The sequence below is a fragment of the Ahaetulla prasina genome, chromosome 3, assembly GCF_028640845.1.
Source record: "Ahaetulla prasina isolate Xishuangbanna chromosome 3, ASM2864084v1, whole genome shotgun sequence".
Taxonomy (NCBI): domain Eukaryota; kingdom Metazoa; phylum Chordata; class Lepidosauria; order Squamata; family Colubridae; genus Ahaetulla; species Ahaetulla prasina.
This window is the reverse complement of record NC_080541.1, coordinates 148770764-148842852: the sequence shown is the minus strand read 5'-3', so window position 1 is coordinate 148842852 and position 72089 is coordinate 148770764. Positions and strand designations below refer to the sequence as shown.

The following is a 72089-nucleotide window of genomic DNA, read 5'->3' as shown; positions in this document are numbered from 1 at the left end:
CAGTGCTTTCAAGACCATGAAGCATGTTATCCTCAATTGCTTTTAACTCTTACAACAATTCTGCAAGGCACGAAAATACTACCATGCCTTAGATTTCAAACAGGGAAATCACACCTGCGACATAAATATACATGCAAATACAGTAATAAGGATGTGCTAAGGCTATTTCTAATAAAGCACCAGGAACAAAAATAAAGAGCAATCTTATCATCAGTCCAGTTATGCAGTTTTAGCGCATTACATGGAAGAAAGAAATAGACCAAGTCAGCCATTTTAGTAGTAGTAAAAACAACTTAAAATACATACAATTAAAAAAATAAAAAATACTGTCGAAAGAACAATATAGTTTACTGGACTAAAGCAGATTTTTTAAAAAAGACACATTTAAAATGCATCAATCCAACTCAGTTGGACCAAACCTTTCAGTCTGGGCATGCGCGCACATGCAGTTTGGGCACTTGGTGTCTAAAAGGTTCCCCATCATTGATTTGGGTGCTTGGCAATGGGCTTGAACTTACAGCATCCCCCAGTCACTGTTGGGGGCAACATGCTGACTCTAAACCGCTTAGAGAGTGCTATAAAGCATTGTGAATCATTATCATTTCAATCATATATGCAAGATGATATATAACATGCATCTCCACACTTTGGTCATTAATTATAACTTTTTTTTTTGCATTACGGCACTAAAAAGCAAAGTGCTAAAATCCAGCAAAAAGGCAAGCCAGAATGCTATTTCCAAGAACTTAGTGAAAGGATAGGCCATGTGAAGAAAAAAGAATCAGCTAGCAAAATTCTGGCCCCTCATCTAATTTATGAAATAAGTTCCACCCTTTCTTCCAGTCAATAGTTTGAATGGAAATCAGAGTTTCCTACTTCCAGATCCCAGTGTTCTATGACGTATCCTGTTTTTCTCCTTCCCTACTGTTCTAACATCAAACTTAAACAAGAATTCTGGATAATTCAAAAGCTGTCTGAAAACATTATGACATTTTAGTTGATACTATTAAAAGCACTGCATAACTGGATGTATTGAAACTAGGAACTTTAGAAGAACCTTAAAAAAAAGATAACACAAAAAAAACCTTGCTTTAACAGGTTTGCACAATGCCTTTAGACATGGGGAAAAAGGATTAGAAGATGTGCCAGAAAAGCTTAGAAAAAAAGAATGGAATTGGGGTAATAAACATTTTCTGAAAGCTCTCACAAATTATATTTGCATGAATAGCTTGATCTAATGTAGATTTTTTGAGGAAAAAACCCATTTTTTTAATGTATCATCCTAAAAGTTATTGTACTTTGACCTGCAATAATACAAATTCCAGCAGTTTATATGTTTCTAACCTTAAGTGACAGCAACTGATTGACCTTGCCTGAACTTGGAATTTAAATAGGTTTGAGCTGGTTAATACTCACTGGTTAATACTTACAGGGAAGTTGAAAAACATCCATGAACAAATCAATTCCATTGTATTTCCAGGAAAAATATAAATGTTATGCATTTATTACAAGAATCATATTCAACTAAAACTTTATTTTTAACATTAGCTAAAGTAATTGACTGGTATTTTATTAACAGTAAGAAAGATAAATATGCCTTCAAGGTTATTATATAAAGTATAAAATCAGCCTACACCATAGAAGGTTGTATGTTTTTTATTGTTCACATTTCATCAGTAATTTATAAAAAGCAACAGAAAGGTTTTTGGTCCATTGTTCTGCTTGGTGGCTATCACAGTTACTTGAATGTATTATTTTAAGTGATTTAGTTTTTATGATATTGTACTTTGAACTGTGTGCTGCCAGATTCTGGATAGATTGACCAACATATAAATACTGTTAAATAAACAAATAACCTGGATGCACCAAAGTAGGAACAAAAAGCTCCTTTCCCCAGGAATGTTTACATCTTTACATGCATGATTATGAGATGGGCAGCTGCAGTAATACAAATGTGATGAATGTATAAAAGTGATTTATGCTGTTTTAAAACTTAAGATGTCTGACTATCCCTCCTGCACTACTTCTGAATCCCACCTGTGACACCTGTACAAATGATTGAACACCATTGGAGTAACCCCAGAAATTTGGGTGGAATATGAGATGAATAGAATAGAATAGGAATAGAATAGAAAAGAATTCTTTATTGGCCAAGTGTGATTGGACCACAAGGAATTTGTCTTGGTGCATATGCTTTCAGTGTACGTAAAAGAAAAGATACATTCGTCAAGAATCATAAGGTACAACACTTAATGATAGTCATAGGGAAAAAATAAGCAATCAAATCATATTAGGAAACAGTCAATCTAAATTGTAAGGATACCACCAACAAGGTTACAGTCATACAGTCATAAGTGGGAAGAGATGGGTGATAGGAACGATGAGAAGATTAATAGTAGTGCAGATTTAGTAAATAGTTTGACAGCGTTGAGGAATTATTTGTTTGGCAGAGTGATGGCGTTCGGGGAAAAAACTGTTCTTGTGTCTAGTTGTTTTGGTGTGCAGTGCTCTATAGTGTTGTTTTGTGGGTAGGAGTTGAAACAGTTTATGTCCAGGATGTGAGGGATGTAAATATTTTCACAGCCCTCTTTTTGAGTTACAGGTCCTCAATGGAAGCAATAAAGGTATTTCTAGACATTTCTTTTTTAAAAAAACCTGGATCAATTCTTTCTTACTGAGTTTTAAAATAACTTTTTTTACTGCGAGCACACTGGCCCACGTTAAAAATGAAATTCTGTTGTCTGCTCTCAAGAGAAAGTATATCTACCCAAACACATACATAATATACACAATACATCCTATATACATACATAAATATATATTGCACTATATATATGTGTGTGTGTGTATACACACACGCACATCTATATAGTGCAGTGGAGAGAAGTATGCAGTGGAGGCTCTGTTTTAGGCCCAGTACACTTCAACATCTTCATCAATGACTTGGACAAGGGGATATATGGGGAACTCCTCAAATTTGCAGATGACCCCAAGCCGGCAGGAATAGGCAACACTCCAGAAGGTAGGCTCAAGTTACAGAAGGATCTTGACATACTTGAACATTGGGCGCTATCTAACAAAATGAAATTCAACAGTGAAAAAAGTAAGATTCTACATTTAGGCAAAATGCACAGGTACCGTATATGTGGTACCTTGCTCAATAGTAGTACTTGTGAGAGGGATCTTGGAGTCTTAGTGGACAACCATTTAGATATGAGCCAGCAGTGTGCAGCAGCTGCCAAAAAAGCTGTTAAGTTCTGGAAGTAACGAGGCTGGAGACCAGGGTAGTGACAACAGCTCTTTAATATAGGGTGAACCCAGCAACAGGCTGGGGGAAAAACCTCTCCTTTTATACAGTTCTGGTGGAGGCTTCGTCCAATCAGCAACGTGCTGATTTCCCGCTCAAATATTTAAAGGTATATACAATAATACATAACACTCCTCCCCTCCCAGAAAACACTTTGTCTCTATTTACATATTATCTACATGTTATTTTTCGACGTAGTCACGCAAATAACCTGGGCGTCTCCTAGTTCTTTCAGACCTGCGCGGTTCAGTTCTGGGTGGTGTTTTGAGCTGGTCGGAGGGGCTTTTTGCTCCTCCCAGCTCTGTCTCTGGGCCAACGGGCTCCGGATTATTTGCAGCCTCTTTTTCTTGGCCATCCGGCCCTGGATTACTTTTGTAATTTTCCCTGCTGTTTCCCTCGGGACCCTGATGGCGTCGCTGGAACTCTGGGACCTCAGCTAAGTCTTGCGCCTCCCGGGTCATGGTCAGCTGTGGGTTCAAATAAGTGTGTGTCATAATCGGTTTCTATTGGTTTGGTTTGATCAGTTATTCGTTTCCTTAACTGATCTACATGGCGCCTCCATACTCTGTTGTCTTGTAACTCGACCCAGTATGACTTGGGACCGGTTGTTTTGATTATTTGTCCTGCGAGCCAGCTTGGGCCGTCCCCATAGTTGCGGGCCCACACTTGGTCGCCTATGCCCATTTCCCCTTGTCTTTCTATTTCCCCCTTGTAACCCTCTGGTGTGTAATGGGGATTCAAACGGTCCAGTGGGCACCGGAGTTTCCGTCCCATCAATAGTTCGGCTGGGCTTCTGCCGGTAGCCGTGCTCGGGGTTCTGTGCTGGATCGCCAGAAAGAAATCTATCTTGGTTTGCCAGTCGCCTGGCTTGAGTCTGGACAATGCCTCCTTAGCGCTCCGGACGGAACGCTCTGCAAGGCCATTCGACGCCGGGTGGAAGGGCGCAGAGGGCATGTCGGATGCCCTCATCTGCCAGGTATTCTTCAAACTGGGCTGCCGTGGTGCGGGCCGTTGTCTGATACCAGGGTGTCAGGCAACCCGTGGGTTGCGAATAGGTGGCGCAGGGCTGCGATTACTGCCTCGGCCGTGGTGGATTTCATGAGTATGATCTCCAACCATTTAGAATATGCATCGACAACCACTAGGAACGTTTGGCCGTGGAAAGGGCCAGCAAAATCAATGTGGATTCTTGACCAGGGCCCTTGGGGTTTTCCCATTCCTGACTGGGGCCGTTGGGGGTAGAGGTCTGGACTCTTGGCAAGCCTGGCATTTCCCTACCCTCTCAGCAATCTCTGCATCCATGAGGCCACCATACATAGCTTCTGGCTAGCCCTTCATCCTTACGATCCCTGGGTGACCCTCGTGGAGAAGGTCCAAGACCTTTCCCTTAGTTTGATCGGAATTACCACACGATCGCCCCATAACAGGCACCCCTTGAGCCGAGAGCTCATCACGTTTTTAACAAATTCTTTAAACCTTTCGCCCGGCGCAGCGGCCACCCTCTTTGTACCCAACCGGTACAGTCCTTAACACAATGTCCCGGTATGATGCCGAGCCACTTCCTTAGATGTGACTGGGCCAGAGTCAAAGAGTCAATCAGTAGGATGGGCGTCCCGGAGTGGGATCTTGATCGCCCTGGTAGTGGGCATCTGCTTAACGCGTCCGCATGCCCCACTTCTTTTCCTGGTCGATGCTGCAGCTTATAAGAATAAGCGGCTAAAAATTGTCCATCGAGTCAGTCGTGGTGACAGTGCCACAGGCGTTGGGCGATCGCCAGCCAGTATTCCTAACAATGGTCTGTGGTCAGTCACAATTTCAAAATTCGCCCAAAAACATACTCGTGGAATTTTTCACCCCTGATACAATTGCTAGCGCTTCTTTGTCTAATTGGCTATAGTTCCTCTCTGGGGAGGACATCGTTCTAGAATAGAATGCTATAGGGGCTTCTGTGCCGTTTGGAAGTCTGTGGCTGAGTACAGCCCCCACCCCATAAGGGGAAGCATCGCAAACCAGCACTAGGGGCAATGAGTTGTGATATTGGATGAGCAGGCTATCACTTGAGAGCAGGTTCTTGACTGCTTCAAAAGCCCTATTTTCCGACTTTCCCCAAGACCAAACAGTATTTTTTCCTAAGAGCCTATGCAGCGGTTCAGCAACGGTCGCTTTGTTTTTTAAAAAAACCGCGTAAAAATTCACTAGCCCCAGGAATGCCTGTAGCTCTGCTTTATTTTTGGGCGCTGGAGCCTTTTTAATTGCCTTGACTTTGCTCTCAGTGGGGTGAATCCCTTTCTTGTCTATCCGGTAGCCCAAGAACTCCACGGATTCGACCCCTATCTGGCATTTGTTTACCTTGACTTTTAGTCCGGCTGTCCGGAAAATGCCCAGAACCTTTCTTAAGCGCCTCCCCAATTCCTCTAGGTTCTCCCCTGAAATCAAGACATCGTCGAAGTAGGGAACTACCCCGGGGAGCCCTTGCAGAAGTCGTTCCATTAGGTTTTGGAACAGCCCTGGTGCCACACTCACCCCAAATTGCAATCGGGTGCACTTGAAAGCCCCCCTGTGCGTTACAATTGTTTGGGCTTCGGCTGTGCGGGCGTCTACGGGCAGTTGTTGGTAGGCTTGGGCCAAGTCTAACTTTGCAAAGACTTGCCCTTGCCCCAAAGAGTGCAATAAGTGTTGCACCACGGGAACCGGGTAAGCGCTTTTCTGTAAGGCTTTGTTAAGCGTCGCCTTGTAGTCAGCGCAAATTCTAATTGACCCGTCCGGCTTTATTGGGGTGACGATTGGCGTCTCCCACTTTGCGTGATCGACTGGCACCAAAATCCCCTGATTAATGAGCTTATCCAGCTCCTTATCGATTTTTTGGTTTTAGGGCAAAAGGGACTCTCCTCGCCTTAAGCCTAATGGGGGCTACCTGGGGGTCTAAGTTGAAGGAAATAGGGGTCCCCTTGTACTTGCCCAGGCAGTCCTTGAAGACATCTTCGAACTCGTTAAAGAGAATGTCTTTCAGGTTACAGTCACTTCTGTAGATGCCAGTCACTCCCATGCCCAGGGCACGAAACCAGTCTAGTCCCAACAGACTGGGCAGGGTCCCTTCGACGATCGTGATGGGCAGGGTCTTTTTGTGTGGACCGTACTCGACTCGGACGGAGGTGGTCCCTCGAACAGGGATGCGATTCCCCTGGTAGTCGTGGACTCGTAGCCGTTGTGCTTGCAGGTGGCGCTTCACGACGGACGGCAGTGACTTTGCCAAAGTGTCCCAGGACATGATGGTGATCGCTGATCCCGTGTCTACTTCAAGCCGGCACCGTACTCCCTCTATTTTTGGTTTGGTGAAGATCTTCTTCTTCACTTGGGTCGGTGACCTATGACCACAGTTGTTTGGTTGGAATCCGCGCCTTTTTGTTTGAGCCAATCGCGGGTCGCCTTGCCGATTCCGCTCTGATTGGCGATTTGAATTTTCGGCGGGAAGGTTGGGCGCTCGACAAACTTGAGCTAGGTGCCCTTTCTTCCCACACCGCCGACATGTCGCGTCCTTAAACTTGCAGCGTTGGCGCTGGTGTTGACCCCCGCAGCTTCCGCATTCGTCTCGGTCCCCTTTGTCGCGTTTCTCGGTGCGGCAGACCCCTTCCTCATCTTCACCGTCGGATTCGGTCTGAACCTCCTCCTGGTGCACCGGAGTTGCCTTCGCGCTCGCCTTTGGTGGGACCGGCTTCTGCAGTGTCTCTGCCGCTTGGGTGGACATTTCATGTGCTCTGGCTTCGTCCAGAGCGTTGGCCAGCGTCAGGTTGCTCTTTGCTAGCAGCCGTCGCCGCAAACGGATGTCTTTGACCCCTCGGATGAGTTGCTCGAGGAGCACCTCGTCTAGGTCGCGGTATCCGCAGTCCTTGGACGCTTTTCTTAGGGCGGCCATGTAGTCACCGATGGATTCGCCCTCCATCTGCCTTCGCTCTCCGAATTCAAACCGCCGCACGTATTTGGACGGCGTTGGTGCGAAGTGGTTTTTCAGTAACGTCTGTAGAGTTGGCCACGACACCGACTGCAACGGCGATGGCTCTGCCAGGGCTTCCGCGATATCAATGACCTCCGGACCACAGTGGCTTAAGAAATAAGCCCTTTTTCGGTTATCTGGAACTCCTTGCAGTTCGTTGGCTTCTAGAAAGCTTTCGAAACGGGTCATATACGTTCCCCATTTCTCTTTAGCCGGGTCAAACGGTGCGGGCGGAGTGTAACTGGCCATCTCCGCTTTTCTGCCCTGAGTTTGCTGGGTTCGGGTCTATCGTGCTTCAGCTCGGTTCTGGTTCTCCTTAGCCTCGAGATCCCACCTTCGTCGCCAATGTTAAGTTCTGGAAGTAACGAGGCTGGAGACCAGGGTAGTGACAACAGCTCTTTAATATAGGGTGAACCCAGCAACAGGCTGGGGGAAAAACCTCTCCTTTTATACAGTTCTGGTGGAGGCTTCGTCCAATCAGCAACGTGCTGATTTCCCGCTCAAATATTTAAAGGTATATACAATAATACATAACAAAAGCCAACACAGTTCTGGGCTGCATAAACAGAGGGATAAAATCAAGATCACGTGAAGTCTAAGTGCCACTTTATAATGCCTTGGTAAGGCCACACTTGGAATACTGCATTCAGTTTTGGTCGCCACGATGTAAAAAAGATGCTGAGACTCTAGAAAGAGTGCAGAGAGAGAGACGACTTCCGGTGTCCGGTGGCAACGGACGTCTGGAAGGCTTCTCCTGCCTCCAGTGTCCGAATCCGCGCCTTTTTGTTTGAGCCAATCGCGGGTCGCCTTGCCGATTCCGCTCTGATTGGCCGATTTGAATTTTCGGCGGGAAGGTTGGGCCGCTCGACAAACTTGAGCTAGGTGCCCTTTCTTCCCACACCGCCGACATGTCGCGTCCTTAAACTTGCAGCGTTGGCGCTGGTGTTGACCCCCGCAGCTTCCGCATTCGTCTCGGTCCCCTTTGTCGCGTTTCTCGGTGCGGCAGACCCCTTCCTCATCTTCACCGTCGGATTCGGTCTGAACCTCCTCCTGGTGTACCGGAGTTGCCTTCGCGCTCGCCTTTGGTGGGACCGGCTTCTGCAGTGTCTCTGCCGCTTGGGTGGACATTTCATGTGCTCTGGCTTCGTCCAGAGCGTTGGCCAGCGTCAGGTTGCTCTTTGCTAGCAGCCGTCGCCGCAAACGGATGTCTTTGACCCCTCGGATGAGTTGCTCGAGGAGCACCTCGTCTAGGTCGCGGTATCCGCAGTCCTTGGACGCTTTTCTTAGGCGGCCATGTAGTCACCGATGGATTCGCCCTCCATCTGCCTTCGCTCGCCTTTGGTGGGACCGGCTTCTGCAGTGTCTCTGCCGCTTGGGTGGACATTTCATGTGCTCTGGCTTCGTCCAGGCGTTGGCCAGCGCCAGGTTGCTCTTTGCTAGCAGCCGTCGCCGCAAACGGATGTCTTTGACCCCTCGGATGAGTTGCTCGAGGAGCACCTCGTCTAGGTCGCGGTATCCGCAGTCCTTGGGCGCTTTTCTTAGGCGGCCATGTAGTCACCGATGGATTCGCCTCCAACTGCCTTCGCTCGCCTTTGGTGGGACCGGCTTCTGCAGTGTCTCTGCCGCTTGGGTGGACATTTCATGTGCTCTGGCTTCGTCCAATCAGCAACGTGCTGATTTCCCGCTCAAATATTTAAAGGTATATACAATAATACATAACAAAAGCCAACACAGTTCTGGGCTGCATAAACAGAGGGATAAAATCAAGATCACGTGAAGTCTAAGTGCCACTTTATAATGCCTTGGTAAGGCCACACTTGGAATACTGCATTCAGTTTTGGTCGCCACGATGTAAAAAAGATGCTGAGACTCTAGAAAGAGTGCAGAGAGAGAGACGACTTCCGGTGTCCGGTGGCAACGGACGTCTGGAAGGCTTCTCCTGCCTCCAGTGTCCGAATCCGGCCGCCGCCGAGGCCCTTAGGGGCCAGGTGTTCCGAAAAGGACACCTGCCGTACGGACGGCTCGCCAGGGGTCCCCCAGCCGATATACAGGACTGGGGGGACCGATGCTGGCGCGTCCTAGGCTCGGCGGGGTGCGGAGGCCACAGGCCGCGGCCATTATTTTGGTCGTCGCCTGGGCCGCTGTGCCCGGTGACACCGGGGCTTTGGATTTATAATTGCAGCAGCCTGGTGGTGAACAGGGAACGGAGAAGAATTGAGGAATGAAGAAGGAAGGAATATCGGCAAGCGTGGTGGAGTACTCCGAGTGCGGGGGTTTTCTCCCCTGCGACTGGAAGAATCGAATCACTTTGGAGAGGAGAACTTAAAATAACAAGATTACGGTTTTGTGGAGCTCTGGAGAAGAGGTGATGGAGAAATTTAGGAGGGAGGGTTTGAGGCCCCCTCCTCTGGGGAACAATGGTGGCGTCCAGCTTCCGCCTTCACTATGAGAATCTTGATGACATCACTTCCCTTGACTTCCTGGTTGATTAACTGTACTCTGGACTCGTTGCTCCTGTGAGTGCCCCTGGTGGATCCGGAGGAAATTATAAGGATACTGTGCCTGCAGTTATTCTAAGGAGATACCTGGATCATAGAGAAGGCAGAAAGTCATACCACCTGCTCACAATTTAGAAAGCTTTGGATAGCAGAGGGGGCAAAGATTGTTTAGGCCACTTTGAGGCCAAAGGTGGCAGGTGTGTGCTAATGAGATTCATGCTGTGTATCTGGTCCACCCAAAAATTAGACCAAAGGTTTTTAGTTGGGGTGGAGAGAGTTGGATCTGTCCAATATCTGTCCAATATCTGTCCAATATCTGTCCAATATCTGTCCAATATCTGTCCAATATCTGTCCAATATCTGTCCAATATCTGTCCAATATCTGTCCAATATCTGTCCAATATCTGTCCAATTATATTCTAAGAGGCAAAATTTATAGCACCTTAAAATGGACAATTTCAGCGGCTTCTGGCATATCAAATACATTTGGATGTAATGAAATAGTGGTTGGATCTGGCATTTGTTCTTCAGTACCTTGATTCCAACAAAACGGCCATGGAAGAAGATAAGCATCAACTGTTTGTCCTGGAATGCACTGCCTGACTCTGTAGTTTCTTCCCATTTGCCATTTTTCCTGAGAAAGGACATGGCTAGTTGCAATTTATCTCACCCAGAAGCCAAGATCCACTGGAAGTGAAATCCCAAAATTACATATATTTTAATCCCAATCAGAATTCATTTTAAGCCTTTAATCATATAAGAAAAGAGAAATATATTTACTTGATGTAATAAATAAAACTTTTCCTTATGAAACAAATATTTCTCATCTCCTGCTTAGCTGGTGCCTGATGTTCTTGAGAATTTTCTTTTTGTCTGGTCTGTCTTCATACCTAGGAGAAAGCAACACTGAAAAGGCAATTTTGCAATCTCATGAGTAACTTTCTTCTATTTATTTACACCTGATAGATGGGTCACATTGTTTTTCTCCATGCTGGCAATTCATACAAAGTATGACGTGGCTGCTAAGTATTCCCTGTAATAAAACAATGAGGGCAGAACATGGAAGTACAGATTTTTTTGACAATATGGGCAATGAAAAACATCAGTTTCATGTCTCAGGGGATATTACCGCATGAAAGATACTGGCCTCTTCTAGTAAATATTAACTGGAAAGAGTGGTTGCTTACTGTACATATGTCTAAAATAAAATGCATGTACAATAACCTCAAACATTAAAAATGCCATCCAAAGGCAAGGCTCTGCCAAACTGATGTGGGATTAATATCCCCCACCATACTGTTGTTATATTAAATACCAGAGAATCCAGAGTCCCAGCCTGTGAGCAGTTTTGTTTATATTTTATTCTCTTGAAAACTAGGAAGTGACAAAGATATTTGGTCCATTGTTCTGCTTGGTGGCTATCACAGTTACTTGAATGTATTATTTTAAGTGATTTAGTTTTATGATATTGTACTTTGAACTGTGTGCTGCCAGATTCTGGATAGATTGACCAACATATAAATACTGTTAAATAAACAAATAACCTGGATGCACCAAAGTAGGAACAAAAAGCTCCTTTCCCCAGGAATGTTTACATCTTTACATGCATGATTATGAGATGGGCAGCTGCAGTAATACAAATGTGATGAATGTATAAAAGTGATTTATGCTGTTTTAAAACTTAAGATGTCTGACTATCCCTCCTGCACTACTTCTGAATCCCACCTGTGACACCTGTACAAATGATTGAACACCATTGGAGTAACCCCAGAAATTTGGGTGGAATATGAGATGAATAGAATAGAATAGGAATAGAATAGAAAATAATTCTTTATTGGCCAAGTGTGATTGGACCACAAGGAATTTGTCTTGGTGCATATGCTTTCAGTGTACGTAAAAGAAAAGATATATTCGTCAAGAATCATAAGGTACAACACTTAATGATAGTCATAAGGAAAAAATAAGCAATCAAATCATATTAGGAAACAGTCAATCTAAATTGTAAGGATACCACCAACAAGGTTACAGTCATACAGTCATAAGTGGGAAGAGATGGGTGATAGGAACGATGAGAAGATTAATAGTAGTGCAGATTTAGTAAATAGTTTGACAGCGTTGAGGAATTATTTGTTTGGCAGAGTGATGGCGTTCGGGGAAAAAACTGTTCTTGTGTCTAGTTGTTTTGGTGTGCAGTGCTCTATAGTGTTGTTTTGTGGGTAGGAGTTGAAACAGTTTATGTCCAGGATGTGAGGGATGTAAATATTTTCACAGCCCTCTTTTTGAGTTACAGGTCCTCAATGGAAGGCAGGTTAGTAAGCAATAAAGGTATTTCTAGACATTTCTTTTTTAAAAAAACCTGGATCAATTCTTTCTTACTGAGTTTTAAAATAACTTTTTTTACTGCGAGCACACTGGCCCACGTTAAAAATGAAATTCTGTTGTCTGCTCTCAAGAGAAAGTATATCTACCCAAACACATACATAATATACACAATACATCCTATATACATACATAAATATATATTGCACTATATATATGTGTGTGTGTGTGTATACACACACGCACATCTATATAGTGCAGTGGAGGCTCTGTTTTAGGCCCAGTACACTTCAACATCTTCATCAATGACTTGGACAAGGGGATATATGGGGAACTCCTCAAATTTGCAGATGACCCCAAGCTGGCAGGAATAGGCAACACTCCAGAAGGTAGGCTCAAGTTACAGAAGGATCTTGACATACTTGAACATTGGGCGCTATCTAACAAAATGAAATTCAACAGTGAAAAAAGTAAGATTCTACATTTAGGCAAAATGCACAGGTACCGTATATGTGGTACCTTGCTCAATAGTAGTACTTGTGAGAGGGATCTTGGAGTCTTAGTGGACAACCATTTAGATATGAGCCAGCAGTGTGCAGCAGCTGCCAAAAAAGCCAACACAGTTCTGGGCTGCATAAACAGAGGGATAAAATCAAGATCACGTGAAGTCTAAGTGCCACTTTATAATGCCTTGGTAAGGCCACACTTGGAATACTGCATTCAGTTTTGGTCGCCACGATGTAAAAAAGATGCTGAGACTCTAGAAAGAGTGCAGAGAAGAGCAACAAAGATGATTAGGGGAATGGGGTCTAAAACATATGAAGAACGGTTGCAGGAACTGGGTAAATGAAAAGAAGGACTGGGAAGACATGATAGCAGTGTTCCAATATCTCAGGGGTTGCCACAAAGAAGAGGGAGTCGGGCTGTTCTCTAAAGCACCTGAGGGTAGGACAAGAAGCAATGGGTGGAAACTGATCAAGGAAAGAAGCAACTTAGAACTAAGGAGAAATTTCCTGACAGTTAGAACAATTAATAAGTGGAACGACTTGGCTGCAGAAGTTGTGAATGCTCCAACACTGGAAATTTTTAAGAAAATGTTGGATAACCATCTGAGATGGTGTAGGGTTTCCTGCCTGGGCAGGGGGTTGGACTAGAAGACCTCCAAGATCCCTTCCAACTCTGTTGTTGTTGTTGTTGTTGTTGTTATTATTATATACATTAATCACTTTCCATTTTGATAAAACTGGGAGACAGATCTCACCCTTGCCACCCTGACCTGTAATTTTTCCTATGCAAAAAAAAAAAAATGTTGCACAATTTATCTCCTCATTGTCCATAATTCCGATACTAGGAGTCGTCTTAACTGCACATGCATCCGTATAAATATCAGACCACTAGGGGGCGATAAAGAAAGCGGTTCCTACTCTTTTTGCTTCCCGGCCAATCTTCCCGCAGCTGTTGTTATTTCTGGCTGGGCTATTGAAGCCGTCTCGCGTTCGCGCTCCCCCTTTATCTCTCTCTCTCTCTCTCCCCCACTTTCACAGTCTCTATGCTCAATAGAGGGGGTTTGACGTAGCCAATAAGCGTGCTCAGAAGCCGTGCGTCCTACGTCGCTGGAACGGAAGCTACGTCACAGGGAGCTTGCGAGCGCCGCGCGGAGAGGGACGTTACTTCTAAACCGCGCCTAGAAACCCCCGAGGGCCGTCGCCGCCATGGATTACGGGGAAGGTGAGATTTTGGGATTTGCCGCCGCGGCCGTGGAGCGGCTTGGGCTCAAAATGGCGGCGGGAGCAACAGCAGCCTTGGCTGGAAACGAGCGTGCCGGCCTAGTTGGTGGGGGGGCAGTGGGGGGGGGAAAGCTTTTCCCTCAGCCAGAGGCGCGCCATGTTAATTCACGAAATGCCCGCCGTGGGTTTCGACACAAAAGGCCGAGGGGAGCCTGAGGAGGCCGCGCTCCTCACAGTTTCCCAACCCTCCGTGGCCTAGTGTACCCGACCGGCTTTAATCCCAATTAGCCGGCGCGAATAATAGTCCAGCCTGAAGTGCTTAGTCATATTGGAATGGGGGAAAAAAACACCCCGGGCATGGCTGTCTGGAATGGCGTAGCAACTGATGGCGACGAAGACTCTCGTATAAACGGCCGAACCTATTCACCGGCCAAGGGACCGTTACGTTTTTAGCACGGACCACATATATGTGTGGCCGGAATTTAAACAGACGCAAGAAAGAGGGCTTCCTATGGTAGATCTCTGGGCGGGGCCTCCCCGCTACGTCGCCTCGCGTCCACGTGATCCTTGCAGTTTTAGGAAAATTGGTCTTTTCCGCGTCCACGTGGGGAGGAATCGGAGCCCTTCTGGAAGGGCCCCGTAGCTGAACGGAAGGGAAGGTTTGCTTTTTCTTGCCTGCGAATGGGACGTCATTCGCCCGCAGCGTTTCTCACGCGGCGGTTATTCGCTTTTGTTCCTGGTTTTTTCCCCCGCTGTTTCCAGGCGGTTTTAAAAATTAAACTGTACATAATTTAAAACCCTATATTCTTAACAGCTAAAATTATGAAATATTTATGAAATATTTATGAAATATTTATGAAATATTTATGAAATATTTATGAAATATTTATGAAATATTTATGAAATATTTATGAAATATTTTATTGAGCGTAAATGTAGTACAGTAGGCATATAATATAACATTTACTGTTGAACTACATAAAAAAACCCTTGGAAGAAGTAGACTTTTAATATTTTGGGCAAAAACCTTCTTGATCATCCTATGGCCCTTCTCTCAGATTTTAATTTATTTTTGAAACAAATAAATATGGAATGTTCGAGCTTCATTTGCTCAGTCCCATCTCTTCTAGCTGCTTTTCTGCAAATTAGTGTTTTTAGTTGAATCGGAAAGCAGAGGACAGATAATTTTCTTTGTGTGATTGAATTTGTGTGGTCTTGCTGTACAGAGGTAAGTGTTCCTTGAGCATATTGCAGGGCATGGTGCCTATAGTGGCCCAAGAGCAATGGACTCTTATATGAATCAATCATATGGAATGGAAAGCCATGGAGGTGGCGGTGGAGGAGGTGGCGCTGCCAGGTAAAATACTGAATCATTTGCTTTGTATGTCAAAGATAATATAAATATATTCTGAAGTATACCTCTATCCAATTTAAGTGTTCCTTGAGCATATTGCAGGGCATGGTGCCTATAGTGGCCCAAGAGCAATGGACTCTTATATGAATCAATCATATGGAATGGAAAGCCATGGAGGTGGCGGTGGAGGAGGAGGTGGCGCTGCCAGGTAAAATACTGAATCATTTGCTTTGTATGTCAAAGATAATATAAATATATTCTGAAGTATACCTCTATCCAATTTAAGTGTTCCTTGAGCATATTGCAGGGCATGGTGCCTATAGTGGCCCAAGAGCAATGGACTCTTATATGAATCAATCATATGGAATGGAAAGCCATGGAGGTGGCGGTGGAGGAGGTGGCGCTGCCAGGTAAAATACTGAATCATTTGCTTTGTATGTCAAAGATAATATAAATATATTCTGAAGTATACCTCTATCCAATTTAAGTGTTCCTTGAGCATATTGCAGGGCATGGTGCCTATAGTGGCCCAAGAGCAATGGACTCTTATATGAATCAATCATATGGAATGGAAAGCCATGGAGGTGGCGGTGGAGGAGGAGGTGGCGCTGCCAGGTAAAATACTGAATCATTTGCTTTGTATGTCAAAGATAATATAAATATATTCTGAAGTATACCTCTATCCAATTTAAGTGTTCCTTGAGCATATTGCAGGGCATGGTGCCTATAGTGGCCCAAGAGCAATGGACTCTTATATGAATCAATCATATGGAATGGAAAGCCATGGAGGTGGCGGTGGAGGAGGTGGCGCTGCCAGGTAAAATACTGAATCATTTGCTTTGTATGTCAAAGATAATATAAATATATTCTGAAGTATACCTCTATCCAATTTAAGTGTTCCTTGAGCATATTGCAGGGCATGGTGCATTATTATGCAGAGAAGTAATGTGTAGCCTATTTTAAAATAACTAACGAGATTAAAACATTTCTTATACTGTAGTAATTGAATAGTTTCATGGAAGCAGTAGGATACTTTTATAGAACTTGATAGTTGGTAGTTTTGGGTGGTAAATGTATAGATATCATATATAAAAGTTTATATGGCCAGAGTTTGTTTGCTCTGTGTAATAAAAAATAGATACCAAATAAAATATCATAAGGAGCTCAACAAGAAACTTGCCATCATAGCTCTGCCTCCTGTAAACTATTTGCTATGCATTAATTAATGATGTGATAAAAACAGAATAGTCATATATCTCAGTGCAAGAAGTTGAAAAGCATTTAAATCCCCATGTGTTATTTTCTCCCATTTTGGGAAATGGGTATTAAACTAGATCAATTTCATCAGACCTATCCAGATGATGGTAGTTAGGATAACTGACTGCCTAGACTTCCAGGGTGTATTCATTTGGGAAAATATAAAAGGTTTAGTCTGACAAGAGTCTGTCTATTGGATGTACTGAGATAAAGATCTGAACTTTGGATTGTTCTGTCTTTCTTGATCTGGGCCTGACAGGATGCCATTTGGGGACAATTGCTGGCAGAAAATTTGAAGTTGGAAGACCTTTGTGTGGATTAAAAAAATACATAAAAGTTTCATAAAATGTTCATATAAACTTTCATAAAATGTTCTTTTCCTAGATATTTTCTTGGCTATGTGTCATCTATGGTCCTACTTTATTTAACTTTTTCTCTCTTATTATCAAACTTGTATGTAGCTGATTAAAGCATTTGCAATGTTTTGTTCTTTGTGCAAATTCGTTGCCATTCCATGTATTCTTTAAGTCACCTATACAGGCTTTCTAGAATTTTAATTCTAAAATTTCTCAGAAATTTTTAAGTTTAGTATGATTAGCTAACTTGCATTTAATAGACTCAGTTAAAAAATTAAACTGTACATAATTTAAAACCCTATATTCTTAACAGCTAAAATTATGAAATATTTATGAAATATTTATGAAATATTTATGAAATATTTATGAAATATTTATGAAATATTTATGAAATATTTATGAAATATTTATGAAATATTTATGAAATATTTATGAAATATTTATGAAATATTTATGAAATATTTTATTGAGCGTAAATGTAGTACAGTAGGCATATAATATAACATTTACTGTTGAACTACATAAAAAAACCCTTGGAAGAAGTAGACTTTTAATATTTTGGGCAAAAACCTTCTTGATCATCCTATGGCCCTTCTCTCAGATTTTAATTTATTTTTGAAACAAATAAATATGGAATGTTCGAGCTTCATTTGCTCAGTCCCATCTCTTCTAGCTGCTTTTCTGCAAATTAGTGTTTTTAGTTGAATCGGAAAGCAGAGGACAGATAATTTTCTTTGTGTGATTGAATTTGTGTGGTCTTGCTGTACAGAGGTAAGTGTCTTGATGGTATCTTTATTATAAGGTGTTCTTGGGACTGGAATTCAGGTAGGCCTTAACTTACAACCATTTATTTAATGACCAAAGTTATGACAGCACCAAAAAATATGATTTGCAATCAGTCCTTGCACTTATATCCAGCATCCCCATAGTCATATGGTGAACATTTAGTTGTTTGGCAACTGGCACATGTTTATGAAGGTTACAGGTTCCCAGGATCACCTGATCAGCATTTGTGACATTCCCAGGGGGCTTCTTATAAGCAAAATCAATGGGGAAAGTTGAATTCACTTAATGACCATATGAGTTGTTTAATAAGCATGTGGGTCACTTAACAATAGCAGCAAAATGGTTGTAAAATGGGGTGCAACTCACTTAACCACATCGCTTAGCAACAGAAGCTCTGGTCCCAGTTGTGGTTGTAATTGAGGAGTGCCTAATTTACTAATCTGCAACGGTTCAGTAATCTTGACTTTTTTTTTTAGAAATGGATCGTGACTATGGGCATGGTGCCTATAGTGGCCCAAGAGCAATGGACTCTTATATGAATCAATCATATGGAATGGAAAGCCATGGAGGTGGCGGTGGAGGAGGAGGTGGCGCTGCCAGGTAAAATACTGAATCATTTGCTTTGTATGTCAAAGATAATATAAATATATTCTGAAGTATACCTCTATCCAATTTAAGTGTTCCTTGAGCATATTGCAGGGCATGGTGCATTATTATGCAGAGAAGTAATGTGTAGCCTATTTTAAAATAATGTTTAATATGAAATATAATGCTGCAATACATGTTTTATCTCAGATCTCTTTTAAAATCTATTTCAACAAATCTTAAAAAACCTAGCAATTAAATATTAGCACAGAATCTAGACTGAAATGCTCTTAATTGAATCAAAACTGCTGCTTTTGTTTCCCCATTCTGTTTGAAAGGAACACTTAAATTTAATTTGAATAGCAATATATTTTGCAAGAATATTCATTGGTAGACAGCTTTTCATATCCAGATTATTTTATTGGCAGGTACTAATTGTACTAAAACACACTTTTGTGCAGTGTTTTAAAATTGTTCCTAGCATTATAGTAGTATTTCTGACACTAAAAACTTTGGTTTTTCACTGTGCCTGCAGTTGATGTCTACTAATGTCAGATCATAATTTAATTCTAAATTTGGCTTTCTTGTAAGAACTCTGCATTTTAAACAAAATAACTGTATGATATATTAAACCTGGTTGCAGTCTTATTTGCATATCCTAATTTTTCGATTGGCAGCAAGAAGAACATGGTTGACAATTTAGATTCCTCCAAATTTTTGTAGCATTGATTGTTAAATATATGGAAAATTAACTGTACAAATGCACAGTGCTTTTCAACAATTAATATAACTAACACTGATGTAAACTATTTTGAGAATCAGGAAAAAATGTACCTACCATTTAGTAATCTGAATATGGTTGGAATTTACTGAATGCATTTTATAAAAAGTTTATTGTTGTAATGGACTGCTTTGTAGTTGGCATTTTAAATATGAAAGTTTTATATTTAAAGTATGAACTGGAGACAAGATAAAATTAGCCTTCTCATATTGTGATTTTTATTTGAAGTTTCTTTTCAAGTTCTTTAATTAAGAATTAAAGTATAGTTAATTCTTTGGAATAAAAAAGAATTCCCATTTCCGTGCAGTTTATGACATTGATGTTACCCTGCACACTTTTTACTGTTCCTCAATTAGTAACTTTTTAAAATGCTGCATACAGCTTTTTGGTAATATAATATTTGCATGTAATGTACAGCCTTTTTCTGTGCCAAAGGGTCATTAATATTTAAGATTTATTTTGACTTTTCGGTTCTATAAAGGGTGTTTGTCTTATTCCTATAAATAGAGGCAGGTGAATCTATGACCTTCCAAATGTTTCCAAATCTAACAGTTTCTTAACATTTCATTCTGGGGCTCATGAAAACTACAGTCCAGTAACATTTGGAGGGCTATAGATTTCCCACTCCTCTCTGATACATTGTAAATGTAATAGTAGAAGATGAGGCATAGTTAAGGAAAAATATTTAGCTTTTTTCTGTAAGATATAACTGAACTATGAACCATTGAAATATCAAGTTAAAATAGTTGCATTGTTGATACTGTCACAGCTTCTAAGTCGAGAGCAAAGTCTTTCAAATGATATTGAATTGTTTTAGGCATAACTTTAAACAAAAAACTTTTATGAACCTTTAAAATATGCAGGTGCCTGCATTCGTTAGACTAGGTCTGGGCACAATAATGAGATCTAATAATTTTGAGCAACTAAATTTAGTGAAATTTAGGCATTCTGAATTTTAATACTATTTTTAACTGAAAAGTGACTCAGATAGCTTTCTGTCTGATCACAGCATGGAAATGCCCAGCCCTAATCAAAGCAAACCCTACCAAAGTAAAATATACATTGATTTTAGTTGATAAATGTCAACTGATAACTTGTCTTTTGAAATGTTTAACTTTAGTAAGCTTACTTTTTTTTTCCTCACTGCAACTTTTCCAGGTTTGGACCTTATGAGTCTTATGACTCCGGGTCTTCTCTGGGTGGGCGAGATCTGTACAGATCTGGCTATGGTTATAATGAACCCGAACAAAGCCGCTTCGGAGGTAGTTATGGTGGTCGATTTGACAGCAACTACCGGAATAGCCTTGACTCTTTCGGAGGTAGAAACCAGGGCGGGTCTAGCTGGGAAGCACCTTACTCACGCTCAAAGTTGAGGCCTGGGTTTATGGAGGACAGAGGAAGAGAGACTTACTCTTCCTACAGCAGTTTTTCTTCACCCCATATGAAGCCTGCACCTGTAGGCTCTCGGGGGAGAGGAACGCCTGCTTATCCTGACAGTGGATTTGGAAGCAGAAACTATGATGCTTTTGGAGGACCATCAACAGGCAGAGGCCGTGGCCGAGGAGTAAGTACAGAATCTTTTCAGATTCTTTTCACTAGTCACTCTTTTAAACCCTTTCAAGACCATAGCATTAAAACAAAAGCACTGTATATCACACTGCAGTTTTTGCCAAACTGTTAGGGTTGATAACCTTGCAATCTGGTTTGGTGTTTACCCAGAACTTAGTACCCTGTCTCTCTTCATTTACAGAAGTAAAAGTACTATAAGATTAGTTGCTAAGGTTTATCAAATCACTTTTTTTGTGAAAAGTGAATATTAAGGCATTGGGTTTGGTCTAAAAGGGGTTAAAAGGAATTGCATTTTTCCTTGTTAACACTAGCATCTTGGCTAGTGGGAGAAGTCTTGAAACTTTGTAAAGGTTAATTAGAACCTTTTTTTGTTTTGAGTAGGTTAAAGGTGCAATGTATATTGATTATAAACAATAAATGCCACAGAAAAGATTTTGTTGAGGAAAGAAGCAATTAGGTCTTCGTACTCAGTTTTAGCTTACTTTAAGGTCACTTACATGGAAGGAAATATTTAATACATTCAAGCATTAAAAAAAGATAATTTCAAACTATTGTTAAAGGGATATCATCAGAATTGTTCATGCTGAAAGAAAGGTAACACTGTATTCAACTATGTTAGTCAACTGTTTTGTTATAATTCAGTACTAGATGTGCTCGTATGCTGGTTCTAATGTTTTAGTGAAAGTTCAAAAGAACATTTCAAAGATTATTAACAAATATCAAATATTACCCTACCAAATCAAAACATCACTAACAGCATCTTAAACTTCAGAAGGTTCAAGTTATAAGATGATGTCCCATTAACTTGCTTTATAATTTCATATCTGAATTTATACAGAGAGTTTCATTTCAGTTGATCATTAGTAGATGCTCTCTTAAAATTTTAAATACTTTAAATGAGTTTCAAGAAGTTGGCCTTAAGAAAACAATTAAACTTTTAAAGTAGATTGGAGGATTAAATGTAGACTAGAATATTTTAAAATTTTCTGCATGCCTATTATTATATTTTAATTGATTTATCCATGTAATATTCTGAAGGGTACAATTGGCATTTAATTCATAGACTTAGGATCCCTAGTAATCTTTCTATAATTTTTTGATAAAGGAATAAGCTGATTTGTTTAGTCTAGTACATTGTGAAATTAAGGAAGTTAACTAGACAGTATTGATTAGTTTCCCTTGTTCTTGAGCTTAATGTTACTCTTAAGAACTAATTACTTAAAGAAATAAACTGCTTATTTATGTGAAATGCATTGCACCTTTAATAGATTCTGAAAATATTTGCTCATGCAAATCTACATCACCTAGAAAGTGTCCTTTGATGTATGTAATATGCAGGGTGAGAATATTGCTAGACTGTTATTTACTAGAGCTCAGTTTGTTACAAAGTGAAATATAGAACATGTGCATGGATTTGTTTAGTTTAATGATCTCTAACACATTGTGGCCTGCTAGGAATAAATGCTACTCTAAGTAAAGAAATATTGTATAGACGTACTGCCTTTATTGTGTCTAACTTTTACTATTAAATATTTATGGCAGTTTACTCATTTCTGCTTATGTAATTTCACTCATCCAGTCAGATGAGCCTATTTTGTATATTACTGTCAGTGAACAGTAGAATCTTGTGTGTGTTTATTCAGAAGTAAGTGCTACTAACTTCCAAGTAAGTATTATAGATTGTAGCCTAAATTATAGCTATTATACTCATTCCTTTTCTTCAGTTTGTTCTATAATTCAGTGCCTTAAAATCAATGAATTCAATAGGCTCTATTGATTATAAAATAGTTGTCCAAATTAGGTTTAGAGATTTTTTTACCACTTTATTGAAATTCTAAACTTTATTTTTTCCTTTTGAAAGAATTTGATCTAAGAGGGGTTAATATTTTACTTTGCTCATTACTCCTTCTGATATAATTATAGTTTTTCTTTAAATAATTGAGATTACATTCACTATGCAATTATCTCAACATGGTGATGGATAGACACACACAAGCTGCTGATTGGACTGAATTGTTCATAAAGATTGAAGATTTCTAATAAGTTTTAATATTTCATGCATTGTATTAGGCTTACTTGTTATATGAGAGGGAAAAGAAAAGACATTTTATGAAGGTAGCTTTTTATCTACCTAAATTAACTGCTTTAATGCAGGGCTATTTTACATATTTATAATATATACATAATCTTAAAATCCCTGACTCACATAAAAAATTCTATATGTATTTACTCCGAAATAACTGTTTAGTGAAAATAGAAATATATGAGATATAATATGCTACTTAATAATAATAATAATAATAATAATAAGCTACCTTAAATTAATAAATTAAGATAGATAAATTATCTTCTCTATGTATTTTTAGAAGAAATTCCCATTAGTTCAGTGAGATTTATTCCATGTACAGATTGAATTTCTTAGCACTTACTTCTGAGTTGACATGCTTGACGTTGTATTCTGAATTGTGAATAAAGTATACATACTTTGAAAAAAAGGGAAATAAGAAAAATAAAATTTGGAAATAAAATGTATTTTATATAAGCAAAAAGTTTCATAAATGAAACTGGAATCCCAATACACTGTTAAGAGATAAAAACTTATTTGGACATTAACAAATTTTAAACATAAACAATATTATATACAGAAAACCTTACATACATACTCAATGAGCAGATTTTAAACCATCAAAATATTATTTTAAAACATTTTTATTTATAGTAAAAGAAACTATGAAAGTTTCAGGCAGAAACTTTGATTATTTTTTATTTTTCCCTAAGTTTTTCATTTGCATTCTTGTATTATAGTTTTGTAGAAATAATTTTTCTCCTTTTTGTTTGAGGCATTATTTGAAGAATCCTGAGAATGAATATTGGTAAAATTCTAACAAGGCTCATAGTCTGGACCAATGATTTTGAATAAGCAGAAATCAAGTTGATATAAGCACTTTAAATCAAATATTTTAAAACTAATCAGTTTGCAATCCTGATGTGTGTTAACTGACTAGTATTGCATTTTTTCTTGAGTTAAAATCTTTTAAAATATGTTTTTATATAAGCTAGTTTGTTTATGGTCAGCCATATCATTTTCTAATACTTGGTCTTCACCTATTTGCAGTATATGGGAGACTTTGGAGGCATGCATAGACCTGGAATTGTGGTAGACTATCATAACAAACCCAGTTCTGCAGCAGTAGCTGCACGAGGAATAAAGAGAAAAATGATACAGCAGCCGTATAATAAACCAGGTGGGACATTTATCAAGAAACCCAAACTGACAAAACCTAATGTGAAGATGAACCAAAACAAACCTAGTAAGTAATTGAATGAAAGGTGTGAATTACAGCTCTAATTAACATTTTCTGAGAGGATACATTTATAATGCATTGCTGTTCCTCATTTTTCAGCCTCAAAGCCCCTTCTGTTACCAGTTATTCATAGTGGCACAAATTAAATTTTTTGAAAGATAGTTACAAGATATTTCACTAACTTTGTGCCTATATACTATGCTTGTGATTAACACTTCAAAGGAAATTTAATCTGTTGATTTATATAAAAAGATTCTGCTCACATAAGAACAAAGCCAAAGCCTGAAGATGATGAGTGAGATCTCATCGAAACGTTGCCTAAATACTTCCAATCTTACACAGGAAAAGACCCGAACATACCAAAACCTGCATGCATGCATATATATATGTATATGTATATGTATATATATAAAGGTTAAGGTAAAGGTTCCCCTCGCACATACGTGCTAGTCGTTGCCGACTCTAGGGGGCGGTACTCGTCTCTTTCAAAGCCGAAGAGCCAGCGCTGTCCGAAGACGTCTCCGTGGTCATGTGGCCGGCATGACTCAACGCCAAAGGCGCACGGAACACTGTTATCTTCCCATCAAAGATGGTCCCTATTTTTTCTACTTGCATTTTTTACGTGCTTTCGAAACTGCTATGTTGGCAGAAGCTGGGACAAGTAACGGGGGCTCACCCCATTACACGGCAGCACTAGGGATTTGAACCGCTGAGCTGCCGACCTTTCGATCGACAAGCTCAACCTCCTAGCCCCTGAGCCACCGTGTCCCTCCATTTATATATATATACACATATATATAAATATTTATATATATAAATTTTCTGACTGCTTTTATTGTGAAGACTGCTTGCTACATGAGATGCTATAGGACTGTTATCAACAAAATAATAGTCCTTCCAAATTTAACATATTCTGTACACAATTACATTATTATTGGAATTTATCCATAAATAAATGCTTTTAAGGAGGAACCAAGTGACATGCCAGTCAATGTTTTTTTTGTGTGTGTTTTTATACTTTAAATAATTACTGATTGGATGGGCCAAAAAGTTGTGATTTGTATTATGAAATTTGAGGGGAAAAATTGCCATAGTGCTTTTCTACTAATAAAGTATTGATAATATAGCAATAGCAGTTAGACATATACTGTTTTATAGTGGTTTACAGCCCTTTCTAAGCAGTTTACAGAGTTAATATATTGCCGCCAGCAATATGGGTTCTTATTTACTGACCATAGAAGGATGGAAGGCTGAGTCAACCTTGAGTGGGTCAGGAATGAATTGCTGGCAGTTGGCAGAGTTAGCCTGCAATACTGCAGGCTAAAATCAATGAACAGGCTAAATAAAAGAAGATAGAACAAATCGTAACCCAGTGCTGGCCATGCAAAAAGAGAGGAGAGAGTCCTGCAATATGGTGGGACCTCAGGGAAGCCTGGGAAAATTGGGTGCAGGATGCATGGAAGTGCAGGGATGCCAGGGGAAAAGGCAGGGAGGGTGAGGAAAGTGAATGGTGGGCTGGGGAGGGACAGATTGTGTGTGTGTGGGTAGGGTGAGGAAAAAGACCATGGGTTTCTTGCAAGCATATGGAGGCCAGGGAAAGAGAGTATAGAGCAGGGATAGTCAACCTTTTTATACCTACCGCCTACTTTGTATCTTTGTTAGTAGTAAAATTTTCTACCGCCCACCGATTCCACAGTAATGCACCATATATCATTGTCTGCGCATGTCTCTCGCGCATCGTGGATTGGGTTTGGGGGGCGCCGGCTACCACCTCTGCTTGTCTGTTACAGCTGGGTGGTGTGGGGCGAGATGCGCAAGCTATTCTGGGATGAGGCTCTTTTGTTTGCGGTCGCACTATAGTGCCATTTAGTTTCACTTAGGTAACGTGAACTAAACTTATGCACGGGCAATAGAAATAGTATATTTTCAGAAATTTAAATTATCATGTGGAATTTTATGAAAACCTAATGAAAATGTTTTTAAATAATGCTACGAATTTTTTTTAAAAAAAGTCAATTAAATTAAAAAAAAAGGAAAGTGCTTCAGTATCGGACAAAACCCCTACCACCCACCATGAAAGCTGGAACGCCCACTAGTGGGCGGTAGGGACCAGGTTGACTACCACTGGTATAGAGTGTGCAAGTGTACAAGTTCAGGAAGCTAAGGGAAAAGGGCACAAGGTGTGTGCAAATGTAGGGAGGCTAGGGAAAGAGGGCATGATGTGCCTTTGTTTGAGTACAGGACGGCAAGAAAGTGGGGGTGCCTGAGTGTATGTGTGTGAGTGCAGAGAAGCTGAGGAAAGAGAACATAGGATGTGTGCAAGTGAAAGGAGAAAGAGAGCGGGTGTCATGCTTGTGAGGGTGGGGGAGTCTTACCTGAACAACTTGTAACCTTGCCTACCCCATTAGCTTCCCTTGTTGGAAGCTGGCAGAGAAAATTGCAAATGGTGATCATGGGACACTGCAACCAATCACAAGTGCAAACTGCTTGCCATGCACTTGAATTTTGTTCATATGGCTACAGGGATGCTATAATGGCCAAAACTATGAGGACCAATTATAAATCCTTTCATTCAGTGCTGTTATAACTTGTACTGGTCACTAAATGAATGGTTATGACTGAAAGATTACCAGTTATATGTGTGGGAGAATGACTGCTATAATCTAACATACTGATGCTTTATTTTCCTGGAATATACTAGTAATAATTTCTCCTATATATGTAGATGGTGAGTTTAATAAATATTTACACAGGTATTCATGAATAAAATTCTATCTTAATACCTTGCTAGGTTAAAAGATTATCATTTACAAGACTCAGTATTTCTCTCTCTGTCTCTCCCCCCATCTCTTATCTCCTTCTCAATATTTTCCCTTCCAATGTATTTTATCTTCTCCTTTTACCATGTTTTTAGAGTTCATCCCCTTAAGTATAAAAACAAAACATACATACATACATACGTACATACATATATATAGTTATGTCTCTATTATAATAAATACCGTAACAATTTCACAATACTCCCTGTTGAATCAATTGTATTTTCCATTTGATTGATGACATACATATTATGAAAAACTAGCTTCTATACGTTTAGTTGAGGTTTAAAACCTATCTGAATTTGAATACATTTTAACAGTCAATAAGAATACTAAGCATTCTTATTTCTAATCATATTAATCTAAAATATTGTTTATAAGTTCCTATCTGCTTGTTTACAAGTTGGTTGTTTATTAAAATATTTTTAATTGTTCAGTTTAATTGTTCAGATACGTTATTTTATTCCTGGATTGAGAATAAGTGTAGAAAGTTATACTGATTTTAGGTACAATGCTGTGAAGAATAATCTTGCATATGATTAAAGCAACAATTATGAATGGAAGGTAAAAGATGTATAATCAATTAATGGAAAACCACTTACACAGTATGATGTTATAATCCCACATGGTCTACTCCATTTTCAGTTTTGGTGTATTTTCAGTGCTTGAAAAAGAAATTGGCTAAATTATTTGTATTTTTCTTGTGTTTTAATAGAAGAGGATAGTATATACCCATTTCTTTAATGTTTCCTTCTATTTTTCTGTGTCCAAGATTCCTATTTTCTCAATTCTCCAAGGATTTAAAATAATTGCTAGGTGAGACAAAACATTTAACTGCAGTTTGATTTTCTTGAATTTCTTCCTCCTTTCATGCTAATAGACCCAAGGACGCCAAGCAAAAAAACTACTGCAGAGGTAAAGATCTAGTTTTGGAAAATATTGCACTTTTTATCAAGCATTTCAGTACATTAAAGTAATAACTATTTTCAATTTTCAACATCTTTAAAGAAGCAGAGATCTCTGTCTACATAGTAAGCTTTCTTGGTCTTCATGGTAGAATTTTGAAACAACATCTGGTACCATAGTGTTAGAAGGTAGAATTTCTTTTTGAAGCTCTGGTATAATCCAGAGACATTAAAAAAAACAACCCACAGTTCTAACAATTTTAAATTTGAAAGTAGCAGATACAGACCATAAACAGGTAGTCCTCAAATTGGGACCACACTTGAGCCAAAATTTCTGTTGCCAAGCAGGACTTTTGTTAAGTAAATTTTCCCTCATATTATCTTTTTTGCCACAGTTTTTAAGTAAATAATTGCAATTGTTTAGTTAGTAACATGGTTGTTAAGTGAATCTGGCTTCCCCATTGACTTTGCCTGTGAAAAGGTCGCAAAAGGGAATCACATAACTCCAGGATCTCAGCTACCATAAATATGAACAAGTTGTCAAGCATCTGAATGTAAATCATGTGACCATGGGGATGCTGCAATGGTCATAAGTGTGGAAAATTGTCCTAAGTCATTTTTCACAGTGCCATTGTAACTGAACAGTCGCTAAATGAACTGTTATAAGTCAAGGACTACCTCTAATTTTAAAGACTGAATTTCTAAGAAATATTTAAATACATTTTAAATAAAACTAAAACAGGAACCGTAAAAGCTTTGAAGAAGTGTTTTACAAAAAAAATGAATTAGTCTAGATTCTGTTTCACTGAAAAATAACATAGGTCTTCAAAATCTACTAGGTAAGCAGTGTTCAGTTTTTCCACATTATGACCATTTATGTAAAAAAGATTCACCTGTCATTATTTAAATCTGAAATATGATTTAGTTGGTATGAAGTTGCACTTTAAAAAAAAAAAAAATTGCATCAGAATCTCTGAACTACTTCTGAGTTCTCTATAGTAGGGGTCTCCAGCCTTGGCAACTTTAAGATTTATGGACTTCAACTCCCAGAGTTGGCTGAGGAACTCTAGGAATTGAAGTCCACAAGTCTTAAAGTTGCCAAGGTTGGAGATCCCTGATCTATAAATACATTTATAAAGACAGATAATCCTTTGAATTCTCTTTAGGCAGCTGACAGTTGCTAAGCAAGGCAGTTGTTAAGTGAGTCATGCCCCCTTTTACCATGACTGTTTTGCCATGTTTGTCAAGTGAATCGCTACAGTTGTTAAGTGAATCTTGTGGCCTTTAAGTGAATCTGGCTTCCCTTTCGACTTTGCTTGTCCGAAGCACCCTGGGAAGACTGCAGATGATAATCCTGGGATGCTGCAGCCGTTATAAATTTGTGCCTGTTGCCAAGCATCCAAAGTTTGATCATAGGAGAAAGCATCCGGTATCCAGCGGCAACGGACGTCTGGAAGGCTTTTCCTGCCTCCAGCGCCCGAATCCGGCCGCCGCCGAGGCCCTCAGGGGCCAGGTGTTCCGAAAAGGACACCTGCCGCACGGACGGCTCGCCAGGGGTCTCCCAGCCGACATACAGGACTGTGGGGACCGATGCTGGCGCGTCCTAGGCTTGGCGGGGTTCGGAGGCCACAGGCGGCCATTATTTTGGTCGTCGCCTGGGCGCTGTGCCAGTGATACCGGGCATTGGATTTATAACTGCAGCAGCCTGGTGGTGAACAGGGCGGAGAAGAATTGAGGAGGAGAAGGAAGGAATATCGGTGGCGTGGTGGAGTGCTCCGGTGCGGGGGTTTTCTCCCCTGCGGTTGGAAGGAGCACGAGTTATTCTGGAGAGGAGAACTTAAAATAAGAAGATTACGGTTTTGTGGAGCTCTGGAGAAGAGGTGATGGAGAAATTTAGGAGGGAAGGTTTGAGGCCCCCTCCTTCTGTAATAACTATTTTCAATTTTCAACATTTTTAAAGAAGCAGAGATCTCTGTCTACATAGTAAGCTTTCTTGGTCTTCATGGTAGAATTTTGAAACAACATCTGGTACCATAGTGTTAGAAGGTAGAATTTCTTTTTGAAGCTCTGGTATAATCCAGAGACATTTAAAAAAAAACCCCACAGTTCTAACAATTTTAAATTTGAAAGTAGCAGATACAGACCATAAACAGGTAGTCCTCAAATTATGACCACACTTGAGCCAAAATTTCTGTTGCCAAGCAGGACTTTTGTTAAGTAAAATTTCCCTCATATTATCTTTTTTGCCACAGTTTTTAAGTAAATAATTGCAATTGTTTAGTTAGTAACATGGTTGTTAAGTGAATCTGGCTTCCCCATTGACTTTGCCTGTGAAAAGGTCGCAAAAGGGAATCACATAACTCCAGGATCTCAGCTACCATAAATATGAACAAGTTGTCAAGCATCTGAATGTAAATCATGTGACCATGGGGATGCTGCAATGGTCATAAGTGTGGAAAATTGTCCTAAGTCATTTTTCACAGTGCCATTGTAACTGAACAGTCGCTAAATGAACTGTTATAAGTCAAGGACTACCTCTAATTTTAAAGACTGAATTTCTAAGAAATATTTAAATACATTTTAAATAAAACTAAAACAGGAACCGTAAAAGCTTTGAAGAAGTGTTTTACAAAAAAAATGAATTAGTCTAGATTCTGTTTCACTGAAAAATAACATAGGTCTTCAAAATCTACTAGGTAAGCAGTGTTCAGTTTTTCCACATTATGACCATTTATGTAAAAAAGATTCACCTGTCATTATTTAAATCTGAAATATGATTTAGTTGGTATGAAGTTGCACTTTTTAAAAAAAAAAAATTGCATCAGAATCTCTGAACTACTTCTGAGTTCTCTATAGTAGGGGTCTCCAGCCTTGGCAACTTTAAGATTTATGGACTTCAACTCCCAGAGTTGGCTGAGGAACTCTAGGAATTGAAGTCCACAAGTCTTAAAGTTGCCAAGGTTGGAGATCCCTGATCTATAAATACATTTATAAAGACAGATAATCCTTTGAATTCTCTTTAGGCAGCTGACAGTTGCTAAGCAAGGCAGTTGTTAAGTGAGTCATGCCCCCTTTTACCATGACTGTTTTGCCATGTTTGTCAAGTGAATCGCTACAGTTGTTAAGTGAATCTTGTGGCCTTTAAGTGAATCTGGCTTCCCTTTCGACTTTGCTTGTCCGAAGCACCCTGGGAAGACTGCAGATGATAATCCTGGGATGCTGCAGCCGTTATAAATTTGTGCCTGTTGCCAAGCATCCAAAGTTTGATCATAGGAGAAAGCATCCGGTATCCAGCGGCAACGGACGTCTGGAAGGCTTTTCCTGCCTCCAGCGCCCGAATCCGGCCGCCGCCGAGGCCCTCAGGGGCCAGGTGTTCCGAAAAGGACACCTGCCGCACGGCTCGCCAGGGTCTCCCAGCCGACATACAGGACTGTGGGGACCGATGCTGGCGCGTCCTAGGCTTGGCGGGGTTCGAGGCCACAGGCGGCCATTATTTTGGTCGTCGCCTGGGCGCTGTGCCAGTGACACGGGGCATTGGATTTATAACTGCAGCAGCCTGGTGGTGAACAGGAGCGGAGAAGAATTGAGGAGGAGAAGGAAGGGAATATCGGTGGCGTGGTGGAGTGCTCCGGTGCGGGGGTTTTCTCCCCTGCGGTTGGAAGGAGCACGAGTTATTCTGGAGAGGAGAACTTAAAATAAGAAGATTACGGTTTTGTGGAGCTCTGGAGAAGAGGTGATGGAGAAATTTAGGAGGGAAGGTTTGAGGCCCCCTCCTTCTGGGGAACAGTGGTGGCGTCCAGCTTCCGCCTTCACTATGAGAATTTTGATGACATCACTTCCCTTGACTTCCTGGTTGACTAACTGTACTCTGGACTCGTTGCTCCTGTGAGTGCCCCTGGTGGATCGGAGGAAATTACAAGGATACTGTGCCTGCCTGAGGATTTTGTATTTTTTTCCTTAATGGCAAAGGTCAGAGACCAACTGCTGGAGAGATGGAGAATTTTGGAAAAGTTATCTAATATGGACAAGAAATTGGATGAAATAAGAGCAGAAATTGTGACTATCCAAAAGGATTTAAAGGATACTCAACAAGTTTCAGCAGAAAACAAGCAGAAAGTGGAAGGTTTGGAGGGTGAGATGCGGGCAGTGCAGAAAAGAGAGGAGACGACAGGCAATGCTGTGCTTGGACTACAGATGGATAAAATGTCTTATTTCCTTAGGTTTCAAAATTTGGAAGAAGTGGACCAAGAAGACTTGAGAGATGTTGTGACTAAATTGTTGGGAGAATTTCTTGGGAGAGGTGTTGATTTCATGAATTGGGATGTGGATCGAGTTTATAGAGTTAATTACAATATGCACGCACGCATGCAGTTCCCAGAGAGGTTCATGTCAAATTTGTGAGAAGAGGCGAGATGAAATTCTTAGAAAACATAGGAGTGGGGCACTGATTTACAGGGGCAGGGAGATAGCCATTCTGAGGCAGATTCCCAGACAGGTACGTGAAAAAAGAAAGAAATATTACTTTTTGTCAAGCAAATTGTACCAGAAGGGAGTGGGCTTCAGATGGCTGATGCCAGAGGGATTGATGATTTTCCGGGAGGGCATTACGAAAAAAATCAGTACAATTGCGGAGGCTACGGCCTATGTGGAGGAACACAAAGCCCTCCTGGAATCAGATGATCCAGGAATTGAAGAAGGGGAGGTTATAGATCATGGGGCGGAAGCGGCTGCCGCTGTTGCGGCCCTGGAGTTGGGTCAGGCTGAACCCAGAGTTCTGAGATCCAAAACTAGGAAGTGATAAAGATATTTGGGATTGTGTTGGTTTTCCTTATTCTCTTTTGTACGATATTCTGTTTATTCTTGACTCTTCTTTATTACGTTTTTAAAATTTGTAAATTTAGCTACTTCGTGTCACCTGCTTGCCATATGGCTGTTGTATGTGTTAAAAAATTTGAGTAAAATTCTTATTTTAGATAAGAAAACTGAAAATTTACCATACCTGATATGTATTTGTATAAACCTTTTTTGACTAATAAAAACTTTTTGAACAAAGTTTGATCATATGACTACGGAGATGCCACCGTTGTCATAATTGTGAGAACTGGTAAATAAGTCACTTTTTTCCAGTGCTCTTGTAACTTGGTCATCAAACAAATGGCTGTAAGTCAAGGACTACCTGTAATACCAAAATCTAAATAGTTTCAATTCACACAATACAATTTATAAAAGAACTTGCTCAGCTAAAACATTAAAACAGATATATGAGCCTGATATGCCATAGTAATATCCTCTTACCACCATTCAAGCCTGATGGAGCAAAAATGCCAGTGTGCTTTCTTCTGCTGATAAATGGTGTATGAGATAATATTCTGCAGTTGGACCTTGGTTTGATCTGAACCAAACAACAACCAGGGGACTGTTCTTGAGAGCAAACACTTCTTGAAATACTATTGGGATGGATAGGACCGTTACATTTACATTTCAATGCATGAAGAATGATCAAACAAACAAAAACAATATAGTAAAACATGTAAATAATCCAGTAAAATAATGCTGAAGAACGTTTTCATTTCTAAGCTGGGCAGCAGCTTTTGCAAAAAGAAACAATTGCTTCAAGTTTAGCCTTGACAGTAGAGCGAGATACAAATGTCCTTGAATGTGACAATACTCAGTTGATGAGAAATGTTATCAGATCATGAATAAATCAATTACCCCCAAATACTGTTTACATTAAATAATTAAACACGGCTTTAAATGGTCTGTTATTTAAAACATGACTCTTTGACGTGTGACTGCTTGACACACATTAACTCCATATAATGACCTGGAGTTGACTTGCTTAAATTATCTCCTCTGAAGCTAATTGCTTCAGCCAATTGGATTAAAATCCTTTATTGGAAATAATATGGCACATTTTGTCAGCTCTTCTGTTTACTCTGGAAACTTGTGCATTTGACCTTTCATTAGGATAATGAAGCTGAAGTTTGTGACACAATTACGGATGAAGACTTTACAAAAGATGCCTATGATGGCATTGATCAGGCATTTGAAGGTAAGGCTGCTTGTTTTATCAGGTAAAACTCAAGGCATAATGCCTTTAGAGTTTCACCTGGTGAAATACCTTTATATAAAAGCTGCACATTATATAATTGTGCTATTTCTTGCAGTATTTTTTATGGGTTCAAGTTGATTGTTTCGGTAACTGTGATCAATTAATGTGTCAGATAAATAATTTCTTGCTTGTGGTATACTTTTCAATATTCAGTGTATACCCTCTCTTTGAGTTGTTTCTTTAGCACATTGTCACTTAAAATGAGTGTTCTGGTACTGATGATCCTTACTTTTTAGTTACTGATAATTTTATCAGGTATTGATTTGAAAGTAGTCCAACTACCAGCTGTTCTTCACCAAAAATTGACTATGTATATGTGCTGCTTATTAAAACTTTTTCTAAATGCTTCAGTTACTAAAATATATTTTGCAGCCCACAAGTATGGTAAGAAAATATCTGAAATTGAAATTTGATCCTAAACTTATTTTCCCCTGTTGTGCTTTGTTGTTATATGTAATCTGTATGATATGAAGTTGCTGGGAACTTGTTATATAAAATTCCTTGTTTTGAAAAATTGTGGACGTATCTAATACTGTGTAATAGGCTTTCCATTAAACTACCTTGCACTGATAAAAATCTGCACTGCTCTTAATATTGAAGCTAAGTGGACTTATTTCTCCCTCCAATTGTATAATTTCCAGATTTAAAGTCCTTTTAGTCTACCAGTATGTCTGTAGATCTGTTAGGTAATGGTACTTTAGCAAATGTTGACATGTTCCAATCTCAACTCTCCAAATAGAGGTATCAAGTTCATATATGGACTTGAACATCCCTTCTCCAGGTCTGTGCTAGGCTAGGATTTAAAGTTGTCTGCTGAACTTGAAACCCAAGAGTGTCTGCAGAAGTCAAGCAAATAACTTAAAAAGAAATTAAACAGATTTCATTTCCATACTCCTTCAGAGATAAGATGCAACATTGCAAGTGTATCCCTATGGAGTATTTTGAAGGGTATTGGGGATGTTTCTGGGTGGCAGGGGCTAGAACAGTGGTGGAGAGCCATCTTTTTATTATCAAGCTCCATAATCACAGGAGGGGAAAAAAGTGTTGGACTGCATTCTAAAGCAGAGTTGGTGGTGGATCATGGCTTGTTCCTTTCTTCTTCTTGCTCTTTTTTTCCCCACAAAGACTTTTCTTGGTCAGCTGTTAGGATTAAAATTTGTGTCTCACATGAATAGTAGTTTGTTTTTATTTTGATAAGCCTTTTAAGTTTTGCTGTTTTTTATCATTCTCTGTGATTTACTACGGATTTCATACTCAAGGGACCAACTGCTAAGCATCAAGCAATGTTTCTTTAATGGGCAGATTTCTGTGACAACACCCCCACTGTCTTTACAAATGCAGAAGAGCTTCTAATACAGGAAGAAGCAACTTCCTCTGAACAAGGGATAAACGAAAACAAGAAGAGACACCGGAGGCAAAGATGGAGTAGAGCACGAATTTTAGGTAATGGTACTTTAATTATTTAATTATCCATTGCAAACCATTTTATTCTCCACGAGAATTTTCCTCATTTCTCCTAATTACTGTGTATGTTTCTCCACAAGCTTGTGTAAGCAATGCATTACGAACTTTAGCTGACCAGATTATGTGGGCTAAAGTTAAATATCCAGATTCACTACTTACTGTGTTAGGAGATTTCAACTGTGCTAACTTAAGGAAAGAGCTACCAAAATATTTTCAGCATGTCAAGTGTCTCACTAGAATACTTTAAGAATAAAGAAGAATACTTAAGACCACTGCTACATAACATTAAAAAGATGCTTATTGGTCTTTACCACGAGTAGTTGTGGGACACTGATCATTGCATGATTTACTTTGTACCTGCTTATAGACAAAGATTTAAAACCATGAAACCAACAATTAAATCAGTGAGGTCTTGGACTGAGGAGGCAAAGCTAAAGCTACAGGATTGCCTTGACTGCACTGATTGGAATGTTTTTGAAGATATCTCTGTAGACTTGGATGAACTTACAGATACTGTAACATCATATGTCACTTTTGTGAAGACCTATGTGTGCTGACCAGAAACCTGCGAATATACAGTAACAACAAACCTTGGTTCACAGCTAAACTTAAGCAGCTACATCATATCGAAGAAGCCTATAAAAAAGGCGATAGAATGCTGTACAGTCAGGCCAGAAATGTATTAAGAAGGGAGATCAGAGCAGCAAAAAGAAGCTACTTTGAAAAGCTAAGGAATCAGTTCTCAACAAATGAACCAGCAAACGTGAAAAACTCTTAAAAATATCACCTATTACAGCAAACCTCCTTCCTATGCTGAAGTTAATCAACAACTGGCAGATGACTTGGATGTGTTTTACTGTAGGTTTGAGAGAAAACTACTGCCACCTATCTCTACAATCCCCATCAACACACCGACAACAGCCAAGCCTCTTATAACTGACCCCATCCCATTAGGCCCATCATCTCTGGTGATTAAGAAAATGAGGTGCAAGGTCTATTTCACAGACAAAAGCCAGGAAAGGCACCAGGCCCAGACAAGAAAACTCCTCCTTGCTTTAAAGCTTGTATTGACCAACTGGCCCCGTCTTCACCCACATCTTTAATAAATCACTGGATATGTGCCATGTTCCTTCTTGCTTCAAACGCTCCACTATCATCCCAGTGCCGAAGAAGCCCTCCATCAAGGAATTGAATGACTTCAGACCGGTTGCTCTAACATCTGTAGTTATGGAAACTTTTGAAAGGCTAGTGCTGGCTTACCTGAAAACCATTACGGATCCGCTGTTAAACCCCTTGCAGTTTGCCTATTGAGCAAATAGATAGACATGATACTGTTAATATGGCTCTGCACTACATCCTACAACATCTTGAATTTCCAAAAGGTCCTCTTTGTAGACTTCAGCTCAGCATTCAATACTACCATGCCAGATGTTCTTCTAACTAAACTAAATCAGCTAGCTGTACCTGACCACACTTGTAAATGGATCATAAGCTTCCTAACAGACAGGAAGCAGCATGTGAAGCTAGGCAAAATCACATCAGATACCTGTACAGTTAGCACAGGAACCCCCCAGGGCTGTGTGCTCTATCCACTTTTCTTCTCTATATATACCAATGATTATATCCAAAAGATCCATCTATTAAACTACAGAAGTTTGCAGATGATACAACAGTGATTGGTCTAATTTGGGACAACGACAAATCTGCATACAGACGGGAGGTTGAACAACTACCCTTGTGGTACAACCAGAACAATCTTGAACTAAACACACTCAAAACCATAGAAATGGTGGTATATTTTAGGAGAAACCCTCCTATTCTACCACCTCTTACAATACTAAAAAACACAGTATCAACAGTAGAGACCTTCAAGTTTCTAGGTTCTATCATATCTCAAGACCTAAAATGGAGACCTAACATCAAAAATGTCATCAGAAAACCATAACAAAGAATGTTCTTTCTGCGCCAACTCAAAGCTCAAACTGCCCAAGGAGCTGCTGATTGAGTTCTACAGAGGAATTATTGAGTCTGTCATCTGCACCTCTATAACTGTCTGGTTTGGCTCTGCTACCAAATAAGACAGACACAGACTTGAACGGATAATTAGAACTGCAAAAAACAAAACAAAACACAATTGCTATCAACTTGCCTTCCATTGAGGACCTGTATACTGCATGAGTCAAAAAGAGGACAGTGAAAATATCTACAGATCCCTTACATCCTGGATATAAACCGGTTCAACTTCTACCCTCAAAACGATGCTTTAGGGAACTGCACACCAGAACAACTAGAGACAAGGACAGTTTTCCCCCCAAATGCCATCATTCTGCTAAACAACTAATTCCTACAATACTGTCAAACTACCTAGTAGGACTGTGTTACTATTCTTCTTCTCATCCTTCCTATTGCCTATCTCCTCCTACATACGACTGTTACCAGTGGTGGGACTCAAATAATTTAATAACTGGTTTCTGCCCTAGTGGCCTGCTGGATGGTCATGTGACTGGGTGGGCTTGGCTAACTTGCTTGGTCTCACCCTTAGGAAGTTTCTCCTTAGTCCAACTCACAATAAAATAGCACTATTCCAATATTTAGAATAGAATAGAATAACAGAGTTGGAAGGGACCTTGGAGGTCTTCTAGTCCAACCCCCTGCTCACGCAGGATAACCTATACCACTTCAGACAAATGGTTATCCAATCTTTTCTTTAAAACTTCCAGTGTTGGAGCATTTACAACTTCTGGAGACAAGTTGTTCCACTGATAAATTGTTCTGTCAGGAAATTTGAGGGGCTCCTACAAAAATAAGAGGGTCAATCTATTTTCCAAAGGACCAAAACACGACAAGAAACAATGGATGGAAACTAACCAAAGAGAGAAGCAACCTACGAGTAAGAAAAAATTTCCTAAGTGTAAGACCAATCAACCAATGGAATAGCTTGCCTTCAGAAGTTGTGGGTGCTCTATCACACACAAACAACATAGTTACACGATAATTTGAAATCTTTGCAGACATACTGTAAGCTAACTTAAATGCTGAAAATGTGGGATCAAAATACATAAACATAGAAACAGCATTGAACCCTATTCCAAATTAATAAAATCAATTCTGCTAATTAGAACATAATTAGACAAGAAATTCCTGCTCTGTATTAACATTTTAAAAACTCCTTCCCTGATCTAATCTTGTCAAGAACAAGAAGAGATTCAACCTGGAAATAAGGAGAAATTTTCTGACAGTGAGAACAATCAACCAATGGAACCGCTTGCTTTCGGAAGTTGTGGGAGCTTCATCACTGGAGGTTTTTATGAAAAGATTGGACTGCCATTTGTCAGAAATGGTGTAGGGTCTCCTACTTGGGCAGGGGATTGGACTAGATGACCTGCAAGGTCCCTTCCAGCTCTGTTAATCTGTATGATCTGTAAATTTCTATTGATACTGTGCTAACTGCATTCCTGCAGTTTTGTTATCGCAACTCATTATTTACCTATTAAATGGTTCTTGACTGTCTGCCTGGAGCTAGTAACTGAAGGGAGAGAGAAAGGAAAAAAAAACCCTCTTTCACTTTATTTTCCCCCTTGAGTTTTAAAGAAGCTAGAATTTTTCTGCTGGGGAAATGGCTATGTGGTTATTTCTTCTTTTTCTTTTCCCTTTCTTTGGTTAATTACAAACGAGCCGGAACGTTTGAGGTATGTGTGAGCTACTGGAATCAGCAGGCAGGCAGCCTTGACTACTCACTGGGTTTGCAGAACTCCACAAAGAGTTAACAAACGGTTCTCTTGAACTGGTGCGGACCAGCTGAATCCCATCACTGACTGTAACCTTTTACGATTTTTATTATTTTATTTAGTTTCCTAGTATGATTTGATTGCTTATGTAGTATTTTATGTAGTTTTACAACACTAAATGTTGTATCTTATGATACTTGATGAATGTATATATTTTTTATGTAAACAGAGCATATGCACCAAAGACAAATTCCTTGTGTGTCCAATCATACTTGGCCAATAAAACATTCTATTCTATTCCTATTCTATTCCTATTCTATTCTATTCTATTCTATTCTATTCTATTCTATTCTATTCTATTCTATTCTATTCTATTCTATGTTACAAAGAAGATTGTAAGGCTGCAGGCAGGATTCAAAATCTCTAGGGGAACCAAGGCTTTCAGGTTAGCAGTTCCCTGTGCCTAGGCTAGGTTATGCATGATAATAATAGCAATAGTCCTTAGACTTATAACCACTTTAGAGTGGGGCTGTTTGTTCTGAAAAATAGAGTGCTATTGCTGCTACAGGTTGCAGTATATGACTAAGCAGGCTTATGTATCTCCTTTATCTTTTAAAAGGAATTGAAGATTCATTAACTAAAGCCTGATGTAAGATACAGATTCTTAATACTAAAGAATTGTAGGCCCTTCAATTTGCTTTGTATGTTCAAATGAAACAAAGCTCAACATTTTTCCACAAGAAATTCAATACCGAGAGCACTCGACTTATAGAGAAGTTTGTTTAGTGACTGTTCAGAGTTACAATGGCACTGAAAAAAAAGGAACTTGTGATTGTTTTTTACACTTAAGACCATTGCAACATCCCCATGGTCACATTATCAAAATTCAGATGCTTGGTAATTGACTCCTATTTATGACGGTTGCAGTGCCCTGGGGTCATGTGATCATGTTTTGCGAGCAAAGTCAATAGGGAAGCCAGATTCATTAAACAACCATGTTACTAACTGAACAATTGCAGTGATTCACTTAACTGCTGTAGGAAGAAAGGTCGTAAAATAGGGCAAAACTCATTTAACATCTGCCTTGCTTAAGAACAGAAATTTTAGGCTCAATTGTGGTTGTAAGCTTTCTTAATTTGTGACAGTTGATAGAGCTATGTGTCTCTTGTTCAACAAATGGGAATCAAGAAGCCTTCCCAATTTTCTCTGCTATTAGATTCATAGCTTCTTTTTGCTCATGCCTAGATAATGGAAATTGTACAGTCATTTCCAAAAATATTTGTGTAATGCTGTAGTTATTATTTCCACATTAGATGGTGTTTGGCAGTTGGGAAATTGATAGCTCATTTAATACCTGTTTTTAATAAGGTAGACTTTTATTTCAAAATGACAAGTAATGGAAGGAACAGCTGTTTGGCTGCTTGAAAATCATCTCCAGATTGACAAATAAACCCCCATTTGACATATGGACTGAAAACTTGCCTCCCTTATAAGAAGGCAGTGCCTTAAATAGAGAAAAATACTGAAGTTACTTTTTCTGGCATGCAATCAGAGGTTTAGAGAAATAAGGAATGTTATACATTTCAATATGTATGTTGATTTTCCATAGCCATGTGGGGAAAATCAGGTCTATTATTGGATTTCTGATTTATTTGTTTGTTTAACAAATTTTTATAGAGCTGTCCATCTCACCGAATGTAAGACTTATAACTAACACAACCATAAAAACCTTTCAAAAATAAAACAAAAGCAAGAGTGCAGGATAAAAACATCCCATTAGATATAATACAACCAAGGGATCTCCAAATATGCTGAAAAACATACCTGCAGGTCCTTCCGAAAGGCTAACAAGGATGGGACTAACCTCATCTTAATGGGGGATGATGTTCCACAGGGTGGGAACCACAGTACAAAAGGCATGTTGTTTGGGTCCTGCCAAATGGATCTCTTTAGCAGACAAGACCTCGAGCACACCCTATCTGCTGGGGCAGGTAGATGTGGTTAAGAAGAGGCAGATACTCAAATAGCCTGGTCCCAGGCCACGTAGGGCTATGTCATAGCAGAAGTTCCTCTTCTTATTTTATTTTGTTTTGTTTTGTGTTGGGATATCTTACATGCATTTTCTTGTCTGTTTCTGTAAGCTGTCTTCACAATGAAACCAGCAAACATTTAGTTTTAACAAATTTTATCTAACAATAAACATGAAATTATGGTAATTATAGGCCCACCAATTGAGGCGATCGCCCATTGTTATTCTCAGCATTTACTTAGTGCCTTTATTATTTTGGCACTTCAATTCTGGGTATTATTCCTGTGAATATGGCCCTTAAAAATACATGTATCACAAAGTGTTAAAAATTGCATTTTTTCCTTTTAATTCAACAGCATCCTAATAGATGCCATCATCCCACATGGCATAAATTATCCCTTCTTATGAGATTCTAAATAATGCTGAAAGGTAGTAGGGTAAGTTCAAATTTTCCCTTGGTTAAAGTCTAGAACCTAAGTATTTATTTAACTCTTAATTGTTTTTAGGCGTCAAGCCAGAAGTAAAAAATGAAGAGGAAGAAAAACGTCGAATTGAGGCACGAAGAGAGAAACAAAGGCGTAGGAGGGAGAAAAATAGTGAAAAGTATGGTGATGGTTACAGGTTTGTGGTGGAAATGTTGTGAATTTGTCCCACCCATAATTCAAGGGCATGTATCATAACAATAGTACTTGCTCTAAATTGCCTTGGCTCTGTTTGTTTCATGGTGTTGTCTCTTGAAATCTCAGTACTTATTCTATCATGTCTGCATGTATCTGGAGTTTTGCTAGGGGTAGGGAAGAGTGATTTATTGGCATAATAAGCCATTATATGCAGGAAATATTTTGAAATCCCCAAGAAATCTTCGACAAGAATAGAATGCCCATAAGCCTTCTTGAGGAGTCGTCTTAATAATTATTTAGATTCAATAGTGAAGATGAGTGGTTTTGTTAATGGTACTTTTTTTCTAATGCGACCAGATCTGATCTGTAAAAGTCTAGATAGCAAAGAGAAGAAAATTCTAACCTGTTAGTTGTCTGGTTTCTTACAATTCAGACTAAGTAACCCTGTTTTTTGGTTTTTTGGTTTTTTTTTTGTTTTTTCTAAACGCATTACACGTTTTTATTTTGCTTTATAAGCTAGTATGCTAGCTAAATTTCACTTTGTCCATAAACTTGTTGTGATCTTCAAAACACTAACTCACAATCTCACTGATGATGGATACGTTTGTCATATAGTTGAAAAATGTTTAAGTATAGGGATGCATTTTCATTAGCGTTTAAATGCTTGATAAGATAATTTCATTAATCGGAATATCTAGTTCTCTTGATTCCATTAAACTTTGATGGATTAGTTACTCTACATGTTGCACTGACAATGTGCCTGTATCTTTTACTAGAATGGCATTCACCTGCTCATTCTGTAAATTTCGAACCTTTGAAGAGAAAGACATTGAAGCTCATCTTGAAAGTGCTGTTCACCAGGAGACTTTAGATCACATTCAGAAACAGACCAAATTTGACAAAGTTGTGATGGAGTTTCTGCATGTGAGTAATTATTTTAATTCTGTAAATCCATCTGACAGTTCAATTAACAGGTTAAAAAACATCATCATAAACAATAAAGACTGGTGTAAAGTCAAGTATAGCTATTATCTATTTAAGAAATATTTCTGCAGTGTGCTTTTAAACTATGAGGTTCATTGTACGCATGTTGAAAATGTTTGATCTTCTAATGTTGTCATCCTAAAACATTTTATTTCCCGAAATGGAGCTCAGATGATAAATTCGCTCTTCGGCCCTCCTATACCCTTCATCTCACTGCTAAATCCAATGCTTGGTTGGCTATTTAGGCACATATTTTTGCCTTTATGTTCTTCATAGTGCCATTTGATCATAGTTTACCATGTGATAGAATTTCCAAGTCTATTCATAGCCACAAACCTAAGAGCCTTTTGTTACTGCGATTTGTAGAATGGCCTTATTCTGGCTGTGAAATTTTTCAGGTTTTTCCCGCATTCTGTTGTGGAAACAATTTATGTAATACTTTTCAAGGTGGAAGATGAAGGGAACAGGACTCCACTATTGCAGAAAATTATATTCCTCTATCCCTAATTTCATAGAATCATAACTGTTGAATCTAGAATTCCACAATGTAGGAGATAAATGGGGAATAAGTGAAAATAATTTACAATTCCTCCAAAATTATATTAATTTCTGTTTTAGGAGTGCATGGTGAATAAATTTAAGAAGACTGCTATGCGTAAACAGCAGACTACAAGCCAAATGGAAGCTGCTCAGATTACTGAAAAAGATGTAATGGAAGGCAAGTAGTAACCTATGAAAATAGGTGTTCGGTTTCAACACTGCTGTTCTAGTCTATAGACTCAGTATTCTGGAAGGTCAAATTGTAAAATCTTGGTCACTTATTAGGAAGCAAGTATAAACAATCCTGTTAATTTCTTCCAACTTAGTTTTAGATCCTTAGGTTTCTGAGGATTTGAAAACATTCATGTAAAATTCATTGGTTCTTATCTCAAATTAGCATGAAGGAAAAATTAGAATTCTGAACCTGTTTTTGAAACTTAAAATTAGCAGTTTTTGGAATTCAGAGTGTGAGGGAGTAGTACTGAAAAATTTAGCACAGCTGTATAGGATATATTTGGGGATGACATACATTTTAGAAGTATGGGACATACTAGTGAATTGTTTTGAATATTTGTCTCTTGGTTCTATTATCAGCAAGGGGACAGTCCACAGTAAGGCTGTTATTCTCACTGCAGATGGTTAACAATCACTCATTCAATAGCCGTGCAAAGGTTACAAGGGAGCTGAACAAGGGGGATCTACGATAGGTTTTCAAAGTTCCAACTCTGTCCCAGCATCCATGCAGTCACTTGATCACAAACTGGGTACTTGGCAACTGATTTACACAAAAGTTGCAGCATCCTGCAATCATGTGATCATCATTTGTGATTTTCCCTGTTGACTTCCCCAAGCAAAGTCAACTGGGAAGCTAGCAAGTTGCTCCCACTCTTGCTGCCCCCCCCCAAGGAGCCTGACTGTGGAGTATGAGATCATGGAGATCTGATACTCTGTAGTGCATGCTTGCCCATATTCCATAGTGCTCACCAGGCAGCATCTACTTCTGGCCATGCTTGTACCACAGCAGCCACTTACCCACCTGCTGGCCTTCTTGAGAACCACCCAGGACTTGCAACTTTCTGTAGGCTTCTCCATTGCCTTTGCTTGTTTGGAAGCAAGCAGGAAGACACGAGTGGGTGCTAGCTTAATGTCCTGAAATTCTCGCTTATTGATGGTAATCAAGACTTCCAGGATTGCTGTTGCTAAATGTGTAGTCATGTTACACACTTCGCAGCTGCATTGTTTATCAGTGGAAATATTGTTCCAATTACAGTTAAGTTACTGTGAAGTACAGTTACTTATATGTATTTCTAATTTCTTCCTCTATTCCCTTTTTTTTATATTATGCAGCAATTGAATACTTGGAAATGTTCCCCATATGGCTGTCTCCTTTTTAACTTTGCAAAATCTGTATTGCTTCTTTTTTATATATTGAATCCTCACTGTTTTCTTTTTGTCCAAATCTCAGACATCTGTTATGTCTTTACTAGGTGTTACGCCTGATGATCATATGATGAAAGTTGAGACTGTCCTTTGCTCTGCATGCAGTGTCTATGTTCCTGCACTACACAGTTCTGTTCAGCAGCATTTGAAGTCTCCAGAACATGCAAAAGGAAAACAGGTAAAAAATATCTACTCAGTTCAATTTCAGTAGAGTTGCAGGTGTCTAGAGATATTAGCCTGGCCATTTATCAGTTCTTTACGAAGACCCTTGACTATATGAAATATTAGCATAATTCATCCCACTGTGCAAAGTAATCAGAAAATAAAAATGATTTATGTTACTATATTACTTTCCCTTGATTACATCTTTGTAATCAAAGGCAAATCTTATTTTATGTTGCTCTGTTCTTCAAATATATAAGAACCGGTAAAAATAACATTTGTACAAAGATGCTTAGTTTTTCTTTTCTTTCAAGGATAAAAGAGTGCTGGGAGTAGGGTTCACTTTTGTGGTAGTTCTCTTTCCTTTAGAGATGGTTGTAGTTATTGATGGTTGGCGGGGGAAGTGATCTAATCCTAGACCCCTACTTTGCAGGATGCCTCAGAACTATTTCCTTTTTAACTTCTACACAAAGTGCTAGGTTTACTAATTTGTCGGCACAGAATGCAGTACCAGTTTGTAGATAGTCGTGTATTTCTGAGCCTGGTCACTCAAGTGAAATTCTCACTGATTGGTTCTAGTTTCTCTAACTCTGAGGATCTATGTGGGTTTTGGACTTCACGGGGCCTGAAGTTTTCATCTTCAGGCCCCGTGAAGACAGGGTCCAGAGTCACCCTGCTTGGATTAGTGTAAAATTTGAGTGTCTTCCTGGACTGAAATATGAATTTGCAAAACTTCACTGTGTGTTCCAGTTGCACTTGTTCGTGGATTAAGATTAAGGGGGTGGGGGCTTACTTATGGTCATTCACATTTAGTTGTCTCCTAATTGGATTATTGCAATTTACGTCCTCTATATGGAACTGCCCTTGAAAACCTGGAAGCTTCAGTTTAGTCCATTCCATTGTGTCCATATCACAAAGATTCCAAATGTCTTTCAAGGTGTTGGTTATCTCCTGTAAAACCCTGTAAGCATTCGACTAGTTTATGTGTGAGTCCACCTTCTACCTGTCCCATACACCAACAGGAAGGCTGTGCTCAGGTTTCTTCTTGGAAACAGTGTCATCTTGTGAGACCCAAAGGGTGTTTTTCTAGTGGCTGTCCCTGCCCTTTGGAATGAAATGCCCTTCCCCCAATATATGATCGGCCCCAATCCTGTAGTCATTAGGAAGGCAGGTGAAAGCAGGTATTTGTCCCCAGACATTTGGGTCAGGGTAAGTAAAATTCCCAGAGTTATATATTTTAGTGCCAATCATTCGTTTTGTAATGATTTTGCACACATTGTTTGTGTAGGGTGGCTGGGAATTAGAACTCTTGAATGAGGAGAAACTGCCTACTTTTTTTTTAGAGCACAGGTTCACACAATTCTTTAGTTCTTATTAAGTTTGACATAGCTGCATATGGACAAGATGGGGTGGAAAGAGGTGGTTAAAAGAGAAAGTTTGTGTAACGAGTAGAATGCAGTTTTTAAAAAAGTATCCACTCCTTCCCTTCTTCAAATTGGTTTCAAGATCTGGGGGCTTGTCAGAACATACCTTTAAAGTAAAGCCATGTTTAATTCAGATTCTAAAAATATGTGAAAATCAGTTAATGAAACTATGCATACGTATTTATTTTTTGTCTTTTCCATCTGCCTAAATACTGTAGCTGTTTAACAACATCTAAGGCGTTTATGGCTGTTTGCAGCCCTGGGCTTTCAAAATGTTCAGTTCTAATGACAGATATTTAGATTTATAAGAATTAGTAAGAATTCAGCTTTTTTTGAAATTATTTTTTTCTTCAGTGACAAATTGATATATCCGGCTAACTAAACTTTTGTTGTGGTATTTTTTGAATGTTGCTTTGGAATATTTACAGACTTACAAAGAACAAATTAAAAGAGAGAGTGTCCTAACTGCTACCAGTATTTTGAATAACCCCATAGTGAAGGCACGGTATGAACGTTATGTCAAGGTAAGTTTGCAATATGGATTAATTTTACCAGCAGTAGCAACAGCCATGTTTAAAACTGATATTAAATTAATTTCTTTGAATTTAACAAATCCCAAACTAAAATTTGACGTTGCTGAAAGTGTAGCTCACGTATCAATAGAAGGAAGGGCTGGAAAATTAAATTAATGTTAATAGATTAATCCACTGAATATATTTATACATTAAGCTAGTATATATTTTACGTTAAAATATTTCTGAAGCAAGCATAATGCCTGACTTTTAGTTTAGGAATAAGTATGTTGCATAATTGTCCCAAAACTGCTTTTTTTCAAGAGCCAACTGAACTTTCTGGTTTTTCTTTGAAGACCTTTCGTTTCTCATCCAATAAGCTTCTTCAGAATAATTCTGCAAGTTTTAAAATTGCATGTGTCAGTTGCTGCGCCACATGTATTTTTTTTAAATTTGTTTTAGAATAATTTTAATGTATGATAAAAGGAAAAGAAGCCAAAGACGAGCAGGAAAACAAACAGACATAATTAAATCTTAACTCAAAAATGCTGATCTTTCTTTTCATTTTACTAGTTGAGATCTAGCTCATCAAAAGTGAATATATCTGAATGACCCAAAATGCATTTTGCTGTCTTTATGGCATTGAAAAGTAATTGTTTTTGCTGCTTTTCTTTCCCCAGTATATCTTCTCAAAATACACCAGCTAGTTTAACGACTTGATGACAGGTTTATTGGCTAATTTTGGTTTTAATTATTGCGTGCTGCCCAGAGTCACTTGCAAGATGGGCAGTCATATAAATTATTTAAATAAATGCACATTAAAAATAGTGACTTCCAACAGAAAACTCCTATTTGCTATTTTCAAACTGGATTATTCTAGAATTTAAGTTTATCATGTAAATAAAAGGGCAAAAGTATACTTTCACCATTAAATACGCTTCATGATGTTTGAACTAGGAAGTTTAATGGAATTGTCAAATTTATCCTTCTGAATCTTTGATTGCTGCTGTTAAGCTACATTGTTACAATGTCTGGATTTTATGTCCATCTGGTTGAACTGTCCAGAAGAACTAGATAAGGAAATATTGAGTATTGAAGTATTGAGTCTACTTTCTGCCCTACTTAGTGTATTGTTTCTGAAAGTAATGCACTTAATTTCAGTAATAATGGCACTAGAACTTTTGAGTTCTGCACTGAGTTGTATTGCAACTTCCAAGTATTTCAGATTAAAAAATAAGCCATTGGAAAGAAATGGTTGGAGATATACTGTACAGTATATCAGTTAAAAATGTGTGATTTGTTTGAATGATTTACAGACAACACTGCAAATAGACCGTTTATGATAGGTATATGAATTATGCTTATTATATGTTCTTGATTGTAAAGTAGTCTAAATTTAATGGAATGAAATCGAGAAGATATAGCATGAAATGTAATTGGTTTTACGTTATTTGCATTTTGATTTTAAATATTTTAGCCACTTTGTGAAGTAGATGACCATATAAATTTTATAAGTAAATAATGAAGCTACTCCTTGTTTTCACCATGAATTGGGAATCCAATTTTAGATTTAATTTTTTTTATTCCTGTCAGTACATATTTCAGTGACCAGAGTTTGTTTCTGATTAACTTTAATTACTGCTTTTTAGGGTGAAAATCCATTTGAAGTCACTGATCAAAGTGCAGAACAGCAGGCAGAAGAAGAAGAAGACAAGGCAAATGAACCTGCAGAAGAGGAGGAAGAAGAGGAGGCAGAAGGGGAAGAAGAGGAGGAAGAAGCAGAAGAAGAAGCAGAAGAACAGACCGACTTCACTCTTGACCAAACAGAAGATAATTAAATGCAAAACATTTGCACAAGCAGAGGGAAGTCCTACTTTTACTTTTCTGTTCATATGGCTCATTGTAAAATGTATTAGCAATTACAACAAAACTATTGTTATCCTCAACCCTCTGCATGTACGTCATTTGAAGAAGTCGCTCTGTAATCTACTTCCACTTTTGCTTAAAAATGGAAGTAAACCCATCTTTAGTAGAACCTTTCTAGTGATCTCGCTGTTAGAACTTCCTATATTGCGTATCTTGTGAACATTGGATTTTTTTCCTTGATGTTAAGATTTGGATACAAATAAAAAAAGTAGTAAGTTTAAATCATTTCACCACAACACGTTTTAACTAAATGCAGGGTAAATAGTTCTAGAAGCCTACTAAATATAGAATTATGTTGTGAGTGTGCCTGTCTCCTGGACTGTATCACTCATTGTAAAGTACATGTTATGACTTGTAGTTTTATGTGTGTATGTGGTGAAATCTTCTTGTTTGTAACAATAAAATGTTTTAGAAACCATGATGTCCAGTTTTAATTGTAGACTCAGCAAAATTTATTCTATTAAACAATAGAGCCTTTTTCATTTATGATACGTAAATGTTTGCTCTGAAAAACAGTACATTTGTTTTCTAGTGTAATCTAAAATGTAAATTGTCATTTAAGACTAATTAATAGTGTCTTTACACATATGATCACAACTTTGATCAGTATTCATATAATCTGTTTATACTGAGCATCTCAAGGTAAATCAGTTGTCCTTAATTGTGTTTCTTTTAGATTTTCTTAGCAACTGTTACGTTCCAAAAGTGCTGTTATTTTCTGTTGCCTGTAAAAAAGAAAAAAGTGCCGAGGGCAAAAATTGGTGCTTTTTAGTTGGGTGAATATAAGGGTGAATGCACACTTGACCCCTTTTAATATAAAAACTACTTGACCCCCACTATTTATTATTTTATCTTAAACTTTGCATATTTTACTATTGAAAGATCGTTCTTGACCTTTTCTTCACCACCACGGACCCCCTTTAAATACTTTTTGTGGCCACAGACTCCGAAGGCCTAAGTCAAGATTTAGATCGTAACATTTCTTCCAAGCTTTTTTAGATCCCCTGTGATGACATCGTATCCCCCCTCCCCCTCCCCAGGGATCCATGGACCACAGGTTGAGAACCCCTGGTCTAAAGGAATCTTTTTACATTAAGAAAAGCCACGAGGCAGGATTTCTATTTTAAAAATGTCATTTGATTTGTTGAAATGTCCGTGAATGATTTGCTTTCATGTGTTGCACCCACACATATTACAAAGTCCTGAATTTAAATTTTCAGTAGAAACAAGTCTTAAAGATTACTCTAGGAAGAATACAAGAGCAAAATTGGCTTGTCCCCTTAGAACTGAATAGAAGAGCTTAGCCATGATAACTGTGTAGGAAAATATTACATCAGAAATGGTGTACATGCAAACACGAGCTCCAGAATAAAGAAAGCAATGGAAATGAAAGTTCAAATCTGACCCTAATAAAATATACATACTTTTATTGTCCTTTCAAGTTATAGATCTCTCCTTTTGCATCTTAAATCTCTTTCCTAAAAGGTGCATGTGTGCGCACACACAATCATCCGCTTGAATGAAAGGAACCTATTCAAATAAAATCTTAGAAGATTTACGAAGTTCTAGAGGGCCGTAGAAATAGTTATATACAACCTTAATACATTCCAGCTGAAATGGAGAAACTGTCAAAACTGCACTTTGACTTGAGTTCACAAACTTTTGAGCAACCCTGTACCTCTAGATAACAGCAGTCAATCTTTTGTAACCCAAGTATCATATGGGTCAATGGTCAATATTGGATATAGTTAATATATCAGCCAAAATGTGGATGGATTGTTATCGAGCACATTGGGAAACAGGAGCACACAATTGGGCATTCCCAAGTGGCCTACATGATTTTCCAAGCAGCATTAACATTTTTGCCCATTTCTGTAATGTCTGCATTCAGTTTTGGTTGGCTTATTTTTCAGAGAGATGGCTATCTTGGGCCCAGATACAGGCCTTGCCACAACCCTGGAATTTATCTGGAAGTGGTGTCTGCATCTGAATCCCTATCCTTGATGGTTTCATTTATAGTTTCATGTAAGGGTACATCTTATAGAGATCCTTTGGCACTCCGTAGTATACTTTCAAAAATAAAATACAGTTGCAGTTTAAGTAAAAAAACAAAAACAAATTACACTTTGAAGGCTCCACAGCTTTGCTTTTATAATTAAGCTGCCAAGTGTGTATACCATTCAATCGAACATGGGCTTGGACCATCTTGTTCTTTTTTTTTTATTATTTGCATTTATATCCCGCCCTTCTCCGAAGACTCAGGGCGGCTTACACTATGTCAAGCAATAGTCTTCATTCTATTTGTATATTTATATACAAAGTCAATTTATTGCCCCCAACAATCTGGGTCCTCATTTTACCTACCTTATAAAGGATGGAAGGCTGAGTCAACCTTGGGCCTGGTGGGACTAGAACCTGCAGTAATTGCAGGCAGCTGTTGTTAATAACAGACTGCATTAGCAGCCTGAGCCACAATTTCTTCTCCACAATTCATGATCTTGGGCATGACCTATGGAACTGCACACTAGATACTGCTGCCTCCTGACACTGACCCCTGCACTGAACCTGCTGTAGGTTTACCGGCCATTGGAAGATCAAGGCTTCTCCAGAGGTTGGCTTCTTCAAGGCCAGTAACTGCAGTTTTATTAGAACAGAATGTAGAGCTGGATCTCTTGTTTGGCTGCCTGGACTAAAATTCTTAAGTTTTTTTTTTTTTAAATGTGAGCTTTAGATTCTTTGACTCCCCTATTGTATCAACTTAACTTTGGATGAATGGGAGTTTTGTGACGGGGCAATGGCATCCTAACGTCCATTTTTGATCGTTGTTTTTATATGGCTGTTAACCGCACTGAGTCCTTCGGGAGAAGGGCGATATACAAATTAAAATATTATTATTATTATTATTATTTTGTGAATGGCAAATCTTGGGTTCCGTGCTGTTCTTTTGAGCTTGTTAACTTGCTCGTGACAAGTTAACAACGTCCCTCAGAGCTCTGCAAAGATTGAGGAACACCGATCTTTTTCAGGCGCTGATGACTTTTGAGTGCTGCATTTGTAGAAATGAGATGGATGGTTCAGAAGATCCACAGTACTGCAAAATGGTAATATTAGGAAGGGGTGGTGAGGGGCAGTTCTGTGCATTCTTAACTGAATTGAAATAATTTCGAGAACGAGACGTAGAAGGTGATTTTATTCCTGTTCGTGAACCTGAAAGCTACAAATGTGGCCCGTTGGAAGACTGCGATGACATTGCCCCCACAATGCTGATGCTCAAGATGTAAATACGACAGCTTCCTAAGGATAAGTGGTTTTTCAGTATAGGAATGTCCACAGAGGCAGAGGGTCAAAAAGAAGACAAGAATATATCTAAAACTGGAGGGCTTCATCCAATTTTTGATTGTGAAACTTGAGTGGGTTAAAGGTTATCCCACAAAGAATCCTAGAGTTGCTTGGGCGCACCAAGTTCAAACTCTTGCTCTATGCAACAATACCAATGAAGATCTCCCAGATAAATGAAGAAAGGCCTCCACTGAAAGGTAGTCTTTTATTATCTCCCTGGGTAATGAGTGGCACTTAAATTTTTTTTTTTAGAATAAAAATTTGACTTTCTGTAACTTCAGTCCACTATTCTCTATCTCGCATTTTGGAAATAAGAGAGGCCAGAACTTGAATATTCTTCCAGGTGTTCTGTGCTTTCAGGTATTTGAAGAATGCTATTTTTTTAGTCAACCTGCTCCCCCATCCATAATTTCTTTTCTTGGGATTAAACACATCCTGCTCAGTGGTGGGTTACAAATTTTTTTACTGCCGGTTCTGTGGGTGTGGCTTAATGGGCGTGGCATAGCTTGGTGGGCGTGGCAGGGGAAGGATACTGTAAAATCTCCATTCCCTCCCCACTCCATGGGGAAGATTACTGCAAAATCCCCATTTCCTCCCAATCAGCTGGGACTTGGGAAGCAGAGAATAGATGGGGGCGGGGCCAGTCAGAATTTTTACTACCGGTTCTCCAAATTACTCAAATTTTCCACTACCGGTTCTCCAGGACTGGTCAGAACCTGCTGAAACCCAACTCTGATCCAGCTCCTTCACCACCTCTTCCTATGGTCTTATCTTCTGGTTTCTGCATCGTTTTCATCAAACTAATTAATGAGAGAAAAGTCCCCAGTGTCTGCAGAAGTAGAAAGCAACCAGTGAGTTTGCAGAAGGGACGATCAGTGGAACAACTTTCCTCCAGAACACTGGAAGTTTTTAAGAAGAGATGGGACAATCATTTGTCTGAAATGGTGTAGGGTTTCCTGCCAGAGCAGGGAATTGGGCTAGAAGACCTCCAAGGTCCCTTCCAACTCTGTTTATTCTGTTATGGACATGTATGTAGGAGAGAGAATGGGGGTGGAGGGACAGAAATTGAAGTTATAAGCTGCCCAGAGTTCCTGCTAGACAAGATGGGGCAGCACACAAATCTTGCTTTCGCTCCATCTTGATTTAAAGCAGTGGTCTCCAACCTTGTCAACTTTAAGACTTGTGAACTTCAACTCCCAGAATTCCTCAGCCAGCTTTGCTGAATTCTGGGAGTTGAAGTCCACAAGTCTTAAAGTTGACAAGGTTGGAGACCCCTGATTTAAAGGATCTGCTTGGATAAAATCCACTTCCCTAGTTCTCATATTGATAGGCAGAGGGCAGCAAAGCTCCATTTGAAAAAAGTCTTCTAGTTAACAGAAATTTATTTAGAACCACACAAAACTACTTCACATTTGCAGGTGACTTTCTCTTTTATTTATCGGTTAAAAACTTTTAAGTCTAGATAATGCTTTGTAAAATAAATTAAAGAAACAAAATCTGAATATAGAGGCCAAGCAGAGAGGATACAACTCGTTCTCCTTTTCTGAAAGCCAGCTTATGTATCAACTGCTAAAATAATGATGACAGGAAAGTGGTATTTTGCAAGAATAAAAACAGGATATAGTAACATGTAAAGGTCATGCTAACTGTTGTGGAGAGAAAATTGGGCAGGAGGCCACATTAGAAGTATGGCAGCTAAACATCCTGCGCTTGTTTTAATATGGACTTAAAAGCTATCATATATCAAATTCCAAATTTTATTTAGTTGAATGGACATTATAGTATAAATCTTTGGTGGCAAAAAGAGTGTAATCTTGCTCTTGAATTCTTTAAAATGAATAGTCAAGGTCTTTCATCTGGTTGAGAACTGCATATATATGTGTGTGTGTGTGTGTGTGTGTGTGTGTGTGTGTAGGTCTTTGGTTGTTCGGGTTTTCTCCCGTGTAAAATTGGAAGTGTCTTGGTGACGTTTCGACAAAGTCTCATTCGTCATCTTCAGGCTGGTGTCTACTGCTTCGTGCTTCTAGGAGCATTGGGTTTTCACGGGTATAGGTATGTAGGTCTTGGCATATTTGGGTCTTTTCCTGTGAAAGGTTGAGAGTATCTTGGCGACGTTTCAACGAGGTCTCACTCATTATCTTCAGGCTGGTGCTTTCGATTTCGTGCTTCTGTGAGCAAAGGGTGGTCGGAATGGCCGTCTCTCTATAAATACTGGTGGGGAGGTGGGGAGTGTTGCTGTGAGTGGGTTGGTTGGCTGTGTGGTTGCATCTTGATTGGTAGATGGAGTGGGTGTTTGCAGATTGGTCGGCTGCCTCGCAGCATCCTGTGTGGGTGTGGTTCTAGTCTTTTGTTCCTGAGCTTTGGTGTTTTGGCCTCTGAAGTTCTGCGATGTGATATCTTGAGCAGATGGCTGTGATGCAGCATCCCGGGCCCTGGCCTGACTCCGAGTCCAAGGTCCTGTCATGTGTTCCTGGCGTGTGTCAGCTTGCTTTGCATGGGGATCGGAGGGGTGCGCAGCAGCCAGTGGTGCCAGCATGGTCTGGCTTCTGGATGGTGGTTGTGTTTCGTCTGTGGGATGGGTTTGGGTTTGAATCTGGTGAGGATGATCGGTGGTGGTGTTGTCTGTTATCCTGGGTCCAGTGTCAATTTTCGTGGCTGGGACTTGTTTATAGACTAAATGTTCTGTCTCCTTCCCCATTTCGGATCAACGAGCTGACCTTCAGCCAGTGGATTCACGGCTCTTATCAGTCCTGGCAGAGAAATCGCAGCTGCCTGCCAAAGTTCAAACAAATGACTAACGTAGCAAGACTTTCAGCTCTTTTTGAAATGGTTCAGCTAAACTTTTGCTTCCCGTCGAGTGAGAGCAGTCCCAAAGCTCCTTATATATCCTGTGGGGTGGGGCTCCTGCCCCATCTTTCCTTTTGATGACGCCACCTCTCTAATCTTCTGAAGCACGGGTCAAGCCAAGCTTGATTATTATTATTATCAGCTGGGTCTGAAGGCGTAGCCTGGGGAAGGGAGAAATCAGGGGATGACAGCCTCATTACGTCCTCTGACTGGTCTGGTTCTGGCTCCTGGAGCCGGGCCAAAGGAATTGGTGCTCCCGAGGTAAGCCTTACCGGCCCTTCCCCCTCACTCTTGGAGTTACTGTCGGGCATGGGGCCAGGTTCGGTGGCTGGAGTCACAACACTAAGGCCAATTTCCAGATGTCTGGTAGGCGGGAGGTGTCATCCCGTTTGTTCATGTTGTGGGGGTGTTTCTCTATTTTGATGGCTTCCATAATTATTCTCTTGTTATAGTGTTCAGTTTTGGAGATGAAATTGATTTTGAAGGAACCAAATATATATATTTGTAGGTCTTGGCATATTCGGGTCTTTTCCTGTGAAAGGTTGAGAGTATCTTGGCGATGTTTCGATGAGGTCTCACTCATCATCTTCAGGCTGGTGCTTTCGGCTTCGTGCTTGTGCGAGCAAAGCGTGGTCAGAGCCGAATATGCCAAGACCTACATACCTATACCTGTGAAAACCTACGAAAAAACACACACATACACACACTGTTTATTTTCTAGCAACGTGAAAGCACTGACATTATTCAGTGGTCGGATTCTGGTCCCATTTCTAACCTTATGTATTTATAAACAGTTCTGTTTATTCAATCAGAAGTAAATAAATGTTAAATACTGCAGACAACACAGTATTCACACACACAGCACCAAATCACTTCTACGAGATGCTGATTGAAATCTGGCAGCCTTCCTGACTGTACATGTGATGTGAATTCAGCCCCTGTATTGGAACACAAGTAATTCTTGACTTACAACCACTGACTTAGGGAGAGTTTAAAGTTACAACAGCACTTTAAAAAAATGACTTATGATTGATCCTCACACTTACAACATCATCCCCACAGTCCCATAATTCAAATTTGGGTGCTTTTATTTTATTTTTATTTTTTTATTTTTCGCATTTTTATACCGCCCTATCTCCCTAGGGACTCAGGGCGGTTCACAGCCAGATAAAATATACATATAAATACACGATAAAACATCCATTAAAAAACTTATTACATAAGGCCAAATAATTAAAAATAGCAATACAAATAATAAAACCCCATTAAAACCAAATTCAAAATTTAAAATTCTAGTCCAGTCCTGCGCAGATAAATAGATGTGTCTTAAGCTCGCGGCGAAAGGTTCGAAGGTCAGGAAGTTGGCGGAGTCGTGGGGGAAGTTCGTTGCAGAGGGTGGGAGCCCCCACAGAGAAGGCCCTTCCCCTGGGCGTCGCCAGCCGGCACTGCCTAGCCGACGGCACCCTGAGGAGTCCCTCTCTGTGAGAGCGCACGGGTCGGTGAGAGGCATTTGGTAACAGCAGACGGTCCCGTAAGTAACCCGGCCCTATGCCATGGAGCGCTTTGAAGATAGTTACCAAAACCTTGAAGCGCACCCGGAAGGCCACAGGTAGCCAGTGCAGTCTGCGCAGGAGAGGTGTCACATGGGAGCCACGAGGGGCTCCCTCTATCACCCGCGGAGCCGCATTCTGAACTAACTGGAGCCTCCGGGTGCTCCTCAAGGGGAGCCCCATGTAGAGAGCATTGCAGTAATCCAGACGAGACGTCACGAGAGCGTGAGTGACCGTGCATAGGGCATCCCGGTCTAGAAAGGGGCGCAACTGGCGAACCAGGCGAACCTGGTAAAAGCAGAACCTGCTTGGTAACTGGCATCTATTTCCAAAAGTTGTTGCAGCGTCCCAGGGTCATGGGATCACTATCTGCAATCTTTCCAGCCAGCTTCCAACAAAGTTAATGGGAGAAGCTGCTTAATAATGGGTTTCATTTAACAACTACAGCTAATAACCATGGCCAAAAAGGTGGTAAAATTGGGCCTGACAGCATAAAAAGTAACCATCCATCAGACACCAAGAAAATGCTAGTTGCTTGCTTAAAAATACACCAACTTGCTACACATTCTATATTGGTCTACATACAATTCAGTTAATGTGATTTTAATAACTGCCTTTCTTAGCAACAGAGATTCTGATCCCAATTGTGGTCGTAAGTCAAGGGCTACTTGCAAGGAAGAAAGTCTTCTGTCTAGAACATGTAAAATGTTAAAACATACCGTGTTTCCCCGAAAATAAGACATCCCTGATAATAAGCACAATCGGGCTTTTGAGTGCATGTGCTAAAATAAGCCCCCTGAAAATAAGCCCTCCCTGAAAATAAGCCCTCCCCCCCGAAAATAAGCCTTCCCTGAAAATATTCAACCGCATGCGCAGCCGGTCCCCACCATTTCCTCTGGTAGGGAAACAGAGCTGGAAATCAGGTAAGATGGCAAGAGGTCTTGCACCAGGTGCCCCAAAATAATAAGACCTCCCCGAAAATAAGGCCAAGCGCTTATTTCGGGGTTCAAAAAAATATAAGCCAGGGTCTTAATTTTGGGGAAACACAGTATATCTAGGCATAGTCCAGGAGCATGGGGAAATTAGAAACTCTAGCTCTATCAGCCAAGGCTGGAGCTTACTAGAATTGAGAAATGAAGAATGTCAAATCATGATGATTTTCTCTGCTCTAGGGGAAAAGTGAGTCTATCAAACAAGGAGAAGTGGATCAAGGAAGTTCTCCAGAAGAACTGCTTGGAGGCAGCTGAGTGAAGTGGTGGGATTTCCTCTTCACTGTACAGTCATCGTGGCACTTTCTAAAACCAGGGAACAGGATGGTTATGAGATGTGACTCCTTGCCAATTTATTTATTTATTTATTTATTTATTTATTTATTTATTTATTGTTTATATTTATATACCGCCCTATCTCCCAAAGGACTCAGGGCGGTTTACAGGCATTTAAAAACAAAAAATACAATAAATACAATTCTAAAAACAATTAAAAAACTTATTCAAAAGCCTTAATTAAAAATATAAAAATTAAAACCCAAGATAAAACCCACAAACTAAAATCTAACTCAGTCCTGCGCAGTTAAATAGATATGTTTTAAGCTCGCGGCAGAAGGTCCGAAGGTCCGGAAGCTGACGAAGTCCTGGGGGCAGTTCATTCCAGAGGGTGGGAGCCCCCACAGAGAAGGCCCTTCCCCTGGGCGTCGCCAGACGACATTGCCTCGCTGACGGCACCCTGAGGAGTCCCTCTCTGTGAGAGCGCACGGGTCGGTGAGAGGTATTCGGTAGCAGCAGGCGGTCCCGTAGATAATTTACTTCACAATCTTTAACTATCCATTATCAGCTCTTTTTAGAAATGTTTCTGTTGACTCGAGGATTGGAGCAACTCACAGTAAATACCCTGCAATAAAATAAATAACCAGATTCAAAACTTGTATGCAAAGTGAATGAGCAAAGAAAGTATATGATGTTGAGAAGTGAAAATAAAATTATTCTTTCCCTGCCCATTTTTAGGGGGGGGGGGACCCCATCCCCCAAAAGCAACAATGTGTTGGCTCAGTTCTTCCTTCTTAAAAAAAAAAGAGCAAGAGATCAAATAGAAAGTGACCCTTTTAGGTGAAGAACAAAGGGCAGGCTTTTGCAATTTGAGCCTATTAATGTTTACCCAGAAGTCAATCCTTGAAACAATGTTCTCTGGGCCATTCCTTTTGAAATTATTATAATACCATGATACTCTCCCGTTATTCTAAACCATCCCAGCTACTGTGTGTACTGATTGGGGATGATGGCAGTGGTGAAATCCAAATTTTTTTACTACCGGTTTGGTGGGCGTGACAGGGGAAGGATACTGCAAAATCTCCATTCCCACTCCACTCTTGGGCCAGCCAGATGTGGTATTTGCTGGTTCTCTGAACTGCTCAAAATTTCCACTACCGGTTCTCTGAACTACTGAAAATTTCCGCTACCAGTTCTCCAGAACCTGTCAGAACCTGCTGGATTTCACCCCTGGGTGATGGGATTTAGAATTCCCAACCATCAGAAGGATATTGGTCTGGGGTACCTGCTTTAGAAGCTACCCCTAAGATGGTTATCCCATTGAAAGCAACCATCTTCATCTCACCATCTTTATTCATCCAAAGAACTGCATAATGATTTATTGACTCCTCTTCAGCTTTTACCTGACAGCATAAAAAAATAAGCAATCCATCAGATACCAAGAAAATGCTGGTTATTTGCTTCTTAAGAACATACCAACTTGCTACATATTTCATCGTCATGGCAACATCATGTGACGCATTGGGGCTTTCCCCCCCTTCGCTAAACTGTGGCCATGGCCAGCGCATGACGCATCCAGCCCCCTGGGCCGCAAGTTTGGCAGCCCTGGACTACACAATGTGCTTTTTATTGCTCTAAGTCTCATTTGACCTCGGTTATGGACCCGGTGGCTTTAATAGAAGGTGATAATTCCTCATGAGTACAATAGCAGTCCAAATCCCATATATCTTTCTGATATTTCTGAATTTTTGTACATGATTCTTTTACGCCCAAGACATAGACAGTGGACCTTGGATGAATATATTGAAATATATAAAATGGTTTTTATTTGGTAGGATGGAATAAGAGCTGCCTGTCTCATTTTTGTTTCTAGCTTTTTAGCAGTCTTTTATCTGTCTCAACAGGCAATAAATAATGTCAAAGGAATACACTGAACTTTTCCCAAAGACCTTTCCTATCAGTGAATGCCCTTATACTATAGATTACTGCAAAAGGTCAAGATTGTTGTTGGTTAAATAAGTGTAAGTATTACTGGTATATTTTAATATTCATAAAAAGAAATATTACACATTTTTGGTTTATCTCATTTCATATATGTCTAAAAACCAGGAACAGTGAGATGGACAATATAAAAATTTAATAATAAATTAAAAAAAGAAGGACATAGCAGGTTCACTAATCTTTGTAAATGAATATTTAAACATATGTATATTGATTTCATCTAAGACATGCACATTTTATATGCACAGTTGTTTTTTTTAAAAAAATATCTTTGTTGATGTGGAGCTTAGCTCTACCCCTCCTTTCTTGAAAAACGAAACAAATTCAATGAATTGCTGTATGTGAGTGCACAGGACTGTATTCTTAATTTTCTATTTTGAGTTTTAATGCCACGAGTGCTAGAAGAACAGCAGAAAGAAAAGGACAACAGTAACATTGGCACTGGATTTAGTTGCAATCTTTGTGGCTATCAATATTTAATAACCAGATCAAGGGTGTTTTCCATTTCTGAATTCAAACATCCCATGTTTTTTAAAGTAACATATTTTGAAAGCTATATGAATTCCAAAAGGTCCAATATATTTTACTGCAGCAACTGACCTAAGTAGTTTTTTTGGGGATCATGTTAGATAATGCCAAAATATAAGCGGCAGAGAAACAATGATACAATTATAGTAGTAGAATGTTAAAAGAGTGGCAGCAATAATACTTAAAATATTACATTTTTCACCGGCTAGGCTGTAGTGCTACCAGTGAATAAAAGATTGACATTTGGTCATTATTTCTTATCAAGGGTGTTTTACTTGTAATGCTATTTGACAGCTATATTCCAGCTCTGACAGCAGTGAACCAGCTTAATTCCCACTGAACTGCTCTAAATACGTGGTATTGCAATCAGTTTAACAACCCCTGGAGGCAATGAAATCTCTCCTTTGAACACACTCTAGGGGAAGAAATCTAAGATTTATAAAGGGCAGCAAATATTCAAGAAGGGGCAGAGTTTACGTGGGAGCCTATAATTGATGTTTCCTTTGTTGAAAAAGAAAGCAGAGGTATGCTTTAAAAATTAATCTTTAACTACTCCAAATCTGCACCAACAAGATGACCAAGAGAGAGATGTGATACTCATTTTATTTTATTTTTTGACAGTTTTGGTCAAAGAAGGTAATGGAGTTCAGGCGCACAGCATTGAGATAAGAGGTGGGGAAACCTCACACTGGAGTGGAAAATGATCTCCTTCTTGTTCCTTGAAGAGTATAGAAAGAAACCTCTTCTGCGGATCAGCAGGTACAAGCATTGGGCAGGCACCATCAGCTTGGCTACTGTAGACTTGCAAAGCAATGAGTTAGGAGCCACAGTGGCACAGTGGTTAGAATGCAGTACTGCAGGCTACTTCTGCTGATTGCTGGCTGCCTGCAATTTTGCAGTTCAAATCTCACCAGGTTCAAGGTTTTTTTTTTTTTTTTTTATTGAAAGAGTTTTAAAAAAACAAAAACATTTTTCCCCCTTTTTTCCCCCTCCCTCCCAAAAACAAACAAACAAACACCCCCCTCCCTCCCCCACCCCCCGGCTTCCCGGGTCAATCACAAGGTAAAGTCCAATCCAAATAACCACATCCAAAGCTTTTCGTCTCCCAACCCCCTCCCCATTACATAAAATAACTTTCTAATTATTCAAAGGCAATCTGATATTTCTTAATCTGATATCTGTTTTGTAGATAATCAATCCATTTTTTCCATTCAATTAAATATCTTTCCTGCGTATTGTCTTTTAATAACGCTGAGATTTTAGCCATCTCAGCCAAATTAATAACTTTCAATATCCATTCTTCTATTGTAGGTATCTCTTCTTTCTTCCAGTATTGTCCAATCAACAGTCTTGCTGCTGTTATTAAGTTCAAAATCAATTTAGTCTCAATCCCTGTACAATCCATTATAATTCCCAAAAGGAAAAATTGTGGCAGGAACTTTATCTTCTTCTTCAGTACATTTTGAATAATCCACCAAATTCTTATCCAAAAGACCTTAATTTTCTTGCAAGTCCACCAAATATGAAAATATGTAGCATCATCACAATCACACCTCCAACATTTCGCTTGGATATTAGGATACATACATGATAATTTTTTGGGATCTAAATGCCATCTATAAAACATCTTATAAAAATTTTCCCTTAAATTCTGTGCTTGTGTAAACTTAACATTTCTAACCCAGATTTTCTCCCATGTTTCCAACATTATTGGTTCCTGAATATTCTGTGTCCATTTTATCATACAATCCTTTACCAAATCCTTTTCCGAATCTATTTCAAGCAACATTATACAATCTCTTTATATGCTCCTGGGTACCAGGTTCAAGGTTTACTCAGCCTTCCATCCTTCTGAGGTGGGTAAAATGAGGACCCAGAGTGTTGGGGGCAATAGGCTGACTCTGCAAACCGCTTAGAGAGAGCTGTAAAGCAGTGTAAAGCAGTATATAAGTCAAAGTGCTATTGCTATTGAATGTTTCCTAATATGATTTGATTGCTTATTTGCTCCCTATGACTATCATTAAGTGTTATACCTTATGATTTTTGACAAATGTATCTTTTCTTTTATGTACAGTGAGAGCGTATGCACCAAGACAAATTCCTTGTGTGTCCAATCACACTTGGCCAATAAAGAATTCCATTCCATTCCATTCCATTCCATTAAAACTGATATATGTTTTACAAGCAAAGGAACACAGTCTTTGCCATTTTACCTTTGTTGAGTAGGAATGAGCGTGTCAAGTGCTATTCATGATTTGCCTATTTCTGAAGGCAGTTCATAAGCCTATAGGAGAATACTTGGCAGAATTAGAATTTCTGGAGGACTTCTGGAGATACCTCAAGCTGGGTTTGGTATGGGATTTGAGAGAAGCTCAGAATCTCCTTGATAGGAAACTACATTCAGCCCTTCTTCTAACACTCATCTGTTGACTTGGCTTATGAACTGCCTTCAGAAATAGGAAGGTCACTGTTTAGGAGCACAGGAAGTGGCCAAAGCATCAAGAGCCTTGCATCAATAAATCTCTTTATGTACCTGGATAGATGAAAAGCTAACAAAGAATTCAAACCTTGGAAAACTGCTGCATGTTAATATGGATGATGTTGAGCTAGATGGAATAATCCAGACTATCAAAATCTACTTGTATGGACCTAACTTGTTAGTAAAATTTGTTAGTAAGCTTTATTTGGATATTTTTAAAATGTTTCTCTGATTTCACACCTCTTTATATACATGTACAACCTTTTCCCCTTGATATAACATACTGTATATTGTTGTTAATTGCCTTTACTGCTGAAAAGGTACAGATGATGTCATGAAATAAAGAATTCCTTGCTATTCTATAGGATTTTTCCATTCAGAAGTTAGATCAGGTAATATGCTTCCATTGCTGATTAGCTTGTGGTTCTCCTCCTCCTTTCTCTCTTATACACAATCGCACATACACACACACCTTAAAAAGATCAATATTTTATGTAGATATATTGTAATACATGAAAACAAAAAAAGGAATATGGATAAGAATGTATATACCAAATATGAATAAAGTCAGAGCTTCAAATATTATAAAACAGGTTGCAGTATGGTTATGATGTACTGTGCTAAATATCTATATACTTCTCCCTCTCTGTGTGGGGGCATTAAACCATCCAGATCAGTGGTGGATTTCAAAACTTTTTACTATCGGTTCTGTGGCTGTGGCTTGGTAGGTGTGGCATTGCTTAGTGGATGTGGCAGGGAAGGATACTGTAAAATTTCCATTCCCTCCCCAGGACCAGATGCATTTGAGAAATTCACAAACAGGACCTGGAACTGTTAGCCTATTTCCATGGTTGCTTTCCTGCAACTGTGATTTTAAAGTCCTACAGTTGATGATAGCCTTCTCCTCTATGAACTGGGCTTAGTTGCTTTTTAAAAAGGATCAAACAGAACCCTAACTCTAAACCCGAATGATTAGCGAAGATATGGACGGCTTTTTATTGACTTTCCCCACTTTCTGGTTATATTTCTTGATGCATTAAGGCAGCTACAATTCTTCTATCAATTCTGAGTTCATAATATGCCTATAAAGGAAATAGTTCTTAATAGACATTGTTTTGAAAATGGAACGACCAGACAAAACTTGTAATGCAACCACAAAGTTGTTGATAGATAATACAGTGCTGTAGTAAACATTTTCTACTGAATGTTAAGAATTGAAGCATGGAGTTTGCCTAAGGAGCTCCATCCCAAAAGCACTGGGTATAATCAGAACTGAGTAGATACACATACTTGTATACCACCAAAACTGCAATTACTGCTACAGGTTCTTCTTTAAAAACACACTGGACTGAAAGACTTTCCAGTTGAACTCAGTGAATCATTTTAAATACTAAGCTCAACTAGGTAAGCAAGACCGACTATAAATTGGATTAATTACTGTAGCTTAAAATTTAGCTCAACAGCTTTTAATTTCAACTTCCAAAGGCTACACAAACCAATTTTGTACTTTTAGATTTTAATGAGGAGTCTTGATTCTTTAATCAGTTTATCCGGTAGCTAGCTGTCTAATATAACATTCCTTTGAAGCCTACAAAGATCTAACATAATTGAAGACATGTCGAATTGCTTGACTCTCTCTCTCTCTCTCTCTTTCTCCACACACCCAGACATATGTAAAATCAGACTTTTGCATTTCAATTAAAACAATTAAAATTATCACGGAGTGAAACACACGCTGGAACAGGTAGCTTTAAAATTTTTCATAACGAAGGTCTTTTAGCCTCACGACAATGTGTTAGCGTATAGGTGGGAGGGTGAGGTGGATTACAGATTTATAAGGCAAATGGCATCGTAAATACTTCACTGGTATGTCAGAAAGGCACCATTTGGCCTTGTAGACTGATGCATGTACAGAAAGTCCATATAATTACTAATAATTTGTAACAAGTGTTAATTGATAAACAGCTCCCTCTGGTAGCTTAATTAATGCGGCAGGATATCTAGGCAATTAACAACTGGGATTGATCTCAATTAGACATCAAAAATCTGTGTAATCTGTTTAAAGTAGAGGGAGAAAATTTAGCCCTGTGAGGCTTTGGGGATTTTTTTTTTTTTTACCATTTACAGTTTCCTTTAAAAAAGAAAAAAAAAAGCCAAAAGAACAAAACCCATACACATCTACACTATTAGTGATTATCTATCATGGCTGTCTCTTGACAACATTTTCTCTCTTGATTGATTCATCTAGAACTGTGATGGTGAACTTATGGCATGAGTGCCACAGGTGGCACGCAGAGCCATATCTGTGGGAAACGCGAGTGTTGCCCTAGCTCAGCTCCAGTGTGCATGTGTGTGCCGGCCAGCTGATTTTCGGGCCTTCCGGACCCACTGGAAGTCGGGAAATGGGCCATTTCCAGCCTCCAGAAGGCCTCCAAGGTCTGTGTGAGGAGGGCCATTTTCGCCCTCCTCAGGTTCCAAGAAAGCCTCTGGAGCCTGGGGAAGGCGAAAAATGGGCCTACCAGGCCCACTGTGCTATCACGTGCCAAAAGTGGTGGGGGGGGGAGTTGTGCGTGCATGCGTGGGCGGCGGGGCACATTGAATTTTGAGTGTGGGCACGCACATGCGCGACCCCCCCTGTGCTCTCCCCGCTTTTGGCACATGACGGCAAAAAGGTTAGCCATCACTGATCTAGAATAATACCGAATAGTATAATATGGAATGGGAAAGATGTCTGGTTATAGATACGGGCCTCTTGGGGACAAATGACGAATCACATGCGACAAAGTCACCAGACAAGTGCCAACTTTTGTCATTGGGAAACAAGTATGTAAGCACTGTATGATGCCATCACTGCCTGGGTGTCATCTGAATGTCATCACAGTTCACAGTGGCTGCTTGCTGTATATAAATGAATAATGTGCAAAAAATTTTACACTGTAATTCGTGTACAAATAAAACAAAAATATATTTAAAGTTGCATGTATAATCATAACTACTACAATACTGGGCAAACTGAATCAACAGGCTGCGACATGCTGAAATAGAAAAATATGCTACAGGAAGTCCTTGACTTACGTCCACAATTGAGTCCAAAATTTTGGTTGTTAAACAAAACAGTTATTGAATTTTATCCCATTTTACAACTTTCCTTGCCACTGCTGTTAAGTGGCAAGTGCAGTTGTTAGTAACACAGTTGTTAGGTGAATCTGGCTTCCCCGTTGATTTTGTCAAGTGATCACATGACTGCAACTGTCATAAATATGAACCAATAACGAAACATCCGAACTTTGATCAATGGTCATAAGTGTGAAAAACGGTGATGAGTCACTTTTTTCAGTGCTGTTGTAACTTCAAACTATCACTAAGTGAATTGTTATAAGTTGAGGATTACCTGTATTATGATCTGTCCAGTCGATGATTGAATCCTATGGGATTTTTAAAAAAAAATCAAATATAGAGCAAGAGCAAATCATGTAGACTGAATGTTTCGCTTTTGTAAACCACAATAACAGAAAAGCAAGACCATAATGCACAAGAAGACTTGAATCTGGACCCTGCCATATATGCACTAGAACAGGGGTCTCCAACCTTGGTCCCTTTAAGACTTGTGGACTTCAACTCCTCAGCAAAGCTGGCTGAGGAACTCTGGGAGTTGAAGTCCACAAGTCTTAAAGGACCCAAGGTTGGAGACCAATGCACTAGAACAGGGGTGTCCAAACTTGGTCCCTTTAAGACTTTTGGACTTCAACTCCCAGAGTCCCTCAGCCAGCAAAGCTGGCTGAGGAACTCTGGGAGTTGAAGTCCAAAAGTCTTAAAGGGACCAAGTTTGGACACCCCTGCACTAGAACATGATCTTCAATATTTTTCTCCGGTTTTATTTTCTTTCTGCCATCGTGACATTTGGTGAACTAGTTCCAAGTCCACTTTATCTATCCTAACTCAGTTGAAGTCCACAAGTCTTAAAGGGACCAAGTTTGGACACCCCTGCACTAGAACATGATCTTCAATATTTTTCTCCGGTTTTCTTTTCTTTCTGCCATCGTGACATTTGGTGAACTAGTTCCAAGTCCACTTTATCTATCCTAACTCAATCCTAATTTCATTTTTACTCTAGGCCACCCAAATTCCTAAAAAGAATAGCAAACAACCTTTAGTGGAAGTGCTCTTAATGGAGCTAATGAAATTATCCAGGTGGAGTTTTTGTAGAGAAGAGACACAGTTAGATTCTACCCCAAGGGGATTGCAATAAAAATGGATGTAGTAAAAGGGAGGGGAGAGGAAAAAAATTGAAATATGTATAGATCAGGAAGGAGTGTGTGGTTGTTTAATTACATATACATTAATTGCAATAAATATTAAGGATTCTGGGAAAGAATTAAAAAATGTCTTGAAAAAATTAGTTCTGAAGAGGGAGATAAAATAAAATTTTAGTGAAGAAAATAAACAAAATGAAGATTGCACCTCTTTTCCTTCCTGTCATCAAATCTAGCCCCTTGCCTAATCTGATACCCCAGCTGTTCCATCTTCAATCAGCTGAGGACCACAACATCCCACCTCCTGAACAATGGGTTATTATAGAAACAATCGAAATAACTCCAAATAGAGCAGGGGTAGTCAACCTTTTTATACCTACCGCCCACTTTTGTATCTCTGTTAGTAGTAAAATTTTCTAACTGCCCACCGGTTCCACAGTAATGATGATTTATAAAGTAGGGAAGTAACTTTACTTTATAAATTTTTTAAAGCAGAGTTACAGCAAGTTAAAGCATATAATAATAATTACTTACCAAATACTTTGGCAGAATAAATCTTTATAAAACAACTTACTATAGTTAAATCTTTTTATTTATACTTTGCATACATAGAGGCATAAATTATGAAAACCTAATGAAAATGTTTTCAAATAATGCTATGAAAATTTTTTAAAAAGTCAATTAAATTTTAAAAAAAGGAAAGTGCTTCAGTATCGGAAAAAAACCCTACCGCCCACCATGAAAGCTGGAATGGCCACTAGTGGGTGGTAGGGACCAGGTTGACTACCACTAAAATAGAGCAACAAAGACCTGCCTAACATCCCCAAGCTGGCCATCCAATCAGAACCCTAAGATTTCCTTCCTCATAGCCTTCAATTCTATAAAAATAAGAATAGAATAGAATAGAATTCTTTTTTGGCCAAGTGTGATTGGACACACAAGGAATTTGCCTTTAGTAATGGGATCTTTGTTTGTACATTTGTTCAGGGTCCCTCTTCCTTGTAACGCAAGCACCCAACAATCGTTGCAATGAACATTCTTCTCAGTATTGCACTCTGAACTTCTGAATTGTTCATGTCATCGTTATATCACAGCATTCTGGGAAACCTATGGCACAGTCAGAACAGGCTGGGTTGTTTGAGGAAAAGAAAACTTTTGAAACTCCGAGGTTTACGGAGTTTGATGAATGAAGGTTACAGAAAGAAATGTGTCACATCATAAACGCAATGAGATAATGAATGTCAAAGTCACAGGAGGCCTTGATGGTAGGTTAAGATACCTTGAGCGCTGCCACCCCTCAAACCAGAGTTGGCTCATGATGAATGCGACACAGACTCTTCCGGCATTGTTATGTATTTTGTTGGCAGCTCCCCATAAATAAAACAAAGTAATCTTCAGAGATTTGTGCGGCATCTAGGATTGCACAGAATGGCAGTGGAAGATGTAAAACATGGAGTCATGAAGTTGGAAGAATGAAAAAATGGTAAATCAGTACTTCCATCCCTCTGGTTAGCTTGCGTCAAAAAACCCCAAACCCTATTGAGACTTTGCTTATGAAGGTTATTAAGCTGAACAGAAAAAATCAAATCAAGAAACGAAGCAGGAAAAAGGCAGGAATGTGTGGAAGCAAAGACATAAACTGTTGCTGCATAAAAATCTAATGAACACACCCCGTTTATTGATGTTATATAGGCTTTTTCTTCTTTATGTAAAGAAGATCATGTGAATTTTTATCTGTTTATGCTTTCTGCTGGAGATTTACAGAGCTCAAGAACCAAGCATTGGAAAGGATGTCTAGAAAACAGACAATTGGAGTGACCCTTGCATTTTAATAACCGACAGTAATTTATAAAAAGAGAAAGAGAAAGGGAAATAATTGTATAATGTATTCTGTGTTGAAATGACTGTTTCTGTATTTGTCACAGCTGAAGCCTCTCTGCACCAGCGGCGCTATCAGTCAAATCCTGTAGTAAGTTCCTGACACACCAACAGTATGGTTCTTTAATCATCTTCTTGCTCTCAGTAGGTATTCCTTTAAAGCAGAATTTGGCTCATATTTTACTAAAATAATATCTCCTTGGAACTACTCACTGTCTCTTGCAGTCTTTTGGGTGGCTGTTGGTTTCTGTTATTTGGAGCAGAGTTCAATGGAACTGACAACAAAGTAATGAATGGGGGCAAAAATATTCGCAATTCAATGTGTGCAACCTCTATCTTCTGTGGAACTCCTTTGGATGTATGTCTTTCGACTTTGCCTTCAAACAAGTGACTTCTAAACACAGTTAGCATGTGCTGCATTGCTCTGTTCTTTTCTACTGAGTGTTTTGCCCAGTTCCAGGAAGAAAAAAATTCATATATTTTCCCCAGGTGTCACAGAATGGATAACATGATCTTTGTCGTAAGGCTGCCAATTAAACTGGTACGCGCCTTACGATATTTTTCCGTGGATTGTGATTCATCATCCAGATTGGCTATAGCATCTGGCAAAATACTGGAAGGAGGAAGATTGCTTGTCATGGGGACCATCTCGTTGACCATTCTGAAGAAATATTCAGGTATCAGTACAGTTACCATGGAATGGAATGGAATAAGGAATTTCTCTTTGTTCTTTGCTTTAGAACAGCCTTGCTCATCCTTAAGACACTCCCCAAAGATATGCCATCAAACCTCACAAGAAGGGGATTATCAGAATAAGTATTTTTCATATGAATGTAATTCCTTTCAGGCACTGAAACAATGCAAGGAGGTTTAGCAGAATCATAGATTTCTCCCAAAGCATCTGTTACAAATCCTTTTTAAAAAAAATAAATACATATATTAAATTTTACTCTTCTTCCAACCCAGTTCCAGAGTGATATACAGGCAGTTCCTAGATAGTTTTCTGCCCAGCATTAGCCATACTCGTAGCAACTTAGCTTCCACAAGATTATTATTTTTTTAAAAAGACCTTCACGTACTTATTCTAGTCCATTCTGTATCTTGCTGGAAAAGATGAGGGCCGAGCTAGAAATCTCAGTTAAAATGATAAAACTTTTCTTGGCTTTTAGATTAATAGCATATACTTGCATCTTTTAAAAAGAAAAATAAAAAAAGAAAAGAAGAAGAAACAAGGGACTCCCACCTACATCTTTTTTTATGGGATAAATGTTGAAATGCAAAGTTCTTCATCCATGAATTGAAAACTCATACCCTTGTCTAGGCTGAATTTCAGATTCAGGATCTTTATTCCAAGGACCATAAATCACTAGCAGTTATTCTGCAAAAGTGCGCTGGAGCAGGGGTCTTCAACCTTGGTCCCTTTAAGACTTGTGGACTTCAACTCCCAGAGTCCCTCAGCCAGCAAAGCCACAAGTCTTAAAGGGACCAAGGTTGGAGACCCCTGTTCTGGAAGTTTTCGTAAGGCCCAAGTCCACAAGAAAAACACTGTTTCAATAGCTGGTGTAATATATTATTTAAAGCTAGTTTTCCCAACAGATCTTCCCCAATTACAGATCTTCCTTCTGTAGTTATCTGGACTTTGTTTTAGTCCAATTCTGAACAAAAAGCCATTATTTTTTGGAAAGCAGCTCTGTCTTGTGAACAATGTATGTTTTGAGTTCTTATATCTTGGGAAGGGGGCACATTTAACATAATTTGAGATGGAAAGACAGAGTCGGCATTTGGAGATTAAAACAGAAGTTTTTATATGTTTCAGGATTTAAGAATTTATTTTTTTTTGCACACGTCTTATCTGCCTTAAGCCCTTAAATTGGAGTAAGCCACAAATGAAATAAATTCAAAATGTATGCAAAATAAATTAATAACCATAATATTGCTCCTGGGGCATGAAGAACTGCTTAAAACCTGACTTCAGTGCTTCCTCTGGGCTTAGTAACAGACAGTTCATTGTAATTGTAAATTTGTCCTTTTCATCTTATACTATGTAAGGAGTAACTTTTGCCCTCAGGGCTGACTTGTAAAAGAATGATTCTTATACAAAAAGCTGTTTATTTGGTTTGGAGTTTTCTCTGATCCCGTTGTTATTATTTAAAGTATTTGTAGAAGGCTAAGAGCAGCCTTCCCTTCAGTTTCGCCCGTTTTTTCTGAGGTGGATCAGAGGATGAAGATGCAATGCATCAATTAGGGTTCATTGGCCCTCTATAGGGATTTCCTCTCCAAAATATTTAGGCAGCCAAACTTCAGCATGCATAGCGCTCTGGCAATAAACAAACATTTATTACTTAGATTTATATCCTGCCTTTTCTCCAGGAGCTCAAGGCAGCTTACATGCCGATCTCCCTTCCTTTTATCTAGGGATGCCCAATGGTGATCCCTATGGGACGTAGTTAGTTACATAGACTATTGGTATGTGTTTGATTTTCAGATGCCCTGGTTTCAGGATGATGAATGTAAAAAATACAAATAGCATCCAAAATTATTCAACTGAAACATTTTATAAACATGTATTCATCTAATAGAGCGCTTGATCCATGAAAGTCTTCTTTTTCTTGATTCTAATGGGACTTTGGCATAAATGTTCAGAGGATGGGCTGGGCCTATGTTAGCTAAATAGAACACGAAAGGTATTAATATGCCTTTATTTAAAAAGTTAAATACAGAATTATGTGGAGAATACGGTTTTGATCTGAGGGCTTACTTGATGATGAACACTGGGTCCCACTAGGTTTTCAATGATGCCCTCCAATAGAATAGAATAGAATAGAATAGAATTTTTTATTAGCCAAGTGTGATTGGACACACAAGGAATTTTTCTTGGTGCATACGCTTTCAGTGCACATAAAAGAAAAGATACCTTCATCAAGAATCATAAGGTACAACACTTAATGATACTCATAGGGTACAAATAAGCGATCGGGAAACAATATCAATATAAATTGTAAGGATACAAGCAACAAAGTTACGGTCATACAGTCATAAGTGGAAGGAGATGGGTGATGGGAACGATGAGAAGATTAATAGTAGCGCAGATTTGGAGATTTTACAATATCCTTCCCCCTGGAATGGGGAGGGAATGGAGATTTTACAGTATCTTTCCCCTGCCATGCCCACCAAGCCACATCCACCAAGCCACACCCACAGAACCAGTAGTAAAAAATTTTGAATCCCACCACTGGTCTGAGAGAGAGTAATTAGAGCAAAGGCTTATGGTGTCAAGCCAAGCCCAAGAATGACTTAGAACGATGCAGCCAGATTTCTGTTCTTTATTTGCTTACACACAGTAGACAGAATCTTGCCAGGCTAAACCTTTGTTACTCTCACCCTAGCACAGGTATTCTAGGGAGTGGCTATTTTAATTCTCTGTCTCCTATCCAGTTCCAGGCTATGTC

The 72089-nt window shown here is 39.3% G+C and overlaps 1 protein-coding gene across 9 annotated transcripts; it reads left to right on the top strand.

Annotated features, from left to right (window-relative positions):
* Positions 1–13686: 13686 nt before the first annotated feature.
* On the top strand, positions 13687–48918 carry ZNF326 (zinc finger protein 326). 9 transcript variants are annotated; one of them, XM_058174357.1, is made up of 13 exons: positions 13687–13843; positions 18072–18195; positions 20120–20525; positions 23646–23841; positions 27535–27569; positions 33527–33611; positions 35013–35114; positions 41399–41513; positions 42289–42436; positions 43115–43214; positions 44524–44654; positions 46491–46586; positions 48224–48918. In XM_058174357.1, exons 1-13 carry the CDS (start codon positions 13828–13830, stop codon positions 48410–48412), a joined length of 1743 nt encoding a protein of 580 aa, XP_058030340.1. In that variant the 5' UTR covers positions 13687–13827; the 3' UTR covers positions 48413–48918. The 9 variants fall into 9 exon arrangements, with proteins under 9 accessions (XP_058030340.1, XP_058030339.1, XP_058030343.1 ...); XM_058174356.1 differs by having other exon boundaries at positions 34974–35114; XM_058174360.1 differs by lacking the exons at positions 27535–27569; positions 33527–33611 and having other exon boundaries at positions 23646–23775; positions 34974–35114.
* Positions 48919–72089: the final 23171 nt, after the last annotated feature.

Bases quoted from the DNA above. Each gene is read 5' to 3' on its own strand.
- ZNF326 (XM_058174356.1), top strand. The intron at 35,115-41,398 runs GTAATGGTACTT...AATTGTTTTTAG, and splicing joins GAGTAGAGCACGAATTTTAG to GCGTCAAGCCAGAAGTAAAA. The intron at 42,437-43,114 runs GTGAGTAATTAT...TTTCTGTTTTAG, and splicing joins TTGTGATGGAGTTTCTGCAT to GAGTGCATGGTGAATAAATT.